The sequence below is a fragment of the Pseudophryne corroboree genome, chromosome 12, assembly GCF_028390025.1.
Source record: "Pseudophryne corroboree isolate aPseCor3 chromosome 12, aPseCor3.hap2, whole genome shotgun sequence".
Lineage (NCBI taxonomy): Eukaryota > Metazoa > Chordata > Amphibia > Anura > Myobatrachidae > Pseudophryne > Pseudophryne corroboree.
This window is the reverse complement of record NC_086455.1, coordinates 94,315,847-94,387,935: the sequence shown is the minus strand read 5'-3', so window position 1 is coordinate 94,387,935 and position 72,089 is coordinate 94,315,847. Positions and strand designations below refer to the sequence as shown.

Here is a 72,089-nt window from a genome sequence, read left to right as displayed (position 1 = left end):
GCTAAATTTGAGCTCAAAATTACTTGTTGAATTTAGTACACTAATGTACTTTGTAAGAGTGATCCGTAGCTTATGGCCACTCCAAGGCATATACACAAATTGAGACTATATCAAGAATTGTAGTCCCGAACTTTAAATCTTATCAGCATATGCAGTATTTTTCAATAACCATGATCATTCAATGAAGAGTGGAAGCAGAACACTGCAATCTGTAGGTATGCAAAAAAAAACATGGGGTGTGTCTTGCATTGCTCCCTGCAGCTGAACTGCTGCTATTTCATAACCTTTTTATGAGGTAACACTGGACATTTTTACAAAAAGAGTGTGTTGAAATTGGGACGGAGAGTCCGAGAGACATATATGATATACGCTGTGATCTCATCTTTTATGAGATAATATTGGACATTTTGGGAGATAGGGACACTCATTGAATATTGGTGAACCTACTTTAGTGTCTGACATTTGATGTGTTTGAACACTCTCCCTTATATTTTAGATTGGTAAGAAATAAAAGTTAAGTTTTAATATTATTCATTATTCTCTATATATTTCATCATTAATCATTTCAAAAGAGTGCTCCAAAAAAGGAATGAACTGATATTGTGTAAGGATGGTAGTCACATGACATCTTGCCACTGCAGAGTTGTTAGCTTAGCTGTGAAAAGTGAGTGATAGAGGATCTGGCCACTTCAAAGGTTCAGCCTGCAGCAATATACACTGGAGTCTGACCCCATGACCTCCTTGGTAAATTGTAAGGTATACAAATGGTATATGTTGCTTGGTGCTTTCTTTGTTGACTCAAGTGTGAGAATACAATAAAAGATGTGAGTACAGTATAGGGAGAAAATATAATACAAAATAATAATATGTTCGTGTCATTTAATGGGTATTCTGTGTGGTCTTATCCTCTATAATAGGCGAAAGTCTTGCTTGATAATTCCTTCTGACGCAGGTCCAGGTGTGTTGGAATATGAGGGGGGATAAAACAGGGCAAAACAATGTGTAGTATTGTCAATCTTTGAAATGGATGATGACTGAAAAAATGTTTTTTTTATATGAACAAAAACTGAAAAGGGGAATTGTCAGAATCAGCTATTATTGGCCAGGTACACTTGCGTATACTAGGAATTTGTTTTCGGTTTACAGTACAGCAGCCAGGGGGGAACACATAGATGAGAGGGGGGGGGGGGGGATGTGTGTGTGTGTGTGTGTGTGTGTGTGTGTGTGTGTGTGTGTGTGTGGGGGGGATATATGCAGTATACAGATTAAATAACAGTACACAGTGTTCATTCCAATCAGATGATCGGAGTAGAGCAGGACAGTCAACCCGGCGATTTGTCATGAGTTCAGCAGGTGGACTGCTTGAGAAAAGAAGCTTTTGAGGCTTCTGTTGGTTCTAGTGGGAATGGCCCTGTATCTTTTCCCGGATGGCAGCAGGTTGAGTTCACCATAGCACGGGTGAGGCAGATCCTTGACTATCCTGGTCGCCCATTTTTTGGCTCTGGACCAGTACAGGTCATGGACAGGCGGGAGGTCAACTCCGATGATTTCTCAGCAGACCTTACCACTCTTTGGAGCCTGCGTTTGTCTCTCTCGCTGGCGGAGCTATACCAGATGATAATCGAGGAACACAGGACAGATTCTACAATTGTGGAGTAGAAGAGGAGCAGGAGATTCTGTGGGATGTTAAACTTCTTAAGTTGCCTTAAGAAGAACAGCCTTTGCTGCGCTTTTCTGATGGTGGCATTTGCATTTGGTCCCCACTTGAGGTCTCTAGAGATCATGGTCCCCAGGAACTTGAAGGAGTCGACTAGCGGCACTACACTATCGGCTATGATTAGTGTGGGTGCTTCAGCTGGTTTCTTCCTAAAGTCTACTACCATCTCAACGGTTTTAAGTGGGTTGAGCTCCAGGTTGTTACAGCTACACCACCAGGCCAACCGACCCACTTCCCGTCTGTAGTCCGATCTGTCCCCTTCTTTTATGAGGCCGATGACGGTGGTGTCACCCCAAACTCACTAGTGGAAAGGTAACTACATGTATATAAAGGTATCATTATATGTGGTAGCTGGCAAGTCTATCACACCACCTCTTTTACCAAACAATTCAAATCTCAGGAATGTGTACCCTTACTCATATACTGTAATATGGTCAAAGGGCAAGCCATTCAAGGTATATTTAAATTCTGTTTGACAGATCTGTCACGGTGATAGTACTCCACAGATGGTAATGGATTCTAAACATGTGTACGCTTACTTACAATTAAAATCAGGTTGAAAACATCTCAAGTTATCTTTATATTCCCTCCTGGCTAAAAGTGGTGGTGCATACCGGCACTCACGATATGAAGCTCTTTAACAGCTCTTAGTGGGACATTTACTAAGCAGTGATAAGAGTGGAGAAGTGAGCCAGTGGAGAAGTTGCCCATGGCAACCAATCAGCACTGAAGTAGCATCTATAATTTGCATACTATAAAATGATACAGAGCTGCTGATTGGTTGATGGGACAACTTCTCCACTGGCTCACTTTTCCGCTCTTATCACTGCTTAGTAAATGTCCCCCTAGTGTTACCAGCACTTCTTTAAGATTAGTAACCTTGGGTGTATTCCATCTGGTCACATTGACTTATTCACATTTGGTCTTGAGAGTTCTGTTAGGAACTTCTCTTCAGTAAATTTACTTGTATCGACCTAATTTTTATGATAAACTTGCAACTTAACTAGCCATCTACAGTACAGTGGTGCACGGGGGGGGGGGTTCTGAGTACCTGGAAACCCCCCCTGATGACGGAGACAAAAGCCGCAACCGCAGACAGGGAGCTGCATCAACAGCAGAGAGCTGTGCAGCTCTCTGCTTACAGAATGTCCTGGCTTGCCGGGGAAGCTGCTTGCGGCACATGTTCAGCCATAGCAGCTCCCATCCGTCCTCACAATACTGCGACCGCCCCTCTGCTCCCAGCCTTGGTGTAGAATGCTCTATACTGTATGTAAGTTTTCAATCTTTATTTATGTGTGTTTTTGCATAATATGTATTATGTATGTATGTATGTATGTATGTATGTATGTATGTATGTATGTATCAGTGCTGTAACTAGACATTTTAGCGCTGTGTGCATGAAACGGCATTGGCGCTCCCCCCAAGCAAAAACAGGGGCAGTGCGCGCCGTAGGCGCGCGTCAAAAATATAGGGGCATGGCTTCATGGGAAAGGGGTGTGGCCACAAAATAATACCAATTCATATAACGGTGCACAGTAGTCTCCATTATTCAAATACGCCGCACAGTAACTCCGCTACACCAGGTAGAGCCACTTTTGCACCTTACGGTGGACAGATTCCCCTTTTTACATATTACGGCAGACAGCGTCCTCTTTTTTACACATTACGGCAGAGAGAGTCCCCTTTTTTACACATTACGGCAGACAGCGTCCCTTTTTTACACATTACGGCAGACAGCGTCCACCTTTTACATATTACGGCAGACAGCGTCCCCTTTTTTACACATTACAGCAGACAGTGTCCCCTTTTTTACACAATACGGCAGACAGCGTCCCCTTTTTTACACATTACGGCAAACAGAGTACCCTTTTTTACACATTACGGCAGAGAGCGTCCCATTTTTTACACATTACGGCAGACAGAGTACCCTTTTTTTTCACACTACGGCAGAGAGCGTCCACCTTTTACACATTACGGCAGAGAGCGTCCACCTTTTACACATTACGGCAGACAGCATCCACCTTTTACACATTACGGCAGACAGCGTCCCCTTTTTTACACATTATGGCAGACAGCGTCCCCTTTTTTCTATATATATATATATATATATATACACACACACACATGTATAAACACATTATATATATTTATACATATATATATATATATACACATTATATATATATATATATATATATACAGACCATCACTACTCACAAAGCACCGTCCAGCACGGACTCCAGTCCACACGTTGCCAGGGAATTCTTCCTTCCAGCTTGTGTGCTCAGCCTCAGCCAGTCACTGAGCCGCAGGCTGGAGCATGACTTCCTCCCATTGGGAGGCTGAGACGTCACTCAGGATGCTCTGCAGCGCCAGCTGCTGCAAAGAGCATGATGGCGGGACCAGCCTGTCAGTGGGGAGGGAAGTGCCATGCAGCGCATTTCACTGCCATGGATCGGATTGAGTTACAGATCCGATCTCCGGCGGGTGGCGGGGGCCCTTTTCTGACAGCCGACTCTGGGGGAAATAAGCCCTCTAACTAGGTGTGCACTGTGGGCAATGCCTCTTCTGCACACACACCTAGTTACAGCGCTGGAATGTGTGTATGTGTGCTTGTGTATATACTGTGTGTATGTATGTATGTATGTATGTATGCATGCATGTATGTATGTGTGTTTACATGTGGGAGTTTGTGTATGTATATATAAATGCATGTTATATAACTGGTAATCCTCCTTGGGTCCTGTGATAGGACCTTTATTGAAGAAAAATAGGCGGCACTCCACGGACTTAAATAAAGTCAAACTGTATTAAAAAAAAAAATGTCATGGTGCAAAAAAAGTTTCAAAGCTCTACGACTTTTTCATCTGGTTATGCATCATAGGTGAGGTGAAAAATACTAATCAAAATACTTTTTTTTCACCTCACCTATGATGCATAACCTGATGAAAAAGTCGAAGAACCTTGAAATTATGTTTTTTGCACCATGAAAATATTTTTTTTACAGTTTGACTTTATTATTATTTATTTAAGTCCGTGGAGTGGCGCCTATTTTTCTTCAATAGAGGTCCTATCACAGGACCCAAGAAGGATTACCAGTTATATTAATTTCAGGAGGGCACCCCGGCATCTTTGCTTTTTATCATCCAGAGTGCCAGACCACCACACAAATATATTTACTGTATGTGACGACACAGCCAGCACATCGTGTCGTACAGTTGTAAAATACATGCGGTTACTTTCCTAGCCCTGGTCCTACTGATGGACTTCACTAATTGCCGATATGTTATTAGTTATATGCTAGGCAATATTGAATTGTATTGTGTTGTGTTATTATATTTTACAGTTATATTTTATATGTTATATTTGGATTATGTGATTTATTTGGTTATACTGTGTTCAATGTGTGTAGTTGTTAATAGGAATAGTTCTCTGCCAGAGGATTTTACAGACAAATAGCAGCTGGAATCCCTTGTCTGCTACAAAGGGGATAAGTCTGGTGGTGAATGGACACTATCTGATACTTGAAGGAGGGATAACCTAATTAGCATCTATTGTTCTCTAGTAGGCATGTATAGACATGTTACAGGACAACAGTAGGTTTAAAGGGGGGTACTCACGAAGAGATCCATGCTTAAAATCTAAGCAATCTGACTAGATTGCTTAGATTTTAAGCACAGATCACTAGTGTGTAGTCCCCTCAGCGATAGCGATGCGCGGCCCCGCACATTGCTATCGCCGCTGCTAGATTGAGCCTGCATGCAGGCCAATCTAGCGGGTCGCTCACTTCACCCGCTGGGTGAAGTGAGCGGCCCCCGTCATCCCCCCGCATCGCTCAGCACACATCGCACTGTGCTGAGTGGCGGGAGAGATGTGTACTGAGCGGTTCGCTCAGCACACATCTCTCCCGTGTATACCCCCCTTTACCCTGCAATGAACCTGGCCTTTCTCCCAGCCATCTCCACCCCTTACCCTGCAGCTCCAATAAGCAGAGAGCACCACGTCTTGGACAGCCCTGGAAGGCAGGTCTACACCTAGAGGAATTGGTGTGACTTTTGAAAAGGTGAGAGATCTGGACAGAAGGTCAGAGAGAGTGGAGTTCTTGACCTGAGAGGAATGAGGTGTATTGCTTCTGAAAGCTACTGGTAGGATAGCGCTTCCAGTGTGCTGAGGCCTGGAAGCATTGTTGTTATCCTCTTGTTTCAAAAAGGCTACTGGACGTGCACTGAGGACGAGGCTGTCAGTGTGCTGAGTGTGGATCGTCTGTGGATGCATTGTGTACACTGGATGACAAGCTTTTCCTGGGAGTGCAGACTTGTTTGCTCTGCTATATAGATACTCCCGCCTACATCTGTAATCCTATACTATTGTGGGGACCTAGTAAGTGAGATACCATCCTGGCATGTGATAGTTACTGTTTTAGTGTACTGTGTGTGTATATTTACAATAAAGGGCATTTGACACTTTACTAAACTGTTTACCTGAGTGATCAGAGAATCCGTATCTTCACAATATATATACGTCAGAATCAGATAATATGTATGGAAGCAGGACCGCACTCATAGAGACTGGTAAACCATAGAAAATCAGCACAGGATGCTGTAGCTGTATGTCAACGTTTCAGAGTTAGACTCTTTTAAAGGCGTCTAACTCTGATACGTTGACAAACAGCTTCAGCGTCCTGTGCTGATTTTCTATGGTTTACCAGTCTCTATGAGTGCCGTCCTGTCTCCTTACATATATGTAGGGAAAAGAATTACCAAGGTAATAGGCCCGGCGCTACTAAGATGAGATGCTTAACGTTAAGCTGCTGTTTAAAGGGGAAGTTAGCCCCTGAAGATAGCAATAGGAAAGGGTATATACAGCGCTTTAAAACTGGATATGGAAAACCAATTATATTTTATTATGTAAAAGTTGCAACAAATAATTTAAGAATCAATTCCTAAATATACATCAAAATAAATAAATATTAAACTAAAAATAGGGCAAGCACAGAAATTCGTTTGGTATATTACCATCTAAGAAGTCGGGCAAAGACTGTTTGTATATAGTCCAAGGAATTAGACCACAGTCCTGGGGGCAATTTCAGTGCTGGCAGATGAAAGTCCACATAGATCATAAAGACAGACCTTTGCTTGGTCCCGAGCAGCAACTCAGTCCTATTGGAGCTTGGTCTCTTGTACTTTTGTGGACGTCTGCCAAATCCCCGTTATAGCTTGTTTGATGGACTCAAATATAGGTGTTAGGTGCTGCGGTCCGTGGTGCCGCTCGGTCTGTTTCCGAGCGACGGCCACTGCACCTTCCTCCCTGCCCGCCCGGCGCCTAGCAACTGGGGACGCCGTGCGCGCTGAGCCGCCGGGTCCCTAGCAACGCTAGGACGCCGTGCGCGCTGAGCCGCCGGGTCTCTAGCAATGCTAGGACGCCGTGTGCGCCGAGCTGCCGGGTCCATAGCAACGGGGACGCCACAGGCGGACCGCGTTCCCCGTTGCAGTAATTAATTATTCACACATGTTTTCTCTGACCGTGCAGCAAGGCAGCTGCACGACATTTTGTGTAATTAGGCTCTGTATTCTTATTGGAGGGTTCCCTGCTATATGCCTCCTCAGTGCCTCACACAAACGCCGGTGATAGCTTCCTGTTTGCTGTTCCTGCCTTGCAGAACTCTTTTCCTGTCAGCTATATTTGGTGGATCTTGCTCTCTGCCCTCTTGTAGCTTGGAGATCCGAAGCCGGTGCTGGGAATCCTTCTAGTCCTTGTGAACCTGTTGCTGTCATCTGGGGTTCTCGCCCGGTTTCGTGAGTAGCGGCATCTGCCGCGTGTTGCGGCCTATGCCGCTTAGTATTTACTTCTTTGAATTGGGGCATTTGCGGAGGTTTCCGCTTTCACTGTCCTCCCCGGAACTCGGCGGTGCCGTGTGGGGGAGTGGACAGTGGTTTTCTTTGTAGTTTTTTACCTTTGGCGGCGTGCCGCGCATACTTTTAGTTTTAGGTTAGCCAGTAGCCCCTGGCCTTGTTGTTTCAGTTAGAGGGCCCCTTGTTATTACCCTGTCTCAGTTCACTCTTTGTCTCTCCTTAAGACCTGAGGGGGCATCGGAGTTGGGCAGACTTAATCCACCCTACAAACGCGGCTGCCATGGGCCCAAGAAACCATAGTCTCGCAAGAGTGAATTGACAGCACGGGTAAAACAACGGAGGTAGGGTGCCAGGGGCTATTCCGTTTCCCTTTTCCCAGCATTACGTCCTGCTGCTCATGTCTCACCGTATAAGACCTCCCCTATCCTGAGCATCAGGATCATAACATTATCACCGGCCCAAAACAAAAAAAAAGTGGGTTTAATTTTTTCCATCGTTTTGGTGGGTCTAAAATTCGGCTTCATGAATCCGGCAGGTTTAGGGCCAAATCCCAGTCAGCTTTTGGTTAACCAAATTCAGGAACTAACTCAGATGGTTCAGGACTAGTGATGAGCGAGGTTCGGTTTTACTCGGTTTTACTCGGTTCTCAAAACGGCATCTTATTGGCTATCCAAAACACGTGACATCCGTGAGCCAATAAGATGCCGTTTTGAGAACCGAGTAAAACCGAGTAAAACCGAATCCGCTCATCACTATTCAGGACCTTACTCTTTGGGTGAGATCGCAGGAAGAACTTTTGCAAGCCTCCCCGAGTATGGTCCCAGAACCAAAAATTCATTTACCTGACCGTTTTTCGGGTAACCGAAAAGATTTTTTTAATTTTAAGGAAGCTTGTAAGCTTTATTTTCGTTTAAGGCCCCGTTCCTCTGGTACTGAGTCTCAGCGGGTTGGGATTGTTATGTCGTTGCTCCAGGGTGATCCACAGACCTGGGCGTTTTGGCTAAGAACAGATGATCCTGCCTTGTTATCAGTAGACGCCTTTTTTAAATCTTTAGGCCTGCTATATGATGACCCAGATAGAGAGGCATCAGCTGAGAGTCACCTGCGTGCCCTTAAGCAAGGTAAAAATCAAGCAGAGGTGTATTGTACCGAATTTCGCCGTTGGTCGAACGACTGTGGCTGGAATGACCCGGCCCAGCGCAGTCAGTTTCGCCTCGGTTTATCTGAAGTTATTAAAGACAGTCTCCTTCAGTACCCCGCTCCTGAGACTCTCGACAAACTCATGGAGCTCGCTATTAAAATAGAACGTCGTCTCCGAGAGCGGAGGGCTGAAAGAGGAACAACTTTTAGGCCTAATCCTTGTTTTTATACCTTTCCTGAGGACGTCGAGGAGCCCATGCAAATGGGTCTCTCCCGGCTGTCCCCAGAGGAAAGAACCAGAAGGTTAAGTTCTGGTCTTTGTTTGTATTGTGGTGGTAAGGGACATATTGCTCGTAACTGCCCGAACAAGTCGAGAAACGCTCTGACCAAGTGAATTGTGAGGGGGTTCACTTGGGTCTGCAGCTAATCTCCTCTAATGATTCTCTATTGGTTCCTGTTAAGATTTCCTTTGGCAGCCTCAGTTCGTTGGTGTCGGCCTTCGTCGACAGTGGAGCTGCAGGAAATTTTATGGATTTAGCTTGGGCTAAGGCTTTAGGCATTCCACAGATACCCTTAGATAAATGTATCACCATGCACGGCTTGGATGGGGGTCTGCTTTTCAATGGGATAATTACTCACCGCACACCTCCAGTATTGCTGACAGTGGGGGCCCTATATTAAGAAAATATAGAATTTTACCTTACACATTGTCCGGCAGTTCCAGTAGTTTTGGGTCACCCCTGGCTTGCCTTTCATAATCCCACCATTGATTGGCGGTCTGGGGAGATTTCCCAATGGGGTCCTTTTTGTGTTAAGGAATGTATTTCCCCATCCAGTCCGGGTTGCGGCAGTCATCCCAGAACTTATTCCTGTGGAATATCAGGATTTTGCCAATGTTTTCTCCAAAGGCAATGTGGACGTTCTACCTCCCCATCGGTCCTATGACTGTGCGATAGATTTAGTTCCAGGTGCCACTTTACCTAAGGGGAGATTATATGCCCTGTCCGGGCCAGAAACCACGGCTATGGATAATTACATTCAGGAGAGCCTGAAAAAAGGCTTTATTAGGCCTTCAAAATCTCCATTGAGTGCTGTTTTTTTTTTTTTTTTGAGAAAAAAGATGGGTCGCTCAGACCATGGCCCTCATTCCGAGTTGGTCGGTCGCAAGGCGAATTTAGCAGAGTTGCTCACGCTAAGCTGCCGCCTACTGGGAGTGAATCTTAGCTTCTTAAAATTGCGACCGATGTATTCGCAATATTGCGATTACTAACTACTTAGCAGTTTCAGAGTAGCTCCAGACTTACTCTGCCTGTGCGATCAGTTCAGTGCTTGTCGTTCCTGGTTGACGTCACAAACACACCCAGCGTTCGCCCAGGCACTCCCACCGTTTCTCCGGCCACTCCTGCGTTTTTTCCGGAAACGGTAGCGTTTTCAGCCACACGCCCCTGAAACGCCGTGTTTCCGCCCAGTAACACCCATTTCCTGTCAATCACATTACGATCGCCGGAGCGAAGAAAAAGCCGTGAGTAAAAATACTTTCTTCATAGTAAAGTTACTTGGCGCAGTCGCAGTGCGAACTTTGCGCATGCGTACTAAGCGGATTTTCACTGCGATGCGATGAAAAAGAACGAGCGAACAACTCGGAATGAGGGCCCATGTATTGATTTTCGGGCTCTGAATAAAATTTCTGTTAAGAACACCTACCCTTTGCCATTGATTTCAGTACTTTTTGATCAGTTACGCTCTGCCGCTATCTTCTCAAAAATCGATCTTAGAGGAGCTTACAACCTCATCTGAATAAGATCTGGGGATGAGTGGAAGACGGCTTTCAGCTCACTCAGTCGGGTCACTATGAATACCTGGTGATGCCGTTTGGGCTGTCAAATGCTCCTGCGGTATTTCAAGACCTCATCAATGATGTTCTTTGTGACTTCCTTGGGAAGTTCGTAGTCGTTTATTTAGACGACATTTTGATATACTCTGAGTCTATGGAACAACATATTACCCAGGTGCGTCTGGTCCTTCAAAAACTACGGGAGAATCATTTATACACTAAGCTTGAGAAATGTGATTTTCACATCACAGAAGTGTCCTTCTTAGGGTATATTATTTCTCCCCAGGGATTTTTCATGGAACCGAAAAAACTCCAGGCCATCCTTAATTGGGCGCAACCCACAAATTTAAAAGCAATTCAGCGCTTTTTAGGGTTTGCAAATTATTATAGGCGGTTCATTCATACCTTTTCTGATCTGGTCGCTCCTATAGTAGCATTGACTAAAAAAGGAGCGGATCCTTCCAATTGGACGCCTGAAGCTGAGTCTGCCTTTCGGGCCTTGAAGCAGGCCTTTGTCTCGGCTCCTGTCCTCAGACACCCTAATCCGGAACTCCCCTTTATTGTTGAGGTTGATGCCTCAGAGGTTGGAGTGGGGGCTATTCTTTCTCAGGAAGATCCGGAGTCTCAGAAATTACATCCTTGTGCCTTCATGTCCAGGAAATTCTCCTCCGCAGAATCCAACTATGACGTTGGTAATCGAGAATTACTGGCAGTTAAATGGGCTTTCGAGGAGTGGAGGCATTGGCTGGAGGGACCTAGGCATACTATTACAGTATTTACTGACCATAAAAACCTGCAGTATATTGAGTCAGCTAAACGGCTTAATGCTCGGCAGGCACGTTGGGCATTGTTTTTTACTCGTTTCAGGTTTATTATCACCTTCAGGCCTGGTTCCAAGAATACGAAAGCTGATGCCCTGTCACGTTGCTTTCTTCCGGTTCACAATAGCAATCCTGTTACTACCCCCATAGTTCCATCATCTGTCATCTGGGCAGGCCTCACACAGGATTTATTTACTCAGTTAATCCAGCTTCAACAGCAGGCTCCTAGACTTACTCCTGCTGGTCGTCTCTTTGTCCCTGAATTTTTGAGAGGCACTGTTTTAGCTGAGTTTCATGACAACAAAGTCTCTGGTCATCCAGGTATCACTAAGACCTTGGAGTTAGTCTCTCGCTCGGTGTGGTGGCCTAGTCTTTCTAAAGACGTAAGGGAATTTGTCCATTCCTGTCAGGTTTGTGCACAGCATAAGGTCCCTCGTTCGTTGCCGATCGGGCAACTCATACCTTTAGCCGTTCCTCTCAGGCCATGGTCTCATATATCCATGGATTTCGTGGTGGACCTTCCCCTTTCAGCCGGATTTCGAGTCATTTGGGTGGTAGTGGATCGTTTTAGTAAGATGGCTCATTTCATTGCTCTTCCCCGATTACCCTCTGCTCAAGGGTTGGCAGTCTTGTTTCTCCGTCATGTGTTCAGGCTCCATGGGTTGCCCAGGGATATTGTCTCTGATCGGGGTCCGCAATTCATTGCCCGTTTCTGGAAACGTTTTTGTGCCTCATTAAATATGAAACTCTCTTTAACATCTGGGTACCATCCACAATCTAACGGGTAAACCGAACGAGTCAACCAGTCATTAAAACAATATTTACGCTTGTATTCGGCCAAACTCCAGAATGATTGGTCTGAATTTCTTCCTTTAGCCGAATTTGCTTATAATAACTCTTGTCATTCTTCCACCAAGGAGTCCCCATTCTTTTCAGTCTTTGGTTTTCATCCCAGAGCCAACTCTTTTTTCCTTCATTCTCCAGTCTCCTCGTTGACCTTAACCTCCCATCTCAGAACAATTTGGAGAAAGGTGCACCTTGCCTTGAGAAAAGCTGCCTTCCGAGAAAAGAAATTTTCTGATAGGCTCCGACGTCCTTGCACTTTTAAGGTAGGAGATAAGGTGTGGTTGTCAACTCGCAACATCAAGCTCCGACAACCCTCGGCTAGATTGGGACCCAAATTTATTGGACCATTCCTTATCATTAAGAAGGTCAACCCAGTTGCTTTTCGGCTACGCTTGCCGAGATCTCTCAGAATTGGCAATACTTTTCACTGTTCCCTTTTGAAACAGTATTTTTCTTCCAGGAGATTTCCTCGGAGGACTTCCCAGGGTAGATCTCCGGTGGATGTTCAGGGGCAACAAGAGTTCTTGGTGGAGAAAGTTTTAGATTCAAAAGTTTCCCGGGGCCGGCTTTATTTTTTGGTTCATTGGAAAGACTATGGTCCGGAGGAAAGGTCTTGGGTCCAGTATAAGGATCTACATGCCCCTAAACTCAAGAGATTATTCTTTCAGGAATTTCCTCAGAAACCTGGCTTTAGGGGTTCTTTAACCCCTCCTCAAGGGGAGGTACTGTTAGGTGCCGCGGTCCGTGGCGCCGCTCGGTCTGATTCCGAGCGACGGCCGCTGCACCTTCCTCCCTGCCCACCCGGCGCCTAGCAACTAGGGACGCCGTGCGCGCTGAGCCGCCGGGTCCCTAGCAACGCTAGGACGCCATGCGCGCTGAGCCGCCGGGTCTCTTGCAACGCTAGGACGTCGTGCGTGCCGAGCCGCCGGGTCCATAGCAATGGGGACGCCACAGGCGGACCGCGTTCCCTGTTGCAGTAATTAATTATTCACACATGTTTTCTCTGATCGTGCAGCAAGGCAGCTGCACGACATTTTGTGTAATTAGGCTCTGTAGTCTTATTGGAGGGTTCCCTGTTATATGCCTCCTCAGTGCCTCACACAAACGCCGGTGATAGCTTCCTGTTTGCTGTTCCTGCCTTGCAGAACTCTGTTCCTGTCAGCTATATTTGATGGATCTTGCTCTCTGCCCTCTTGTACCTTGGAGATCCGAAGCCGGTGCTGGGAATCCTTCTAGTCCTTGTGAACCTGTTGCTGTCATCTGGGGTTCTCGCCCGGTTTCGTGAGTAGCGGCATCTGCAGCGTGTTGCGGCCTATGCCGCTTAGTATTTACTTCTTTGAATTGGTGCATTTGCGGAGGTTTCCGCTTTCACTGTCCTCACCGGAACTCGGCGGTGCCGTGTGGGGGAGTGGACAGTGGTTTTCTTTGTAGTTTTTTACCTTTGGCGGCGTGCCGCGCATACTTTTAGTTTTAGGTTAGCCAGTAGCCGCTGACCTTGTTGTTTCAGTTAGAGGGCCCCTTGTTATTACCCTGTCTCAGTTCACTCTTTGTCTCTCCTTAAGACCTGAGGGGGCATTGGAGTTGGGCATACTTAATCCGCCCTTCAAATGCGGCTGCCATGGGCCCAAGAAACCATAGTCTCGCAAGAGTGAATTGACAGCACGGGTAAAACAACGGAGGTAGGGTGCCAGGGGCTATTCCCTTTCCGTTTCCCTTTTCCCAGCATTACGTCCTGCTGCTCAGGTCTCACCGTATAAGACCTCCCCTATCCTGAGCATCAGGATCATAACAATAGGCTTATTCCAGGTTATAGATGATGAAGTCTGTAATGCCCGGCTTCTCTCAACCAACGCGTGTTTCTGTGTCAACAGCTTTATCAAGGTATGTGTGCCTGTTGTAGAGGTGCCCTTTTTAAAGGCTGTGCTGATTGCCCATTGTTAGCAGCTGGGATTCGTTTAAAACATAATAAAAAAACTCAAAACAAAACCATATCCAGTAAAAAATATTGTATTTATGGGAGACAGATGTATATATATGTCAAAAGTGCTTTTGGTGCATATTTATTAAGATGTATAATAAAAAACAAAGCATCATTTCCTGTTTATAAATCCAATCACATGACCGCATATGATCGTTTCCTGTGTGTGGCACGCATATTCACTTTCTATTGGTTATATTTACTATATTTCCTGATCACTGTTTGCCATTACAGCCAGCCACATGATCAAAGCAAGCCTCCAGAGACGTGTCCAGCCTCATTCGCCGGCCTGATCACGTGTATCCGATCACGTAACATGATCTAGCCATTTAGTCCGCGCGTGCGGCTGGAAATGCATCATTCCCTCAATTCGATGCCGAGAGTGGTCACGTGATCGGACTCTCTAGAAGGCATTGTTGCCCTTAGTTAGATAAACATAATTACTCCGTACTTAGACCTCGTTTTCCCTACATATAATCAGTACTATCTATTTTGTACCAATCATTCATTATTAGATATTTTTTTATCATATATATATATATTTTAAAAATTAGTTTATTGTGTACACTAACACCAACTGATCATGTGTCTATATCACATGACCATAGCTATCCAATGGAAATCCTGACATTTAGACCATGTATTCCTTTATAGAAGTTTAATGACTTATCTATTGTTATCTTAAAATAACCAAGTAATACAATCATAACAATATACACATATTAAAATATATATCGGAGAAGGTTGACAGATATATTTTAATTCATTCCTTAATATTTTGCTCACTACTGACATCTTGAGGTTAGATGCCATAATGGATTACACATACGTGCATTTAGCAAATGAAATGCACATCCATATTGGTCATAATGTACTGTAAATACATACATGACCCATAGATGATACACTTCTTTGTAATATCTCAAGATGCTATAATATTGCATTTAATTCCAGTGCCTCGTTGAGGACACTTGGATATAATGAATTGAGTTGGAATGTCCAAAAAATCTCCTGCCGACACAATCTGGTAAACCTATCACCCCCCCGGTTGGTCTGTGTAATATGTTCTAGTCCGACAAGCCGTAGGGAGCTAGGATCTTTATTGTGATGGTATAAAAAGTGTCTTGATAAACTATGTTTTGTTATCCCGTTAACAATATTTCTGCGATGTTCCATAAATCTGGATTTTAAGGCCCTAGTCGTTCTACCGACATACTTTAAATTACACCCACACTCCAATAAATATATAACCCATGTTGTATTACAATTGATAAAACTGGAAATATTTAAACATTTTCCTTTGATATTGTGTCACCATTTTGATTTTATTACGTACATGTGAACAGGTCGTGCATCTATTGGCACCACATTTATAAAATCCATTAGGTTTCGTTGTTAACCAGCCTTTTTCAGATTTTTTATCTGTATCAGATGGTAAACTTTTTAGCTGACTGGGAGCTAATATAGTTTTCAAAGATTTGTTCTTTTTGAATATGAATTCTGGTTGTGTGGGGAGAATGTTACCCAAGATGATATCATTTTGAAGCATGTGGTAATTTTGTTTTATTATATCTTTGATTTTATTCGATTTACTATTAAATTTAGATATAAACGCTAATTCTTTCTTACCAGACAGAGTTTTTTCTTTCGGATAAAGGAGGGTATTTCTTTCTATTTGATCTACTTCTGAGATGGCTCTGTTTAATATATATTGAGGATAGTCTCTATCAATAAAGGATTCTAGCATTTTAGTGGCCTGTATTTTGAATGATTGAGTAGAGGAACAGTTTCTTTTGACTCTTAGTAACTGTCCTTTAGGGATATTTTTCTTCCAGGATTGATGGTGTGCACTCCTATAGTTTAAATATGAATTATGACCCACTCCTTTTATATGGTTAGAGGTGTGAATACGATTATCAATTACTTCTAGAGTGATATCCAAGAAGTTGATTTTTGAAGAGCTAAAGTTAGAGGTGAAGGTTAAATGAAATGTGTTAGTGTTGAGAGACAAAACTAAATCCAAAAAAGTGTTGTGATCCCCATCCCAAATAAACAATAGGTCATCGATGTACCGCCCATAGAGGACGAGATGTTCGCAGAGCCCGCCTCCCCAAATGAGGTCCTCCTCAAGTTGTCCAACATATAGGTTGGCGTTACTTGGCGCAAATCTCGTCCCCATGGTGGTTCCCATCGTTTGACGAAAAAATGTGTTCGAAAAAAGAAAATAATTGTGAGAAAGAATGAAGGAAATAGAGTCGACAATAAACTCTCGGTGTCTCTCGGAAAGGTCGCCATCGGCTGTTAGTATTCGATTAATTGTCTGTACCCCTAATTTATGAGGTATGTTAGTATATAAGCTGGAAACATCCAGAGTTGCGAAAGCATATGATGGCTTCCAGATAATATTTTGGATAAGTTCCAGAAAATGCATTGTATCTCTTATGTGGGACCTTAACCGAGAGACACATGGTTGGAGGTAGCTGTCGACATAAGCTGATAAAGAACAAGTGAGTGAATTAACACCAGAAATAATAGGACGTCCCGTGGGTGAAGTGAGGGACTTGTGAATTTTGGGTAAATGATAATAAATAGGGATAGTTGGATGTAAAGGGAAAAGAAACTTAAGCTCTTCCTTGGATATCACTCTATCTTGAAGTGCAGCTTGTAGAAGTATGTATAGTTCTTTGTGATAGAGAGGGGTGGGATCGCAAGTGAGGACTTCATAGAAGTTGACGTCATGAAGCTGTCGAAAAGCCTCCCTGACGTAATCCTCTCTGTCCTGTATCACAAGCCCACCCCCCTTATCAGCTTCCTTAATAATAATTGACATGTCTTTAGTCAGATTCTTTAGGGCTCGTTTCTCCCATTTATTTAGGTTCTGTTTGCATTTTTGATCTGACGAGCACAATACTTTGAAGTCTTCTAAGGTGGTTCTATAAAAGGTTTCTACCTGACTGCTTTTAAAACTAATAGGAAAAAAGTCTGACTTTAGTCTACACATTTTTTTATCAATGTCATATATCTTTTTAGTAGGAGACTGCGTTTCATTGGCACAGTCCAATTCCTCTAACATTTTGAGAATAGGGTCATCTGTGGAATCTAACACAATTGGCATCTCATTTGAACTAAACTTTGTGTTTGCCTTCTTTACAAAAAATCTTTTTCTGCAAATGGTGCGAACAAACCTATTAAGTTCAACATACAGATCAAATATATTGAGGGACTCTGTGGGAGAGAATCTAAGCCCCTTACATAAAAGTGACATCTCACTGTTTGTTATTTGTTTAGATGATAGATTGTAAATACTTCTCATTATTTTCCAGTCTTTTGTTTTTTATTCTCTTAAATTTCTCTTTTTTGCCTCCCCGTCGTCCTCTATTCTTTGATCTTGTTAGGGTCTCCTGCCCTGTGCTGCCACGTCGTCATGGCAACCGGGAGACAAGTGCTAGCGGAGTAACCTGAGCGCAGCTGATACTCCGGTTCGGGTCTTTTGCTGTGCAGTGGTTATAGGCTCTGTGCACGGCAGGGGATCCGGTGCTGGTTTTTGTGCTCACAGTCTGTGAGGTCTGAGTGGGGCGTGGACAGCACCTGCTTTATAAGGCCTCTTCTCAGGGTAAGTAGATGCTGCTGAATCTTTGTTGGTTAGTCAGTTCCTGAAAGTTAACCAGTACTGTGTAGCTTTGTATTTGTTTGTTGCTTACTGCAAATAGGCCTGGGGATTTGGTATTACACTCTGCCAATCCAGACCTAGCAGTAAGACTGGAGTCAGTCGTTTAGCTTGCTGGGGTTCTGTTACTACTCTGTGAACTTAGCAAGTTTGCGGCTGTATTCTAAGACTTGCCTGTCTAATCCTGTCTCACTGTGCTAGGTGTCAGGGGTCAGTTTAGTGGCAGTAAGCTGAACCTGTGCACTGCAAGTGAGAATTAGGATTGTGGAGACTCTCCTTGTGTCTATCATTCCATCTCTGACCAAGGAGTTTACTGCCACACCCGTTGGTAACCCTTTAGGGTTTTGCTGTTGCCCTTAGCAACAGCATTTCGGGTTCTCTACGTATTAAAACACAACATCTTGCTTTTCCCATCTGAGCAGTTCTAATACAAGGGAGATACCCAGTTCCTTAGCCTCTGGGCTTCTCTGTTCACCTTGTGTGTATTTTGTTACCCTATCACCTTCTGTGTACGTTATGTCATATTCCCCAGTCTGTCTGTGAGTCCATTTGTTTTGCATAACAGTTCAAACACCAGTACATTCCTGCAGGCACTGGAGTGCATAACAGTTCTGACACCAGTACTTTCCTGCAGGCACTGGTGTGCATAACATATTCAGCAGCCTAATACTCCTGTTGAAATTTTGTGGGAATATGGAGCATACCCCTCAAAATACGTTGCAACAGGTGGTCGATCAGGTGCAGGTCCTGAATCGACAATTTAATGATTTGTCCATTAAAATGCACACCTCCCAGGCTGCTGGCGGAGCTCCAGCAGCAGCAGCACCTGCAGGGGTTAAGGAGCCGAAAGTAAATCTCCCGGATCGTTTTTCTGGAGATCGCTCGCAGTTCTTTTGTTTCAAGGAGAGCTGCAAGCTATACTTCCGGCTTAGGCCTCAGTCTTCTGGGTCGGAGAATCAGCGGGTGGGCATAGTGATTTCCTTGCTATAAGGAGACCCACAGGTCTGGGCATATGGGTTGCAGCCTGACTGTCCGTCGCTTAAAAGTGTTGATGCTTTTTTTACGGCACTGGGCATGTTGTATGATGACCCTGACAAGACGGCCTCAGTCGAGGCTCAGATTTCGATCCTTAAGCAAGGGCGAAGGCCAGTTGAGGTTTACTGTACGGAGTTTCGGAGGTTGGCCCATGATACCCAGTGGAATGACCCAGCCCTGAGACACCAGTACCGAAGAGGTCTTTCTAACCAGATAAAGGACCAACTGGTACAATATCCCTTGCCTGATAGCTTGGATCAGCTCATGCAGTTATCCATCCGGGTGGATAGACGGCTGAGAGAGCGTAGGCTTGAAAGGGAGACTGAGATTTCCTTCCTTCCCAAGGGAACCTCAGACTCTGAGGAATTTTCCGAGGAGCCTATGCAGATTGGGGCTACCCGCCTCTCCTCGCGTGAGAAGACGCGGAGGAGACAGCAGGGGTTGTGTTTGTACTGTGGGAATAAAGGTCATGTGGTAGTATCATGCCCAGAAAAGCCGGAAAACTTCAGGGCCTGAGGGTGATGGGAAATATCCTGTCAGGCCAGAAGTCAGAATTTCCCAAGAAGACTTTTATCATTCCGGTGACCTTGAAGATCCTCGGTCAAACTGTCAAGACTGAGGCCTTTGTGGACAGTGGGGCCGACGGGGTTTTTATGGACCGCCAATTCGCCCTGAAACACTCTGTTCCCTTAGTACCCTTGGCATCGGAAATTGAGATTTGTGGGTTAAACGGGGAACCATTATCCCAAGGTAAAATTACCTCTTGCACTAGCCAGATTTCTTTGTTTATTGGAGCCACACACTCTGAAAAATTGTCCTTTTATGTGACTGTCTGTACTTTTGCCCCATTGGTGTTGGGGTTACCCTGGTTAAGGGCCCACAATCCTCAATTTTACTGGGTCTCTGGGGAGATTCTTAGTTGGGGTACTGATTGTTTCAGGAGTTGCTTGAGCCTTCCAGTCAGGCTCTCGCAGCTAAGTTTGCCAGGATTGCCAGGGTGTTATGCAGATTTTGCGGACGTGTTCTCCAAAAAAGTTGCAGAGGTACTACCTCCCCATCGCCCCTATGACTGTGCCATTGATTTGTTGCCAAATGCTAAGCTTCCCAAGAGCAGGTTGTACTCCCTGTCACGTCCTGAGACTCAGGCTATGGCAGAGTACATTCAGGAGAACTTGGCTAAGGGATTTATCAGACCTTCACAGTCTCCAGTTGGGTCGGGGTTCTTCTTCGTGGGTAAAAAGGATGGTTCGTTGCGACCCTGCATCGACTTCAGGGAATTGAACCGTATCACGATTAAAAACTCATACCCACTGCCTCTCATTTCGGTCTTGTTTGACCAGCTTCGTACTGCCACCATTTTTTCTAAGATTGACCTACGCGGTGCGTACAATCTAATCCGAATAAGAGAGGGGGATGAATGGAAGACTGCCTTTAATACCCACTCAGGGCATTATGAATATTTGGTGATGCCTTTTGGGCTCTGTAATGCCCCGGCAGTCTTCCAGGATTTCATGAATGATGTGCTCAGGGAATATTTGGATAGATTCTTAGTTGTATACTTAGATGACATCCTAATCTTCTCCCATTCCCTGGAGGAACATCGGAAGCATGTACGCTTAGTCCTCCAGAAACTCAGAGACCACCGGCTTGGGGCGAAGCTGGAGAAGTGCGAATTTGAAGTTCAGCAAATCGCATTTCTAGGATATATTATCTCCCCAGAAGGTTTCCAAATGGAGGGTTCCAAGGTACAGGCAGTCCTGGATTGGGTGCAGCCCACTAGTTTGAAGGCGCTTCAGCGTTTCCTGGGCTTTGCGAATTTTTATAGACGATTTATCGCTGGATTTTCGTCTATAGTGGCGCCCTTGGTGGCACTCACTAAGAAAGGGGCGGATGTTGCTCACTGGTCTTGTGAGGCTAAAGCGGCTTTTGCCCGTCTCAAAAGGGCATTTGTTTCGGCCAAGGTGCTGCGACACCCAGATCCAGAGCGTCCTTTTGTGGTGGAGGTGGATGCCTCTGAGATGGGTATTGGGGCAGTGCTTTCTCAGATGGGAGTGTCTGATAATCGCCTTCATCCCTGTGCTTACTTTTCCCGTAAATTTTCGCCTGCCGAGATGAATTATGACGTGGGTAACCGGGAATTGTTGGCTATTAAGGATGCACTCGAGGAGTGGAGACACTGGCTTGAGGGGGCTAAGTTTGTGGTCTCAATTCTCACTGACCATAAGAATCTGGCATACTTAGAGTCAGCAAAGCGTCTCAATGCCAGGCAGGCACGATGGGCTTTGTTTTTTGCTCGCTTTAATTTTTTGATAACATATCGCCCTGGGTCAAAAAACATCAAGGCTGATGCGCTCTCGCGGAGTTTTGCTCCAATCCAGGAGACCACCGATGAGCCGTTGCCCATTGTTTCCCCATCATGTATTAAAGTGGGCATTACCCAGGACCTCTTATCATTAGTCCTTAGAGCACAGGAGCAGGCTCCTCCAGACCTTCCGGTAGGTCTTTTGTTTGTGCCTCCTAGGTTAAGACAGCGAGTGTTCCTGGAATTCCATGCCAAGAAGTTGGCAGGTCACCCGGGTATTGCCAGAACTCGGGAGTTGCTATCTAGGGCGGTGTGGTGGCCCTCGGTGGCTAAGGATGTGGATCAGTGGGTTCGGGCATGTGACATCTGTGCCCGAAATAAGACTCCTAGAGGGGTTCCTGTTGGCCCATTACATCCACTCTCTATCCCATCTAAGCCATGGACCCACATTTCAATGGATTTTGTGGTGGACTTGCCCAAATCCTCGGGGATGACAGCCATCTGGGTTGTCGTTGACAGGTTTTCGAAGATGGCGCACTTCGTTCCACTGGTTGGGCTGCCATCGGCCAGACGCCTGTCTGAATTATTTATGCTGCATGTTGTGCGTCTCCACGGGTTGCCACTTGATGTGGTCTCTGACCGCGGATCCCAGTTTGTGGCCAAATTCTGGAGGGCATTTTGTTCCGATCTCCAGATTTCTGTCAGCTTGTCGTCAGGCTACCATCCGCCGTCTAATGGGCAGACTGAAAGGGTGAACCAGTCCTTGGAGCAGTTCCTCTGGTGTTATGTCTCCAAGTGTCAGACTGACTGGGTTGCTCATCTGTCCATGGCGGAGTTTGCCTATAACAACGCGGCTCACTCTGCTACAGGGATCTATCCCTTCCTTTGTGTGTATGGGCATCATCCTAAGGCCAATTCTTTTGACCCCCTGGACTCCACGCCTGGTGGTTCCTCTGTGGTTTCGGTCCTTAGAGGTATTTGGCGGAAAGTGAAGAAAGCCCTTGTGTCTGTGTCATTAGTGACCAAAAGGGTTTTTGATAAGCGGAAAAGACCCTGCAGCTTCAAATTAGGAGACTTCGTCTGGTTGTCTACCAAGAATTTGAAGTTGAGACAGCCATCTCATAAGTTAGGCCCCCGGTTCATCGGCCCTTATAAGATCACCAGGGTTATCAATCCGGTGGCATTTCAGTTAGATCTGCCCCGTTCTTTGGGTATCAATAAAACATTTCATTGTTCCCTTTTAAAACGGGCGATTAGTAATCCTTCTTCCAGTGGAAGACCTTCCCCTCTTCTGATACATGGCCAGAGGGAGTTTGTTGTTGAAAGGATTCTTGACTCCAAGGTGGTTCGGGGTCGGCTGTCATTTTTGGTGCACTGGAAGGGGTATGGCCCGGAGGAGCGGTCGTGGGTGCGCAGTTGTGATCTTCATGCCCCCAGACTGATACGCTCTTTCTTCTCGCAGTTCCCCGATAAACCCGGTGGTAGGGGTTCTTTGACCCCTCGTCAGAGGGGGGGTACTGTTAGGGTCTCCTGCCCTGTGCTGCCACATCGTCATGGCAACCGGGAGACAAGTGCTAGCGGAGTAACCTGAGCGCAGCTGATACTCCGGTTCGGGTCTTTTGCTGTGCAGTGGTTATAGGCTCTGTGCACGGCAGGGGATCCGGTGCTGGTTTTTGTGCTCACAGTCTGTGAGGTCTGAGTGGGGCGTGGACAGCACCTGCTTTATAAGGCCTCTTCTCAGGGTAAGCAGATGCTGCTGAATCTTTGTTGGTTAGTCAGTTCCTGAAAGTTAACCAGTACTGTGTAGCTTTGTATTTGTTTGTTGCTTACTGCAAATAGGCCTGGGGATTTGGTATTACACTCTGCCAATCCAGACCTAGCAGTAAGACTGGAGTCAGTCGTTTAGCTTGCTGGGGTTCTGTTACTACTCTGTGAACTTAGCAAGTTTGCGGCTGTATTCTAAGACTTGCCTGTCTAATCCTGTCTCACTGTGCTAGGTGTCAGGGGTCAGTTTAGTGGCAGTAAGCTGAACCTGTGCACTGCAAGTGAGAATTAGGATTGTGGAGACTCTCCTTGTGTCTATCATTCCATCTCTGACCAAGGAGTTTACTGCCACACCCGTTGGTAACCCTTTAGGGTTTTGCTGTTGCCCTTAGCAACAGCATTTTGGGTTCTCTACGTATTAAAACACAACATCTTGCTTTTCCCATCTGAGCAGTTCTAATACAAGGGAGATACCCAGTTCCTTAGCCTCTGGGCTTCTCTGTTCACCTTGTGTGTATTTTGTTACCCTATCACCTTCTGTATACGTTATGTCATATTCCCCAGTCTGTCTGTGAGTCCATTTGTTTTCCATAACAGTTCAAACACCAGTACATTCCTGCAGGCACTGGAGTGCATAACAGTTCTGACACCAGTACTTTCCTGCAGGCACTGGTGTGCATAACAGATCTCTGGATCTTTTTGGTGTGTGTGTGTATGTTGTTTTCTCCCCCTTATCTGGTCCTTGTATCGATGTTCTCGCTGTTCTAAAAAAGAGGAATCATAAAGATTCCTCTTTCCCTTAAACTGGACCTCCTTATGTCGTGCTCCTCTTTGTATATCTCCTCTATCTTGTGAGATATTATATGTAGCTCTTATTGAAGATACTTCTTCCTGATCCTGATTTGTGGAATTTAATCTAAACCGGTTTTCTCTCTCATACTTCACATTCCTTGTTGTCCTTTTTCCCCAATAATTGGAACCCTCTGATACGGATTTATATTTATCTCTATATGATCTAGATTCACCATTTTTATAATCGTCCATATATGCGGTCATGTGATCGGATTTATAAACAGGAAATGTTGCTTTCTTTTTTATTATACATCTTAATAAATATGCACCAAAAGCACTTTTGACATATATATATATACATCTGTCTCCCATAAATACAAATATTTTAAACTGGATATGGTTTTGTTTTGATGTTTTTTTATTATGTTTTAAACAAATCCCAGCTGCTAACAATGGGCAATCAGCACAGCCTTTAAAAAGGGCACCTCTACAACAGGCACACATACCTTGATAAAGCTGTTGACACAGCGAAACCCGTTGGTTGAGAGAAGCCGGGCATTACAGACTTCATCATCTATAACCTGGAATAAGCCTAGAAGTCCATCAAACAAGCTATAACGGGGATTTGGCAGACGTCCACAAAAGTACAAGAGACCAAGCTCCAATAGGACTGAGTTGCTGCTCGGAACCAAGCAAAGGTCTGTCTTTATGATCTATGTGGACTTTCATCTGACAGCACTGAAAATTGCCCCCAGGACTGTGGCCTAAGTCTTTGCCCGACTTCTTACATGGTAATATACCAAACGAATTGCTGTGCTTGCCCTATTTTTATTTTTATATTTATTTATTTTGATGTATATTTAGGAATTGATTCTTAAATTATTTGTTGCAACAATTTATACATAATAAAATATAATTGGTTTTCCATATCCAGTTTTAAAGCACTGTATATACCCTTTCCTATCCTTACATATATGTGTATGTATGTTTGTGTGTGTGCGCGTATATATATATATATATATATATATACACATACATATATATATATATATATATATATATATATACATATACAACATCATTGTTGGTATGTTTACAATCATTGGGTACGTTACCGGAAGATCTTACCCTGTGTAGTGCGGACGTGACCAGCCTCTACACCTGCATCCCGCATGATGCAGGTGTGGAGGCAGTCTGATGTTTGATCACTGATAATCCTGTTTACCTAGGTCCAACGGTAGACTTCTTCTTGAAGTTATTAACATTAGTATTGACGCGTAATTATTTTACCTTTAATGGTCGAATTTACCTGCAGGTACTTGGTTGTGCGATGGGGTCCCCAGTGGCCCCATCGTACGCCTATGCCTTTATGTACTCGATAGAGAACACACTTTTTGGCTCCCCGTACTCTTCGTCTATGTACTTTTATAAGAGGTACATAGACGATCTTCTCATTTTCTGGCAGGGACCACAGGAACAGTTAGAGAATCTATTAAAGGAACATAATGACACTGTGAGTCCTGTGAAATTCACTTATCAGATGTCACACCTAGAAATACATTTTCTGGATGTCATTATAGCGATACAGGAAGGTCAGTTACAAACAGCTCTGTATATTAAACCTACTGACCGATATTCAATTTTACATCATGCTAGTTCACATCCCCTTCCATTACGTAAAGGTTTGCCACAATCACAATTTCTGAAGGCGAGACGGATCATATAAGATCCACAATTGGTAGAATCCTCTATAGACCAGATGGTCTGTAAGTTTGAACAACGAGGATATCCACGTCAGGATCTATTGATAAGTCAGGGACTCATTGTTGAATCGGTCCAGTTTGGTCGATAAACAACAACAGGGACAGATAATTCCATGGGTTAATAAGTTTACAGCAGCTACTACAGCCATTACCCAACAGGTTAAAAAACTCTGGCCCATAGTTAACACAGACAAAGCACTACCTGCATTACTGGACTCCAGGGTATTACCAAGCTATACCAGGGGTTCCAACATAGGTGACAGAGGAGTGAAATTGGATGTCTTTTCTCTTACCAAGCAGCAGCAAACCCACTTTTTACGTCCCAAGGTGGGATGTTTCCGCTGCTTGGGCTGTTCCACGTGTAACACTCTATTACCTGGCTCCAATTTTTACCACCCTCATACAGGCAAACCATTTAAAATCCAACATCGGGTGACCTGTACGACCACCCATGTTATATACATGTTGAAATGTCCTTGTGGGTTGGCCTACGTCGGTAAGACGCAGCGCCAATTTTGAGAATGGATGGCCCTCCACAGAAGCGCCATTAAGCAAGCTAAGGAAAAAGGAATGAGTGAACAACCAGTGGCTCGCCATTGTTTGATGGCTAAACATAACATAGCGAGTATACGAGCCATTATCATAGATCATGTACCCCCATTACACAGAGGGGGCGATCGTAACAAGATTCTAATGCAGAGAGAAAGTCATTGGATCCACGTTTTGAATACGATATCTTCAGGTGGTTTGAACAAAACTTTGGGGCTCCAGTGTTTCCTATAATCACCCTTTATAATCATTCACATATTTTTCCTAATTTTTTACTTTATTTTAGTACTTTGTTATCTATCTGATGGGGCTAGTGTTCAATAGAGGTTGATATACTATAATTTTGTGTGAGCTTTATTAATAATATTATATACAATGTTTAAACATACAGTATGTCTGCAGATTGCTCTATATACAGACAGGGCCATTGTAGCAACATTACGCTTTATATGTGATTTAAGATCTTGAGTTGTAATTAGCAACCAGAGGTAATGAACATCTTTGTTTTTAAATTTTTTAATTAGTATGTTGTTAGGTAGTCAGTCTTATGCTCGTTAGGAGCTTTTAACTTGCACGGATATGTACTGTGTTGTTATAGTGTACAGGAGTCGCTTAGCAGCAGCTTCACTGACTCCTTGATTGGTTCTCCCTGCCCGGCGCTGACCGCTGATGTCATCACTTAGAGACCCGCTCACACTGCGGTTGGACGCGGTGGTAGTGCCGGACAGGTGAGTAACATTACCTCTCATGAGCACTTGTTAGATGGTATATAAGTGGGATTGTTTTGCACCTTTGTATGTACTGTTTGTCCCTGAAGACGGGGTGATCCCCGAAACGGCGTAGGACCGAAATAAAGGCTATTATTCATCTTTAATCAGTCTGCTGAGTGCCGCTGTTACTAAGCTTCTGTTTTGGATTACAATATCCCTGGATGGCACCACAGCAAGTATTCTTTACCCACAAGCCAGTGCCGAGCCCTCCAGCAGTATATATATATATATATATTTGTTATTACACAAACCTGCGCATATACATACACACCCACCCTCCCGCCCACGGAAACCCCCCTCGCTAAATCCTGGGTTTGTCCCTGCAGTATATTGCTAATTGTTAATACTGTATTACATACACTATCCAGTGTGTATGAAGACCAATGTACAGATATGTCCAGGGCTTGTCAAAGCTAGGGAGGCCAATCCCGGGCCTTTTTTTTAATCCTGGGTATTGGGATTGAAAAAAGGTCAATCCCAGAATTCCCGGAATACCAAGGATTGGGTTGAAAACGGCCTAGCCCACACAAGTACTCGCCATCTTGGGTGGTAGCTGGGCTCGCGGGCAGCGAGGTGCGGTCCGGGCAGCACTAGTGGCTGGCATCAGATTCACCATTGTGAGTGGGATGGCTGCAGGTGACGAGGTGCGGGCAGTGAGGTACAGTCCAGGTGGTGTGGACGGCTGGTGTCAGACTGTGCAGAGTGACCTCTGTCATTATGACACACTGCGCAGTACATACTGCTGGGGGCAGGGGTCACACAGAGGAGGGAACTGGGCAGCGTCTGAGCCTCCTGAGGACAATCAATGCTGCCTGGTATTAAAAAAACAATGGGGCAGGTAAATCCCGCAATCCCTGTGATTGAAGCTTCCAATCCTGGGATTGAATCCCAGCCATTTTTTGGTCTAAATCCCGGGATCCATGACATTATTATGCATTCCTAATAACTTCTGGTACCACAGGTAGAAAAGTGAAATACTGTATTTGGTTAAATATTTATCAGTTTATTTGAGTTTCTTAAAAATAAAATTTTGCATACTGTATGTGATGTAAAAGAAACACAACTCCCTTGGCACAGAGAAACTGCATCTCAATTTTAATCATTCCTTGCCTGAAGCAATTCCTAAACAGCAAATTGTATATCGCAATGGCTACTAACAGCACTGGTTATTTTTAGTGTAAAAAAAGTGTTGCATTTTTACATGAAACACTTTTTTTGGATACATTATATTATTACAGATTTTTCTTAGGCAAGTCAAAGCAAATTCTTGCCCTACAAGAGACTGGTCATTTACAATCTAAGACTTTCACCTCCGCATGAGATTTGCCACCTCTCGCTAGGATGAAATTAAACACAGCTTTAAAATATTTGCTGCCTGTTTATACATAGCCTCCTGAGCAGAACAACATCAGCATGACAAAATGTTCCATACACTAACATTTGTATCTAGCAGAGGTTCAGCTGAACTGAACACAGTGTTCTGCACGTAACACCAAGAATGTCTTTACTATTAAATCACAAACACTTGTACTGTAATGGGCAGGATTTGTATTTATCCATTTGATTTTCTTACTGCTGTTTGAAGAGAAAGGAAATGCTGGATTTACTTTTTTAGACTGTGTAGGCTAAGCTGCAGGATAATATCACTGCATGGATTCCTTTGCAGAGACTTAAAATTTCATGTAGTAAAATGGAAAGTTAACTGCCCCAAGATAAAAATAATAATCTGAGGCTGGATCAAAAGGTCTTATTAAAACTGTTCATGTTCAAAAGTTACATTGACTTTTTAAATCCCTTTTGTAGTGTCTGTGTAACAGTGACATACAGTATCTATAATGGGTGCAGTGTTTGTGCCATGCCACAGGTTCTTGAGTCCATAGGGGAATGACTTGGAATGACTTCCTTAGAATGCAGCCTTCATAATGGTAGGCATTTCCACTGTCATTGAACAGCAACAGGGGGGAAATTTACAAAGATTTGTGTTGGGCAGCTATCTGTGATTGCCCCTTATCGCCGTAATGGTTTGCACCACAAATCGCTAATTTACTAGCAATCATGTTGGGCTAGATTGTGTTGTCTGACGATAATAATAGGAATCATGGGCTGGGATGCACAAATGTAGTTGTAATAAAGCAGCATGTTTGCTTTGAAACCTGCAAAGATCAGTGAAATCCGTGCAGGCTTTTTGAGTTTTAAGTGAATGAAACAGTGTCGGACTGGGGCATGAAAGGCCCGCCGGGGGAATGCTGTTGTAGGGGCCCATGCTTAAGGGTGTGGCCAGGCTCCACTTGAGCGTGGCCAGCCACCACAGAGGTTTGACTAACTATTACAGAGCACATGTTCTATACCCCTTGGTAAATATATAATAAACCATATTCTTGCGAAGTATAATGTAACATAAGTATAATGCATAATTAAAGTGCACTAGGATAGAGTCTGGAACCTGATCCCTAGAGGAGGAGGAGGGCCCACAGGCAGTGGGGCCCACCGGTGGTTTCCCCTGTTCCCCTGTGTGCCAGGCTGACCCTGGAATTAAACTGATAATTTTAGGAAAGTCCAGTGTGACTACCCCTCTCAAAAGTATAACCAGCACCGGGCGCGCGTGTGTGTGTGTGTGTGTGTGTGTGTGTGTGAAGGGGGGGAGGGGTAATGCCACTGCCAGGGGACAGCCAATGTATTCATCCCCCCAACCAGAGCTGGTCCTAGGCATAGGCAAACTAGGCAAATGCCTAGGGCATTTGGTAAGCCTAGGGGCACAAGCAGCTTCTGCTGATTAAAATGATATGTGGCATGCCTATAGTCTGTGTGTGTGACTGCGGCTGTATCTGCATATGAAATGCTACTTTACAGTGTATTATTGGAAATAACTGTAACTTAGCATTTCGTATGCAGATGCAGTCACAGTCGCACACAGAATATAGGCATGCCACATATCATTTTAATCAGCAGAAGCTGCTTGCTGACTCACGCGATGCATCTCCTGCTGCATGGTGTATTGAGGCAAGATGTATGAGGACACACCTGTATCCATGCAGAGGCAGAGATCACAGTGTTAGCAGCCATGTGAGTGCTGTGTGCGGGTGGGTTCGTTGTGCAGCAGTGTTTGGCATAAGTGTAAGGTGCACTATGTATGTCATTATGTATATAGGTTCACTAATAACGTGCAGCATATATGAAAAGGACATTATGTGTATAAGGCATTAATAATGTGCGGCATATGTGTAAGGGACATTATATGCATAAGGGCATTAATAAAGGTTGGCATAATGTGTAAGGGGCATTACTGTGTGGTATTATGTGTATAAATGCATTACTTATATGTGGCATTATGTGTATAAAGTGCTCTACTGTGTGGCGTAACATATAGAAAGGGCACTGCTGTGTGGTCTAATGTGAATAAAGAGCAATATGGTGTGGTGCAATGTGAATAAATGGCCCTACTGTCAGGAGTAACGTTTATAAGGTAAAGTGATACTACTGTGTGATGTAATGTGAATTAGGGACACTATTGCATGATATAATGTGAATAAAATTGCACTACTGTGTGGCGTAATTTGAATTGGGGGTACTACTGTGTGGCCATGCCCCTTCCCAGCAAGAACACACCCCTTTTTCCACTGTGCGCCGAAAGTGAGCACTGTTCCTATTTAAAATATAGGGGGTAGGAACACCAAGATGAGGACTGCTATGGGTGAGCGGTGATGTTGCAGGTAAAGGGCGGCAGGTTCAGAGGTGGAACTAGCAGCGTTGCTAGGGGGCACCAACCAAAATCTTGCCTAGGGCATCATATTGGTTAGGGCCAGCTCTGCCCCCAACTAGTCACCCCAGCCTTGGTATTCCTCGGACAGAACTCACATAATTTCTGCCACCTGCGGGAGCAACTCTGTATGTACTACATGTACATACAGCGCAGGTTGTGTCTGGAGGGATCGAGTCACTCATTTTTGTAACCTTTGGATGCCTACTGGACAAGTGGCCAGCCGTGCAAGGAACAATGTGTGTATAGTCATTGGCATTTCTGTAATGGGTGCAATGTGTGTGGTGCACATGGGCCCATGCATCCAGGGGGTGCCCACACTGCACACACTTCATCCACATTCTAATACCTTTCCAGAGTCCAGTGAAAATCACAGCCAAAATAGCCACCATGCATACACAGTCATCAAATTGGTCTCCAAAACATGGTGGGCACCTTTCCTTCTCTTACTTACACTATCTTATACTCAATGCTACCTTTGATGGCAATTAAACCCTGGTTTTCTGTATATGCCTTGTACTTATCCTATATTCTCTCAAACTGTAAGTGTCTTGCTCATTTGTTTATGTACTCTGTAATGGATGCTGCGGATCCCTTGTGCGCCATATAAGTAAAAGATAATAACAATAATAATAATAACAGTAATATGTGAGTGTAATTGTGGGTTTGAGTGAGTGTAATTAAAGTTGTACTATCTACAGTGTGTTTGTGCTGTTGTTATTTTAATATTTATTTTACAGGGTACAATTCCCTCATGCTGGCACTTGTGGTTCTCGAAATACCAGCATGTGGGGGAGACTTGCTGGGAAGTGCTCCTGTAAAAGACATTGGTGGTCATTCTGAGTTGTTCCCTCGCTAGCTGCTTTTAGCAGCATTGCAAACGCTAGGCCGCCGCCCTCTGGGAGTGTATCTTAGTTTAGCAGAATAGCGAACGAAAGATTAGCAGAATAATTCCCTGCAGTTTCTGAGTAGCTCCAGACCTACTCCTAGACTGCGATCACCTCAGTCCGTTTAGTTCCTGGTTTGACGTCACAAACACACCCTGCGTTCGGGCAGCCACTCCCCCTTTTTTACAGCCACTCCTGCATTTTTACCTGGCACGCCTGCAATTTTTAGCACACTCCCTGAAAACGGACAGTTTCCGCCCAGAAACACACACTTCCTTGTCAATCATACTATGATCACTCGAGCATTGAAAAAACATTGTTCGAGCTTGTGTAAATCTACAAAGTTTTGTGTTAAAGTACTTAGCGCATGCGCGCTGCGCACCATGCGCATGCACATTTTTGACATTTTTTCACTTGATTGCTGCACTGCGAAAATCGGCAGCAAGCAAACAACTCGGAATGACCCCCATTATCACTTTAATTGCTATAAACTCAGCAACCAATGGGCTCTTACTAGCATGTGTTTGTGTGTGTGTTTGGGGTAGGGGAAGGGCACAGCCAGGGGGCACACTTCACGGGGTCCCCCAGCTAAACCATTCTTCCCCCCAACTACTCATCATAGCCCTTAATTGGGAATGACAAGGCTGGTGTGACTAGTTGGGGGGATAAATACTTTGGCTGGGCCTTATGATGGTCCTGGAAATACTGGGGAACCCTACACTTTTTTCCCCTGTATTTCCAGCTCCAGCTCAAGAGCCCAGTGCCGGTTCTTTGAAGTAAGGGGGACCCCCAAACTGTTTTTCCAAATATTTCCCGAACTAGGACTAACTCACAAAACCCAGTGCTGGTTATGTTTTTGGTGGGCGCGGTAGGTCCTATGCAGTGCCGTAACTAGGCATTTTAGCGCTGTGTGCAAGAAACGGCGTTGGTACCCCAACTATGCAAGACAAGGGCAGTGCGCCCCGTAGGTGCGCGAAAAATATATAGGAGCGTGGCTTCATGGGGAAGGGGTGTGGCCACAAAATAATACAAATTCATACTACGGTGCACAGTAGTCTCCATTATTCAAATTACACCGCACAGTAGCGTCACAACACCAGGTAGAGCCCCTTTTACATTACGGCAGACAGCGTCCCCTTTCTACACATTATGGCAGACAGCGTCCCCCTTTTTACACATTATGGCAGACAACGTCCCCATTGTACACATTACGGCAGACAGCGTCCCCCTTTTTACACATTACGGCAGACAGCATCCCCCTTTTACACATTACGGCAGACAGCGTCCCCTTTTTACACATTACGGCAGACAGCGTCCCCCTTTTTACACATTACGGCAGACAGCGTCCCCCTTTTTACACATTACAGCAGACAGCGTCCTCCTTTTTACACATTACAGCAGACAGTGTCCCCCTTTTACACATTACGGCAGACAACGTCCCCTTTTTACACATTACGGCAGACAGCGTCCCCTTTTTACACATTACGGCAGACAGCGTCCCATTTTTACACATTACTGCAGACAGCGTCCCCCTTTTTACACATTACAGCAGACAGCGTCCCCCTTTTTATACATTACGGCAGACAGCGTCCACCTTTTACACATTACGGCAGACAGCGTCCCCTTTTTACACATTACGGCAGACAGCGTCCCCCTTTTTATACATAACGGCAGACAGCGTCCCCCTTTTTACAAATTACGGCAGACAGCGTCCCCCTTTTTACACATTACAGCAGACAGTGTCCCCCTTTTACACATTACGGCAGACAACATCCCCTTTTTACACATTACGGCAGACAGCGTCCCCTTTTTACACATTACAGCAGACAGCGTCCCCCTTTTTACACATTATGGCAGACAGTCCCCCTTTTTACACATTACGGCAGACAGCGTCCCCTTTTTTACACATTACGGCAGACAGTGACCCCTTTTACACATTACGGCAGCCAGTCCCCCTTTTTACACATTACGGCAGACAGTGTCCCCTTTTTACTCATTGTGGCAGACAGAATAGAGAGAGAGCGAGAGAGAGAGAGGGGACAGAAAGAGTGAGAGTCAGTCAGGGCATATATACTGTAAATCTGCACTCACCCTGGTCTGGGACCGGGTGGGAGGGCACACTCTCCCTGAGGTGCTGAAACTGGCTCTAAGCTGTGCTGCTGCTGGTGACTCCTCCTCAGTACCAGAGGCGCAGGATGGCTGCAGGCCTGGCTGGTGCTAGAGGGCGGGTGGGCACCGTCGCTGCTGCTCATCGATCTGCTCTGCTCCTCGGCCACCCCGCGCCGCCGCTAGGGCTGCTGCTGCTCGTCGATCCATTCCTTGGTTACCACACGCTGACGCTGGTCACCACGCGCCGCTCCTTGATCTTCACAGCTCATCGGTCTTCTTCCACCACCGCGATGATGTCGCGCCCGCGGCCCGCACCAGCATTGTGGGAAGGTGGGGGGGGTGAGAGGAGATTACAGAGAGAGGCGGTGGGAGTGTAGAGTGGGAGGTGGGACTGCTCAGCAGGCAAGGGGACAGCCAGACCGGGCGGCCATGCATATAATAAGCCACATTTTATAACTGTCGTGCCGCCTACTATATTTAGTGCTCTGACTCCTGGCTATCCTCGCAGTGCAGCGGGGGACTCTTCATCACCAGCAAGATGCGCTCCCTCTACGAGTGCGCTGTGTGCAACGCCCACTCTGCACACACCTAGTTACGGCTTTGGTCCTATGAATTTTTTTTTTTTTTTTCAAAATGAACCCTTTAATTCACTTAAAATACAAAAGCTTGCATAGTTAGATATTACTGATTCGTGCAGGCTTCACAGCAAACACGCTGCTTGTTTTAAGTGTATTGGTTTAGTGAATTGTGTTGCGATTTTTGTGTGAGTTTGCAAACACGATTCTTAGTAAATTTGTGATTTGCATTGGTACCAAAGTTATATTGCCAATGTTTGGTTCGATGGTGTTATCCCACGATTTACTCTGTGAAGTCAAGTTTGACATGCGATTTTCATGTGAATTGGCAAATAGTAAATTCCCAAATTGCAAAAATGCAGCTTTTTCACGGCTTTATTGCTGAAAAATGCAAAAATCAAACAAACATGATTCTTAGTAAATTTCCCCCCATGTGTCCATGTACATTCAGATTTAATAACAGCAAGGTACTGTAGAGTACATAAAGCACAGATATCATAGGAACAGCATTGGGCAGTTAACAGTATTGAAATTATTAGACATTATGCCATTTACAATTGTGTAAATAAATGTATTCATTTAAATCTTCCAAATTTCTACTACTGAATAGGTAACTTACATACGGGTTCAGTATGGTATGCCGGCGGTCGGGCTCCTGGCGACCAGCATACCGGCGCCGGGAGCCCGACCGCTGGCTTACCGACAGTGTGGCGAGCGCAAATGAGCCCCTTGCGGGCACGCTGCGCTCGCCACGCTACGGGCACGGTGGCGCGCTACACGCGCCACGCTCTTTTATTCTCCCTCCAGGGGGTTCGTGGACCCCCACGAGGGAGAATAAGTGTCGGTATGCCGGCTGTCGGGATTCCGGCGCTGGTATACTGTGCACCGGGATCCCGTCAGTCGGCATACTGAAGACCACCCCTTACATACAGTAGACAGTAGTCTAACTTGGCATAAGAGCTTACAGTCACCCTATGCTTTGAATGATGGTCACAATTTTTGCTGTCAATTCTCTTCTTCATAAGAGTTGCATCCACACATGCCTCCTAGAAAGTGCTTCATCTCATTCAGAGCAAGTACCTGTACCCATAACATTACTATTATACAGTGCAAGTTAGTAGTATACACAGTATATGCACACTAAACTCTGAGTTACATAGAAACATAGAATTTTACAGCAGATAAGAACCAATTTGCCTATCTAGTCGGCCCTAAACACATGAACACACTTACATATTAGGGTAATTCTTTGTTGGAAGCCAATTTACCTACTAGTATACTGTATTTTGGAGGACTGTGGGAGGAAACTGGAGTACCCGGAGTAGGGATCAGAATGAAGTACCTAAAATCAAAATTCCGACGGTCAAACTCCTGACAACAATTGACCGACGGTCAAAATCCCGACAAGGTCAAAACACTGACAAGGTCAAAATACTGACAAGGTCAAAATACCAACAGTTAAATGTCGACATGTCGAAAAGTCAACACATTTTCATTGTTTTTTTTGTGTGCATGTCGACACAGGTTGACATGAACACCATATAAGTGTACCGCATCCACTCGCTACGCTCGCCATGCATTGGGCACTATTATATTCTAATTTATATACTACCTCCAGGTCCACTGGGGTGGTGAAGTATGAACAAGTCAGTTTAAACAAAAAACTCAGGCTGACTTTTTGACATTTTAAATGTCGGTATGTTGACCTTGTCTGTATTTTAAATGTCGGTCAATGGTTGTCAGGATTTTGATTGTAGGTAAATTGGCCTCATCCCCCCAGAGAAGACCCATGCAAGTACGGGGAGTATATACAAACTCCACACAGTTAGGGCCAGGATAGGAACCAAACCCACAACCTCAGAGATGTAAGGCAGTAATGCTAACCATTACACCATCTGTACTGCACCTACTGCCTGTGTAATATTACTGGCCTTTCCCTGTATTCTAGAGATGTGCACTGTATACTTTTCAGGTTTTGTGTTTTGGTTTTGGATCTGGATCTCTGTTCGTGTTTTGCAACTGGAATAGGTTTGCCAAAACCACCTTCTCGGGTTTTGGTTTTGGATCTGAATTTTTTTTAATAAAACATAAAAACAGGTAAAATAACAGAATTTGATTTTTGCTTTGTTCTTACAGTATTATTAACCTTTATAACATTCATTTCCACTCATGTCCAGTCTATTCAGAACACCTCACACCTCACAATATTGTTTTTGGACAAAAGGTTGCACCGAGGTCGCTGGATGACTAAGCTAAGTGACACAAGTGGGCAGCACAAACACCTGGCCCATCTAGAAGTGGCACTGCAGTGTCAGACAGGATGGCAGTTTTAAAAACCAGTCGCCAAAGAGCACATAATGGAAAGAAAAAAAGAGGTGCAAGATGGAATTGTCCTTGGGCTCTCCCAAGCACACTTATATTGTACAAACATGATATGCACACTTTAACAAACCAATAATTTCAGTGACAGGGTCTGTCGACATGACTGTGGCTGAAATGATTGGTTTATTTGGGCCTACTTGGATGCTGTCACCGACATAATCATCCACCATTCTTTCAATGTTGACAGCATCATAGACTATATGGAAACGGGGCCTGGACTGCACACCCTAGCTTATTATAATGGGATGTGCTACCTTGCTGGGACTAAGTACTGTAATACAACATAGGAACAAAGGGTGCAGGTGCACCATACACCATTAAAATTATTATAACCATAATATAATATTTGAGGTTCTTGGCATATATTGGCCAGTATATGAGCCTGCCCACCTACTTCACGGTGACCTCATCGGACAGGTCCCTAACACTATAGGGGTTCACCTCCGGGACACAGAGCACCCCCAGACCACCCCAGCCAAACCACCCCAGGGCATCACACAGAAAAAAGGATAGGAGTGAAAGATCAGTGTTAAGCATATGAAAGAGGCTGCTGAATGTAAAAGAAAAGAAGAGGACAGCAGTAAAGTGTTAGAATGTGAAGTCTAGCTGAGCAGTGTTAGAAGTGTAAAAAATATGTGAAAAAAGCTACATAAATATAAAACAAACACAATGTGATAGAAGTGTTAAAAGTAAATGTAAGGTGGTGATGCCCCAAGGTGGCCCAGCCAGAGCAATACGGGGAGCTCCACGCCCCAAAAGCTCACCCCCAAACTGACTTTGTATATAATAGAGATGTGCACTTGAAATTTTTCGGGTTTTGTGTTTTGGTTTTGGGTTCGGTTCCGCGGCCGTGTTTTGGGTTCGACCGCGTTTTGGCAAAACCTCACCGATTTTTTTTTGTCGGATTCGAGTGTGTTTTGGATTCGGGTGTTTTTTTCAAAAAACCCTAAAAAACAGCTTAAATCATAGAATTTGGGGGTCATTTTGATCCCAAAGTATTATTAACCTCAAAAACCATAATTTCCACTCATTTTCAGTCTATTCTGAACACCTCACACCTCACAATATTATTTTTAGTCCTAAAATTTGCACCGAGGTCGCTGGATGACTAAGCTAAGCGACCCTAGTGGCCGACACAAACACCTGGCCCATCTAGGAGTGGCACTGCAGTGTCACGCAGGATGGCCCTTCCAAAAAACACTCCCCAAACAGCACATGACGCAAAGAAGAAAAAAAGAGGCGCAATGAGGTAGCTGTGTGAGTAAGCTAAGCGACCCTAGTGGCCGACACAAACACCTGGCCCATCTAGGAGTGGCACTGCAGTGTCACGCAGGATGGCCCTTCCAAAAAACACTCCCCAAACAGCACATGACGCAAAGAAGAAAAAAAGAGGCGCAATGAGGTAGCTGTGTGAGTAAGCTAAGCGACCCTAGTGGCCGACACAAACACCTGGCCCATCTAGGAGTGGCACTGCAGTGTCACGCAGGATGGCCCTTCCAAAAAACACTCCCCAAACAGCACATGACGCAATGAAGAAAAAAAGAGGCGCAATGAGGTAGCTGTGTGAGTAAGCTAAGCGACCCTAGTGGCCGACACAAACACCTGGCCCATCTAGGAGTGGCACTGCAGTGTCACGCAGGATGGCCCTTCCAAAAAACACTCCCCAAACAGCACATGACGCAAAGAAAAAAAGAGGCGCAATAAGGTAGCTGTGTGAGTAAGCTAAGCGACCCTAGTGGCCGACACAAACACCTGGCCCATCTAGGAGTGGCACTGCAGTGTCACGCAGGATGGCCCTTCCAAAAAATACTCCCCAAACAGCACATGACGCAAAGAAGAAAAAAAAGAGGCGCAATGAGGTAGCTGTGTGAGTAAGCTAAGCGACCCTAGTGGCCGACACAAACACCTGGCCCATCTAGGAGTGGCACTGCAGTGTCACGCAGGATGGCCCTTCCAAAAAACACTCCCCAAACAGCACATGACGCAAAGAAGAAAAAAAGAGGCGCAATGAGGTAGCTGTGTGAGTAAGCTAAGCGACCCTAGTGGCCGACACAAACACCTGGCCCATCTAGGAGTGGCACTGCAGTGTCACGCAGGATGGCCCTTCCAAAAAACACTCCCCAAACAGCACATGACGCAAAGAAGAAAAAAAGAAAAAAGAGGTGCAAGATGGAATTGTCCTTGGGCCCTCCCATCCACCCTTATGTTGTATAAACAGGACATGCACACTTTAACCAACCCATCATTTCAGTGACAGGGTCTGCCACACGACTGTGACTGAAATGACGGGTTGGTTTGGACCCCCACCAAAAAAGAAGCAATTAATCTCTCCTTGCACAAACTGGCTCTACAGAGGCAAGATGTCCACCTCATCATCATCCTCCGATATATCACCGTGTACATCCCCCTCCTCACAGATTATCAATTCGTCCCCACTGGAATCCACCATCTCAGCTCCCTGTGTACTTTGTTGAGGCAATTGCTGCTGGTCAATGTCTCCACGGAGGAATTGATTATAATTCATTTTAATGAACATCATCTTCTCCACATTTTCTGGAAGTAACCTCGTACGCCGATTGCTGACAAGGTGAGCGGCGGCACTAAACACTCTTTCGGAGTACACACTTGTGGGAGGGCAACTTAGGTAGAATAAAGCCAGTTTGTGCAAGGGCCTCCAAATTGCCTCTTTTTCCTGCCAGTATAAGTACGGACTGTCTGACGTGCCTACTTGGATGCGGTCACTCATATAATCCTCCACCATTCTTTCAATGGGGAGAGAATCATATGCAGTGACAGTAGACGACATGTCCGTAATCGTTACAGAAAAAAAGTGTTAGAAAGTAGACTCTTTTTTGGGAGCACTCAAATTCAGAGGGTGAAAATATAATTAATTAATAAATTGATACTAGTAAAACCATTTTTATTAGATTATACATTAAAAGATTTTTTTAGGAGTATTTGCGTGAAAAATTAAAGGCTTTGCGAAAATATAAAACACATTATAATTGGTACGTGATATCCGTATCACAGTGTATCGGTTGCCGGAAATTAATGACTGTGGTTACAGAGTTCATACATCATTGCACATTAAGATTTTTGTAATGTATGACCATCATTTATTCAGCAAGTGTCCATTGTGGATTACAGTAAATGCTGAGAATTAAATCATAGGTCATATGAGAGTCAGGTGCCCCGTAGTATGTATATATGTAAATGTATATGGGTGACACTTTATAGGGGAGTCAATTTTTTGCAGTACCAGGGTGTTCAGAGGTGGTCTCCCATCCTAGTACTAACCCGGCCTTTCACTGCTTAGCTTCCAAGGTCAGAAGAGATTGGGCATCTCCAGTGATGTATGACCGCAAATATTGTACTCTCCCTCTAAGATCACCAAAAAGTGTGCAGCCACTTTGTCATGTGACCCTTTTGCTTGGCAGTCACAATTAAGATATAAGTGTATTGACAGCCTATTTTTGTGACAAGGGTTACACAATATGAACAAATTGGGCTTGCTTATTCATTAATGCAAACCGATTTTGTAGGAGTTCCAAAATGCCCAATGTTTTGGGTGTGGATGGCACTATAGGGTAGTCAAATTGTTGCAGTACCTGGGTGTTCAAAGGTGGTCACCCATCCTTTTACTAACCCGGCCTTTCACTGCTTAGCTTCCAAGGTCGGAAGAGATTGGGCATTTCCAGTGAGGTATGACCGCAAATATTGTACTCACCCTCCTGAATCATCCAAAAATTAAATTATAATTGTCAAAAAGTAGCAAGTTATATATACATATGGTGCAATGAAAAATTGGGATAATATGTAGCCACCTGGCTTATACACCCTGTAACAATCAGCCACAGGTAACAATATACACATGAGTGAAGGTCTATTGTGTGGGTATGATTTCTAAATACCACACAATGTCCACAATTAGGACTGGCCCATCACTCCAGAAAAAGCCCTAAGAACGCCAAAAACGGTCGGACCACAAATAATAATTTTATAGGTGCAGGATATGATTATGCTGCACAAAGATAGGTTAATTTGTGGTATACCCTGTTTGCACTGGACCAAGCAATAGATTAGAGGTGCCTGATGCATAGAACCTCCAATGACTACCTGCATATATTGTGGAAAAGCAGGCTAGAAATAAGTGCTTGTTATTTGTTTGCACATGTGTTGCTGTGCTTAAGCATAATAAGTTCAAAGTTCTGAGCATTTGCTGCAATTAGCCATTCTTGTATTTCAAAAAGAAAAGAAAACACAGTCAGTGATAATTATAGAATTGATATCAGCTTGCTATTGATGTCTATAGCCAATGAGGATTTTCCCAATTATAAGCCTTGATACTGGAGGTATACAATCCATATGGTATTACTAATTGGGACAATTGATCCTATGTTGATGCGCACACGTGACCGCACTAGCCGGAATCCCGAGGACGATCACCATGGAAACGGCCGTAAGCTCCGTCCTCTGAACGAGGAGACCTCGACCACACGCCACTGCAGCCCCTGAAACCTTAGGAGTACGGGCACGGCAGGAGTCGGGTCCAACAGGGACACTACCTAGACCGGAGCTGGTATCGTATACCCTGCACTCCTTTCACTGCAATTTGCACTGACAAGAGCCTGTCAGCTAAAAACTTTTTCTCTCTTCATTCTTCTCTTTTCTTTCTTCCTTCTTCTCTGTGAATTAACAGCAGCCACCAGAAGTGACATTACAATTATCAGTCGTATCATCATACTATGCTAAAGAACAACATAGGATCAATTGTCCCAATTAGTAATACCATATGGATTGTATACCTCCAGTATCAAGGCTTATAATTGGGAAAATCCTCATTGGCTATAGACATCAATAGCAAGCTGATATCAATTCTATAATTATCACTGACTGTGTTTTCTTTTCTTTTTGAAATACAAGAATGGCTAATTGCAGCAAATGCTCAGAACTTTGAACTTATTATGCTTAAGCACAGCAACACATGTGCAAACAAATAACAAGCACTTATTTCTAGCCTGCTTTTCCACAATATATGCAGGTAGTCATTGGAGGTTCTATGCATCAGGCACCTCTAATCTATTGCTTGGTCCAGTGCAAACAGGGTATACCACAAATTAACCTATCTTTGTGCAGCATAATCATATCCTGCACCTATAAAATTATTATTTGTGGTCCGACCGTTTTTGGCGTTCTTAGGGCTTTTTCTGGAGTGATGGGCCAGTCCTACTTGTGGACATTGTGTGGTGTTTAGAAATCATACCCACACAATAGACCTTCACTCATGTGTATATTGTTACCTGTGGCTGATTGTTACAGGGTGTATAAGCCAGGTGGCTACATATTATCCCAATTTTTCATTGCACCATATGTATATATAACTTGCTACTTTTTGACAATTATAATTTAATTTTTGGATGATTCAGGAGGGTGAGTACAATATTTGCGGTCATACCTCACTGGAAATGCCCAATCTCTTCCGACCTTGGAAGCTAAGCAGTGAAAGGCCGGGTTAGTAAAAGGATGGGTGACGACCATTGAACACCCAGGTACTGCAACAATTTGACTACCCTATAGTGCCATCCACACCCAAAACATTGGGCATTTTGGAACTCCTACAAAATCGGTTTGCATTAATGAATAAGCAAGCCCAATTTGTTCATATTGTGTAACCCTTGTCACAAAAATAGGCTGTCAATACACTTATATCTTAATGTGACTGCCAAGCAAAAGGGTCACATGACAAAGTGGCTGCACACTTTTTGGTGATCTTAGAGGGAGAGTACAATATTTGCGGTCATACATCACTGGAGATGCCCAATCTCTTCTGACCTTGGAAGCTAAGCAGTGAAAGGCCGGGTTAGTACTAGGATGGGAGACCACCTCTGAACACCCTGGTACTGCAAAAAATTGACTCCCCTATAAAGTGTCACCCATATACATTTACATATATACATACTACGGGGCACCTGACTCTCATATGACCTATGATTTAATTCTCAGCATTTACTGTAATCCACAATGGATACTTGCTGAATAAATGATGGTCATACATTACAAAAATCTTAATGTGCAATGATGTATGAACTCTGTAACCACAGTCATTAATTTCCGGCAACCGATACACTGTGATACGGATATCACGTACCAATTATAATGTGTTTTATATTTTCGCAAAGCCTTTAATTTTTCACGCAAATACTCCTAAAAAAATCTTTTAATGTATAATCTAATAAAAATGGTTTTACCAGTATCAATTTATTAATTAATTATATTTTCACCCTCTGAATTTGAGTGCTCCCAAAAAAGAGTCTACTTTCTAACACTTTTTTTCTGTACTGCTTTACATTGACTCTGGGGAGCACCACTGAAAGCAACAATAGTTGGGGCTAGGATTAACTATCCATACCCCTAGTTGCTATATCTAGAAGCAATTCGAGATAATTCAGTTTTTCAGAGGCTACTAATTATAATAATAATCTATCTGAGGACTTGTGCGGTTCCCAAAACTCCCCTTTTTTTCATGTCCGTAATCGTTGTCAGGTCCTTCAGTCCGGACCAGATGTCAGCATCAGCAGTCGCTCCAGACTGCCCTGCATCTCCGCCAGCGGGTGGTCTCGGAATTCTGAGCCTTTTCCTCGCACCCCCAGTTGCAGGAGAATGTGAAGGAGGAGATGTTGACAGGTCGCGTTCTGCTTGACTTGACAATTTTCTCACCAGCAGGTCTTTGAACCCCAGCAGACTTGTGTCTGCCGGAAAGAGAGATCCAAGGTAGGTTTTAAATCTAGGATCGAGCACGGTGGCCAAAATGTAGTGATCTGATTTCAACAGATTGACCACCCGTGAATCCTTGTTAAGCGAATTAAGGGCTCCATCCACAAGTCCCACATGCCTAGCGGAATCGCTCCGTGTTAGCTCCTCCTTCAATGTCTCCAGCTTCTTCTGCAAAAGCCTGATGAGGGGAATGACCTGACTCAGGCTGGCAGTGTCTGAACTGACTTCACGTGTGGCAAGTTCAAAGGGCAGCAGAACCTTGCACAACGTTGAAATCATTCTCCACTGCGCTTGAGACAGGTGCATTCCACCTCCTATATCGTGCTGAATTGTATAGGCTTGAATGGCCTTTTGCTGCTCCTCCAACCTCTGAAGCATATATAGGGTTGAATTCCACCTCGTTACCACTTCTTGCTTCAGATGATGACAGGGCAGGTTCAGGCGTTTTTGGTGTTGCTCCAGTCTTCTGTACGTGGTGCCTGTACGCCGAAAGTGTCCCGCAATTCTTCTGGCCACCGACAGCATCTCTTGCACGCCCCTGTCGTTTTTTTAAAAATTCTGCACCACCAAATTCAAGGTATGTGCAAAACATGGGACGTGCTGGAATTTGCCCATATTTAATGCACACACAATATTGCTGGCGTTGTCCGATGCCACAAATCCACAGGAGAGTCCAATTGGGGTAAGCCATTCCGCGATGATCTTCCTCAGTTGCCGTAAGAGGTTTTCAGCTGTGTGCGTATTCTGGAAACCGGTGATACAAAGCGTAGCCTGCCTAGGAAAGAGTTGGCGTTTGCGAGATGCTGCTACTGGTGCCGCCGCTGCTGTTCTTGCGGCGGGAGTCCATACATCTACCCAGTGGGCTGTCACAGTCATATAGTCCTGACCCTGCCCTGCTCCACTTGTCCACATGTCCGTGGTTAAGTGGACATTGGGTACAACTGCATTTTTTAGGACACTGGTGAGTCTTTTTCTGACGTCCGTGTACATTCTCGGTATCGCCTGCCTAGAGAAGTGGAACCTAGATGGTATTTGGTAACGGGGCCACACTACCTCAAGAAATTGTCTAGTTCCCTGTGAACTAACTGCGGATACCGGACGCACGTCTAACACCAACATAGTTGTCAAGGCCTCAGTTATCCGCTTTGCAACAGGATGACTGCTGTGATATTTCATCTTCCTCGCAAAGGACTGTTGGACAGTCAATTGCTTGGTGGAAGTAGTAAAAGTGGGCTTACGACTTCCCCTCTGGGATGACCATCGACTCCCAGCAGCAACAACAGCAGCGCCAGCAGCAGTAGGCGTTACACGCAAGGATGCATCGGAGGAATCCCAGGCAGGAGAGGACTCGTCAGAATTGCCAGTGACATGGCCTGCAGGACTATTGGCATTCCTGAGGAAGGAGGAAATTGACACTGAGGGAGTTGGTGGGGTGGTTTGCGTGAGCTTGGTTACAAGAGGAAGGGATTTACTGGTCAGTGGACTGCTTCCGCTGTCGCCCAAAGTTTTTGAACTTGTCACTGACTTATTATGAATGCGCTGCAGGTGACGTATAAGGGAGGATGTTCCGAGGTGGTTAACGTCCTTACCTCTACTTATTACAGCTTGACAAAGGCAACACACGGCTTGACAAATGTTGTCAGCATTTCTGTTGAAATACTTCCACACCGAAGAGCTGATTTTTTGGGTATTTTCACCAGGCATGTCAACGGCCATATTCCTCCCACGGACAACAGGTGTCTCCCCGGGTGCCTGACTTAAACAAACCACCTCACCATCAGAATCCTCCTTGTCAATTTCCTCCCCAGCGCCAGCAACACCCATATCCTCCTCATCCTGGCGTACTTCAACACTGACATCTTCAATCTGACTATCAGGAACTGGACTGCGGGTGCTCCTTCCAGCCCTTGCAGGGGGCGTGCAAATGGTGGAAGGCGCATGCTCTTCACGTCCAGTGTTGGGAAGGTCAGGAATCGCAACCGACACAATTGGACTCTCCTTGTGGATTTGGGATTTCGAAGAACGCACAGTTCTTTGCGGTGCTTTTGCCAGCTTGAGTCTTTTCATTTTTCTAGCGAGAGGCTGAGTGCTTCCATCCTCATGTGAAGCTGAACCACTAGCCATGAACATAGGCCAGGGCCTCAGCCGTTCCTTGCCACTCCGTGTGGTAAATGGCATATTGGCAAGTTTACGCTTCTCCTCCGACAATTTTATTTTAGATTTTTGAGTCCTTTTTTTACTGATATTTGGTGTTTTGGATTTTACATGCTCTGTACTATGACATTGGGCATCGGCCTTGGCAGACGACGTTGCTGGCATTTCATCGTCTCGGCCATGACTAGTGGCAGCAGCTTCAGCACGAGGTGGAAGTCGATCTTGATCTTTCCCTAATTTTGGAACCTCAACATTTTTGTTCTCCATGTTTTAATAGGCACAACTAAAAGGCACCTCAGGTAAACAATGGAGATGGATGGATACTAGTATACTTATGGATGGACGAGCGACTGCCGACACAGAGGTAGCTACAGCCGTGGACTACCGTACTGTGTCTGCTGCTAATATAGACTGGATGATAATGAGATAAAATTAATATATATATATATATCACACTAGTACTGCAGCCGGACAGGTATATATTATGTAATCACGGACCTGCCGGACACTGTCTGTCAGCACTGCAGACTCCTAAAGTAAGCTACTAGTATCAAGAAGATAGAAAAAAAAAATAAACCACGGGTAGGTGGTATACAATTATGGATGGACGAGCGACTGCCGAGTCCCGACACAGAGGTAGCTACAGCCGTGGACTACCGTACTGTGTCTGCTGCTAATATAGACTGGATGATAATGAGATAAAATTAAAATATATATATATATATATATATATATATATATCACACTAGTACTGCAGCCGGACAGGTATATATTATGTAATGACGGACCTGCTGGACACTGTCTGTCAGCACTGCAGACTCCTAAAGTAAGCTACTAGTATCAAGAAAATAGAAAAAAAAACCACGGGTAGGTGGTATACAATTATGGATGGACGAGCGACTGCCGACACAGAGGTAGCTACAGCCGTGGACTACCGTACTGTGTCTGCTGCTAATATAGACTGGATGATAATGAGATAAAATTAAAATATATATATATATATATCACACTAGTACTGCAGCCGGACAGGTATATATATTATGTAATGACGGACCTGCTGGACACTGTCTGTCAGCACTGCAGACTCCTAAAGTAAGCTACTAGTATCAAGAAGATAGAAAAAAAAAATAAACCACGGGTAGGTGGTATACAATTATGGATGGACGAGCGACTGCCGACACAGAGGTAGCTACAGCCGTGGACTACCGTACTGTGTCTGCTGCTAATATAGACTGGATGATAATGAGATAAAATTAAAATATATATATATCACACTAGTACTGCAGCCGGACAGGTATATATTATTATGTAATGACGGACCTGCTGGACACTGTCTGCAGAATGCGTTTATAAAAACACCACACGACGAGTGTTTAACTTTTTCAGGCAGACAATCACAATATACTGGTGGTCAGCAGACAATCACAATACTGGTGGTCAGTGGTCACTGGTCAGTCACACTGGCAGTGGCACTCTGGCAGCAAAAGTGTGCACTGTACTTAAAATATGTACTCCTGCTATAACTGCTCCCCAGTCTCCTCCACAATTAAACTGTGTGAGCACTGCAGTGAGCACTCAGCAGTCAGATAATGATATACAGTATATGATGCAGCACACTGGGCTGAGCACAGATATGGTATGTGTGTGACTGTGTCACACTGTGTATCGTTTTTTTTCAGGCAGAGAACGGATTCATTAAACTGGTGGCACTGGTCACTGCCACTGGTCACACTATCAGCAGCAAGTAGTACTCCTCCTATATTATGCTCCCCAAAATTTGTGTCTGTCTCTCTCTCTAGTACTATTAGTCACTCTAAACGGAGAGGACGCCAGCCACGTCCTCTCCCTATCAATCTCAATGCACGTGTGAAAAATGGCGGCGACGCGCGGCTCCTTATATAGAATCCGAGTCTCGCGATAGAATCCGAGCCTCGCGAGAATCCGACAGCGGGATGATGACGTTCGGGCGCGCTCGGGTTAACCAAGCAAGGCGGGAGGATCCGAGCCTGCTCGGCCCCGTGTAAAAAAAAGCTGAAGTTCGGCGGGTTCGGATTCAGAGAAACCGAACCCGCTCATCTCTAGTATATAATTAAAAGGATCATACCTATGTCTTTTGAGCAGTCAGAATGTGCTGGTTCCCTGTTTAAAAGCCTGAGAGGCAGTGGGTGGGGTGCTAATCCAGAGATGAGGGCTGTCCCAATCCCTCAGGTGTGTATACACACACATAATATAGACTATATGGAAACGGGGCCTGGACTACACACCCTAGCTTATTATAATGGGATGTGCTACCTTGCTGGGACTAAGTACTGTAATACAACATAGGAACAAAGGGTGCAGGTGCACCATACACCATTAAAATTATTATAACCATAATATAATATTTGAGGTTCTTGGCATATATTGGCCAGTATATGAGCCTGCCCACCTGCTTCACGGTGACCTCATCGGACAGGTCCCTAACACTATAGGGGTTCACCTCCGGGACACAGAGCACCCCCAGCCAAACCACCCCAGGGCATCACACAGAAAAAAGGATAGGAGTGAAAGATCAGTGTTAAGCATATGAAAGAGGCTGCTGAATGTAAAAGAAAAGAAGAGGACAGCAGTAAAGTGTTAGAATGTGAAGTCTAGCTGAGCAGTGTTAGAAGTGTAACAAATATGTGAAAAAAGCTACATAAATATAAAACAAACACAATGTGATAGAAGTGTTAAAAGTAAATGTAAGGTGGTGATGCCCCAAGGTGGCCCAGCCAGAGCAATACGGGGAGCTCCACGCCCCAAAAGCTCACCCCCAAACTGACTTTGTATATAATTAAAAGGATCATACCTATGTCTTTTGAGCAGTCAGAATGTGCTGGTTACCTGTTTAAAAGCCTTAGAGGCAGTGGGTGGGGTGCTAATCCAGAGATGAGGGCTGTCCCAATCCCTCAGGTGTGTATACACACACATAATATAGACTATATGGAAACGGGGCCTGGACTGCACACCCTAGCTTATTATAATGGGATGTGCTACCTTGCTGGGACTAAGTACTGTAATACAACATAGGAACAAAGGGTGCATCATATGCAGTGACAGTAGACATGTCAGTAATTGTTGGCAGCTCCTTCAGTCAGGACCAGATGTTAACACTTGCTTCTGACTGCCCTGCATCACCTCCAGCGGGCCACCTAGGAAATGTTACCATTTTCCCCACAGCCCCAGTTGCAGAAGAAAATGAAGGAGGAGATTTTGACGTGTCAAGTTCCACTTGAGCTGACAATTTTCTCACCAGCAGGTGTTTGCACAGCTGCAGACTTGTGTCTGCTGGGAAGAGAGATACAACGTAGGCTTTAAACCTAGGATCGAGCACGGTGGACAAAATTTAGTGATCTGATTTCAACAGATTGACCACCCTTGAATCCTAGCAAAGCGAATGAAGGACTCCATCCACAAGTCCCAAATACTTAGCGAAATCATTCCGTCTTAGCTCCTCTTTAAATTTCTCCAGCTGCTTCTGCAAAAGCCTGATGAGGGGAATGACAGTGCCTGAACTGAAGTGTGGCATGTTCGAAGGGTTGGAGAACCATGCACAAGATGGAAATCATTCTCCATTGTGCTCGAGTCAGGTGCATTTCCCCTCCTTTGCATATTTCATAGGTGGATGTATAAGCTTGAATGGCCTTTTGGTGCTCCTCCATCCTCTGAAGCATATAGAGGGTTGAATTTCATCTCATTACTACTTCTTTCTTCAGGTAATGGCAGGGCAGGTTCAAGAGTGTTTGCTGGCACTCCAGTCTTCGGCACTCAGTCACTGAATGTCGAAAGTGGCCCACAATTTTTCGGGCCACCGACAGCATCTCATGCATGCCCCTGCTGTTCTTAAAAAAATTCTGCACCACCAAATTAATTGTGTGTGCAAAACATGGGACGTGATGGAATTTGCCCAGATGTAATGCATGCACAATATTGGTGTCATTGTCAGATATCACCAATCTCCAGGTCTAAGTGGGGTAAGGCATTTTGTGATGATGTCCATCAGTTTCTGTAAGAGGTTCTCAGTGGTGTGCGTCTTATGGAAACCGGTGATATAAAGCGTAGCCTGCCTAGTAACGAGTTGGCATGTGAGATGCTGCTGCTTGCTGCTGGTGCCGCTGCTGTTGTTGCTGCGGAAGGCAATACATCTACCCAGTGGGCTGTCATGGTCATGTAGTCCTTAGTTTGCCCTGCTCCACTTGTCCACATGTCTGTGGTTAAGTGGACACTGGGTACAACTGCATTTTTCAGGACATTGAGGACACTTTTCTTAATGTCCCTGTACAGTAATCGCTTTCCTAGTGGAGTGGAATCTAGACGGGATTTGGTACCGGGGACACAGTACATCCATCAACTGTCTAAATCCCACTGCACTAATGGCGGATACCGGATGTACGTCTAACACCAGCATAGTTTCTATGGCCTCTGTAATCTGCTTTGCAACAGGGTGACTGCTGTCATATTTCATCTTCCTCGCAAAAGACAGTTGGACAGTCAATTGCTTAGTTAAAGTAGTACAAGTGGTCTTCTGGCTTCTTAGGGATGACGATCGACTCCCAGAAGCAACAACAGCTGCGGCAGCAGTAGGCATACCACTTAAGGGTCCTCCAGAGGAATCCCGGTTAGGAGCTTACTTGTCAGTCATGCCAGTGACATGGCCTGCAGGACTACTGACATTCCTGACTGAGGAGGAAATTGACGTTGAGGGAGTTGGTGGTGTGGATTTCAAGAGCTTGTATACTACAGGAAAAAGTGATTTAGGTGTTAGTTGACTGCTTATGCTTTTACCCTGTACTTGATAATGACTTATGATTAATGTGCTGCAGGTGTTGTATAAGGGAGGATGTTCCTAGGTGGTTAACGTCCTTACCCCTACTTATTATGGTTGACAAAGGCAAACAGATGGCTTGACAGCTGTTGTCCGGATTTGTGGAGAAATAATTCCACACTGAAGAGGTGGCATTTTTGGTATGTTGCCCAGGCATGACAATGGGCTTTTTCATCCCATGGACAACAACTGTCTCCACTGGTGCCTTATTCAAACAAACCATCAGAATCCTCATCGTCAACTTTCTCCTCAGTGCCAACTACACTAATATCCTCCTCATTTTGGTGTACTTCTACAGTGACATCCTCAATCTCAATATAAGCAACTGAACTGGCGGTACTCCTCCCAACACTTGCAGAGGGCATGCAAATGATGGTAGGAGCCTCCTCTTCCTCCCATACAGTTATGGGAAGGTCAGGCCTAGACATTGCAAGTGCGGAAACACTTGTACTCTCCTTGGGGGTTTGTGATATCTCTGAGTCTGAACGCACAGTTGTTTTTTCCTGTGTTGTTAAAGCAAGCTTTATTATTTTATTTTTTTCAAGAAGGAGGAGGGCTTCCATCTTCATGAGAGGCTGAACCACTAGTCATGAACATAGGCCAAGGCCTTAGCCTTTCCTTGCTACTTCGTGTTGTGAATAGCATATTTCCAATTTTATGTTTCTCATCATATCATTTTTTATTTATCAGTCAGGGTTTTGCTTTACAGTGTCCGGCCAGCCCCTTCCACCAGGCTCAGATTGGGCTGCGTGAGTCAGCGCAGCCCTGCCCTCTCTCTCTGCTCCTCGGCTGAATACACTTCCTGGCTGCCTGTGTCCGTGCTGGCTTCTATTATTCAGAGGAATAAACTAAAAAGCAAGGTAGGGGCTGTGGTGAGTAATATGGAGCATGGAGGGTGGTAGTAATATGGAGCACGGAGGGGGCACTGTGTATAATATAGCATGGGTGTACTATGGGGGGGTGTTTCTGTACAATGTAATATATTATGGGTGTGGGAGTGCAGTTTATATTATAATAAACTATGGATGTGCTGGGGGGCTGTGTATAATGTAATACAGTATGGGTGTGCTATGTGGGAGGGGGTTGTGTATAATGTAGCATGGTTGTGCTATGGGGAGGGGAGCTTGTGTACAATGTAATATGCTATGGGTGTGGATGTGCTATGGGGGAGGGGGGCTGTGTATATTTAATGAAATATAGTATGGGTGTTCTATGGGGAGGGAGAGGTTGTGAATAATGTAGTCTAATATGTGTGTGCTATGGGAAGGGGGGCTGTGTATAATGTGATATAAATATACTATGGATGTGCTATGGTGGAGGAGGATGTGAATAATGTAATGTAGCATGGGTGTGCTATGGGGGAGGGGTGCTTGCGTACAATGTAAATACTATGGGTTTAGGTGTGATATGGGGAGGGGGCTAGATATATCATAATATACTATGGATGCGCTGTGGTGGATGTATGGTGCTGTGTATAAGGTAATATAGTATGGGTGTTGTATGGGTGAGTGGGAGTCTGTGCATAATATAATCTATGCTGTGTGTACTGGAGACAGTAGCATATTCAGGCATGTGCCCCCAGGTCGTTCAGTTGATTTTTATTTATTTTTTTATTTTATTGCAGCTGCATGGATGAGGCTGCTGCTGTCAGCCCTCCCCATGCTGCTATGATTGATCTCAGTTATGGACTGTAGCCAGCATGGCTCTGCGGTCTTCATTTTCAGCGTCCTCAGCTGCCGTAAAGTAGACCGTGCAGCAGTGGCCGGGTGTTGGCAAACCTGTGTGCGAGCTCATACTATGGGGTCAATTCAATTCGGCAATTTATGAATAGCGCCTGGAATTAGCTCCCGACGCTATTCAATTCAGCTCAAGTTAAGTCGGCGATGTCCCGTTTTCGCCGACTAAACAGGTTAAATTGTCGGGAGAACATGCATTCTCCGACTTAACTCCCCGGCGCGAGCCTGATTCCCGACAGAATCAGCCTCGCGCAGGCCGCGAGGCAGCACTTTTGTCGGGTTTCTTCTCTCACCCCCCTGGGATGAGAGAAGAATTCCCGACAATTGCGGGTAACTAGCAGCTGAATTGAATAGCGTCGAGAGCTAATTCCCGGCGCTATTCATAAGTTGCCGAATTGAATTGACCCCTATGTGGCGTAATGTGAATTTTGGCTCATACTGTGTGACATAAGGTGAATTTCGGTTCATACTATGTGGCGTAATGTGAATTTCGGCTCATACTGTGTGACATAACGTGAATTTCGGCTCATACTATGTGGCATAAATTTCGGTTCATACCGTGTGGCGTAATATGAATTTCAGCTCATTCTGTGTGGTGTAATGTGAATTTCAGCTCATACTGTGTAGCGTAATGTGAATTTCAGCTCATAACGTGTGCCTTAATGTGAATTTTGGTTCATACCATGTGGCATAATGTGAATTTTGACTCGTACTGTGTAGCGTAACATGAATAAGGGTCACTACTGTCAGTAGCTGGTGAGCATGGGGACATGTGTGACAAATGCTGGTGTCCTGCAAGAAGGGGACTGATGGCATGGAAAGTGGCTATGATGGCACGTGTAAACTTTAAACTTTACTTATCTTATATTAAAACTCAAATGTTCGTCCCCCTAAATCTCCTGTACTTTTCAGAGTATCCAGCTCAAAATCAGGGTGTAGGTGGTGGGGGTGCAAGGGGTGAGGTGTATGTGTGTGTGGGGGGGGGGGATGCATATGCACCTAACCCACCACTCTCTAATGCCACTACTGGGCCAAGTATAGGTTGGGGAAGTGTAAGCAGTGATAGGGTGTAGCGGCAGCTAGGGCTCAATGTTATGCCGTAGCGGACAGTTAGTACCGGCCGGTGGTCGCACCATTATGTTTAATTTTATTTCTCTGGAAATAAGATCTACTTTATTATTAGGAACTAGGTAGAAATTAGATTAAGCCATGTGATTATACTAAGAAAATGTAAAATAGTGCTAGACATGCCCCTGGGTGGTGCTAGACAAACCCTTCCTTCGGTGCACCCCCTAATAAAATCAGCTGCTCACGCCTATGATCAGTACGGAATCCCGATTCTCCCTGCATACCATCTCCTGGGGTAGCCTGAGAGCTGGAAGGAGGTGGACGGCAGGCTGGGGGGAGAGACCGAGCACTTGACCAGGTACAAAGCATCCTAATCGAGGCTGGGCTGCTCCCCTGTGCCTGGTAACAGGAAGCCACACACCTCCCACCTGCTGCTACCATGGCCTCTGCTGTCCCTGTCTCTCTCTCATTGCAGATGGTCAGTATTGTTGGCATGAATGCATGCAGCCCTCCAGTGAGCCATCTCCATGTGTGCCTGGTGTGCAGTATGCTAGCAATCACTCTACACATATGATGTTATCATGTATTAGGTAGGCCACTGATGTGTGTGCTGTGTACAGGGGTGTAGTACGGTATGCCGGCGCTCAGACTCCCGGCGACCAGCATACCGGCGCCGGGAGCCCGACCGCCGGCATACTGACAGCAGGGCAAGCGCAAAGGAGCCCCTTGCATGCTCGCTGCTCTCTCCACGCTGCGGGCACGGAGGCGCGCTACACTATTTTATTTTCCCTCCAGGGGGGTCGTGGACCCCCACGAGGGAGAATAGCTGTCGGTATTCCGGGTGTCGGGATACCGGTGCCGGTATCCTGTGCGCCGGGATCCCGTCATTCGCATACTGAATACCACCCGTGTACAGAAGCCATGGTTTTCAGCTGGGCAGTCCCTCCCACCTCTACTGTGGTGGAATGTGTGTAATGGGCCCTAACATATATAAGGGGTAATACTGTGTGGTGTAATGTGACTGACGGACACTACTGTAATGCATTAACCTTATTTTAAATTGGGGAGGGGCGCCAAAATCTATATTTGTGTACCAATTTTTGGGGGCTTGGGCCGGCCCTGACTGTGATGTGACGCTGGCCTGTCTCCAGGTAGGGAAGGAGCAGCCAGGACTTGAGAAATGGGGCCATTGAGTCTGTCCTGATTGCTCCAATCAGACAGATCTCCATGTAGCACTCACACTGCAGCTTGCAGGACATTTTTTTTTGTAGACTGACATGCTGCCTGCAGAGCTGCAGTACCAGTGGTACATAGAGATCTGTCTGGGTAAATAAATGGAGATCTGAGGGGGGAGGGGGGACAAGTGAATGATAGGGACAACCAGAGGCGTATCTAGGTCGGGGCGAGCAGGGTGATTGCCCTTGGTGCCATGACAGGTCTGACAGAGGAGGGCGCAGCCGGCCAGGTCAGTGTAACCTCTGCAGCATCTTTCAAGGGTGTTTACTGAATGAAGAGCTCTACCAGCCTCCCACTGCTCTGCCTCCGATCTGTAGGGGTAGTCGGGGAGTGTGGAACTGGGTAGCCACACCCGATGTCATTGCCGGGCCAGTAGGAGTATGTAAGGGTGGGGATGGGGAAGTTGCCCACGGAGCATCATGGGTGGGTAGGATGTCCAGACCCTGGAGGCTCTGCACCATGTGTGTGTATTGTTTTTTTTTACATTTCTGCCATATCAGCAGTTTGTGCCGCCACGGGTCCCGGTGGGAGGGATGGAAGGCAGCAGTCCTGCAGGTGTGGCATCTCCACAAGCGTGGGTGAGTGACCTCGGCCGGGGATGTTTGCTGATTTGACGCGCAGCAGCAGCCGCCATGTCACACCACACAGCACACTGCCCTTTTCTCTCCTCACTTATGGCTCCACCTCCTCACACTGCTGCGAATGTAAGCTGCCGCAGGTTTCCGACTCCCACTCCTCCATGGCATCCCCCATGCACGGCTGCACTGACTGGGAGACTTCTGCAGAGCAGAACCGTAATTCCTTATGGGCCCTACACACTGGCAGATAAAATGCACGATATGAACGTTCTCGTTCAATAATGAACGAGAACTCGTTCATATCGTGCAGTGTGGAGGCACCAATGATTAATGAAGCGCGGCCCCGTGCTCGTTAATCGTTGGTGCCCCGTCGCTTATGCATGCAGGCCAATATGGACGAGATTGTCCATATTAGCATGCAGTGCTATTGAGCCGGGTGATAGGGGATTGAGGAAACTTCAATCCCCCCATCAACTTCCCCTGCCGCCAGGTCGCCCGTCGGACGTATCTGCCGTCGGGCAGCTCGGAGGCAGATCGGTACGTGTGTAGGGCCCATTAGTGCAAGTTGGTAATGTTACATAGTATCTACTGTCTCTCTCTCTCTGACCCTACTGTCTCTGACCCTGCTCTCTCTGTCTCTGACTCTGCTCTCTCTATCCTTACTTTCTTTCTCTGACCCTGCTCTCTTTCTCTCTGTCCCTGCTGTCTTTCTCTGACCCTGCTCTCTCTCTCTCTCTCTCTCTCTCTCTCTCAGTCCCTGCTGTCTCTCCCTGACCCTGCTTTCTCTCTATGTCCCTGCTGTCTCTCGCTCTCTGTGTCCCTGCTGTCTATCTTGCTCTGTCCCCGCTGTCTCTCTCTCTGACCCTGCTGTCTCTCCCTGACCCTGATGTCTCTCTCTCTCTATGCCTGTTGTCTCTCTCTGCTGTCTCTCTCTGACCGTGCTGTCTCTCTCACTCTGTTCCTGCTCTCTCTCTCTCTATGCCTGCTCTCTCTCTTTGTCCCTGCTATCTCTCTCTGTCCCTGTCTGCCACTCTATATCCCTGCTATCTCTCTGTCCCTGCTGTCTCTCTCTGTTTCCACTGCCTCTCTCAGTCTGTCCCTTTCTCTCTCTCTGTCCCCACCAAAGACGTAAGTAGGGTGGGGCGAGCAGCTCTTCCTCCCAATGTCTTTTAATGAATTAAATCCGCCCCTTGTGATGACATCCCCCGCGTGCCAAGCTGTGTCAGGGGAAGAAGAGCTTCGTTGGAGCTGCATACCCACAGAATGGAGGTCACCACACAGTCTGGCGACTGCTGACAGCTGCCTGTCCCTGGCGGAGGAGAGCCATCCAGTCACACCTTAGATTTCAGGTTAGTATATTTTTTTATCCGGCACTCCCACTAACCCCACTCACAGCCTGTCACCCCATATCCACTACCCCCACTTACAACCTGTCACCCCGAACCCACGACACTCCCTTCTCACACAGCCTGTTGCCCCACTCCCATTGACCCCAATCAGAGCCTTTCACCCCATTCCTGCTACCCCCACTCACAGCCTGTCAGCCCACACCCGCTACCCCCCTTATCACTCACAGCCTTTCACCCCTCACCCATTGTCACCACTAATAGCTGCCTCTCTCTCTCTGTCCCTACTGTATGTTCCTCCTGCCTTTGTCCCTACTGTATGTTACTGCTGCCTCTGTGTCCCTACATCCCTGCTGCTTCTGTCCATACTTCCCTGCGGCCTCTCTCTGTCCATACATCCCTGCTGCATCTCTTTCTCTGTCCCTACGTTTATGATAGGCAAAACCAGTGATAGTGGCTGCCAATCACTGTTTTGGTCCTGGACCACATCCCATGGCACCCCTGCTTGTGCCCCGTGAGGACCCAGCTTGAGAACCACTGTAACACAATGTAGCATGAAGTAGCTATAATTGCCTTACAATTTATTTAGTGAGTGTGAGGATTAAATGTCACCCCAGTTTTAAATTCTTAATTACTTCTGTCTGCTACAACACAATACTTTCTAAACTTTTTGAAGTGTTACATCCAGCTAATATAACATGTTCTGCCTTTTGTTGGTGTAACTCCATGTACATTACATTTTGAAGTATTAATCCCACCTACTTTGGTATTGGCTCCACCTACAGTTGATTCGGTGCTGCCCACATGAGGTCACTTTTAGAAATTTTTCCAGGGCCACTTTTGATTCCCAATCCGCCCCTGCACAGCACCCCTGTATTTTCACAGCATACAGGAGAAGGTCGATGTACCTTTAATTTAACAACACCCCTGTATTTTTACAGCATACTAGACAGGGACACAGGACCCCTGTATTTTCACAGCACCTCTGTATTTTTACAACATACAGGACAGGGTCAGCGTACCTTTATTTTAATAACACCCCTGTATTGTTTACAGCACACAGGACAGGACCAGCACCCCTGTATTTTCACATCACTCCTGTATTTTTACAGCATAAAGGACAGGGCCAGCGTACCTTTATTTTAACAAAACCCCTGTATTTACAGTATACAGGACAGGACCACCACCCCTGTATTTTAACAACACCCATGTATTTTTACAGCATACAGGACAGGGCCAGTGTACCTTTATTTTAACAACACCCCTGTATTTTTGCAGCATACAAGACAGGGACACAGCACCCCTGTATTTTCACAGAACCCCTGTATTTAGACAGTATACAAGACAGGAACACAGCACCCGTGTATTTTTACAGCATACAGGACAGGGCCAGTGTACTTTTATTTTAACACCCCTGTATTTTTACAGCATACAAGACATGGACACAGCACCCGTGTATTTTCACAGCACCCCTGTATTATTACAGTATACAGGATAGGGCCAGCACCCCTGTATTTTAACAACACCCCTATATTTACAGCATACAGAACAGGAACAGCACCCATGTATTTTCAAAACAACATCCCTGTATTTTTACAGCATATAGGACAGGGCCAACACCCCTGTATTTTAACATCACCCCTTTAATTTTACAGCATACAAGACAGAGTCAGTGTACCTTTATTTATCCACGCCCCTTTATATTTTACAGCATACAGGACAGGACCAGCACCCCTGTATTTTTACAGCATACTGGGCAGGGCCAGTGTACCTTTATTTTAACAACAACCCTGTATTTACAGCATACAGGAAAGGACCAGCACCACTGTATTTTAACAATAACACTCCTGTATTTTTACAGCATACAGGACAGAGCCAGTGTACTTTTATTTTAACACCCCTGTATTTGTACAGCATACAAGACAGGGACACAGCACCCGTGTATTTCCGTAGCACCCCTGCACTTTTGCAGTATACAGGATAGGGCAAGCACCCCTGTATTTTAACAACACTCCTGTATTTACAGCATACAGGACAGGACCAGCACCCGTGTATTTTAAGAACAACATCCCTGTATTTTTACAGCATATAGGATAGGGCCAGCAGCCCTGTATTTTAACAACACCCCTTTAATTTTTGCAGCATAAAAGACAGGGTCAATGTACCTTTATTTATACACATCCCTTTATTTTTTACAGCATAAAGGACAAGACCAGCACCCCTGTATTTTTACAGCATACAGGGCAGGGCAAGTGTACCTTTATTTTAACAACAACCCAGTATTTACAGCATACAGGACAGGACCAGCACCCCTGTATTTTTACAGCATACAAGAAAGGGACACAGCACCCCTGTATTTTCACAGCACCCTGTATTTCACAGCATACAGGAAATGACCAGTGTACTTTTATTTTAACAACAACCCTTGTATTTACAGCATATAGGACAGGACCAGCACCCCTATATTTTAACAACAACACCCTTGTATTTTTACAGCATACATGACAGGGCCAGTGTACTTTTTTTTAACAACACCCCTGTATTTTTATAGCATACAAGACAGGGTCACAGCACCCGTGTGTTTTCACAGCACCCCTGTATTTTTACAGCATAAAGAGCAGTGCCAATGTACTTTTATTTTAACAGCACCCCTGTATTTTTACAGCATACAGACATGGCCAGTGTACCTTTATTTTAACAACACCCCTGTATTTACAACTTACAGGACAGGACCAGCACCTCTGTATTTTAACAGGGCCAGTGTACCTTTATTTTAACAACACCCCTGTATTTACAACTTACAGGACAGGACCAGCACCTCTGTATTTTAACAGGGCCAGTGTACCTTTATTTTAACAACATTTCTGTAATTTTACAGCATACAAGACAGGGACACAGCACTCCTGTATTTTCACAGCACCCATGTATTTTTACAGAATACATGACAGGGCCAGTGTACCTATATTTCAACAACACCCTATTATTATTTACAGCATAGAAGACAGGACCAGCACCCCTGTATTTTAAGAACAACACCCCTGTATTTTTACAGCATACAGGACAGGGCCAGCACCCCTGTATTTTAACAACACCCCTGTAATTTTACAGCATTCAAGACAGGGCCAGTGTACCTTTATTTATACAACACCCCTGTATTTTTACAGCATATAGGATTGCACTCCTGTACAGCACAGTGACAGGACAGCAACACTCATGTACAGCACCCTAACAGGACACCACAGGACAGCACATTTAACAGCATACAGGACAGCACCCCTAAAGAACTTACAGTGACAGGAACAGCTTCCCTACAGAGCACACACTGACCCACCCGACGCCACCACCAACAGAGAGACAGAGGTCTGTCTCCCTTACTCTCCAAGTCCAGAGTGAAAATGGCGGTGACGTGCAGCTCCTTATATGGAATACAAATGACACAAGAATCCAACAGCAGGATGATGACATTTTGCCTCATTCTGGGATCCGCGTCTGGTGCTGTGCCCCGAGCCAGACTAGGTTCCCTGCTCAGATCGTGAAGTTTGGGGGTTCGGATCTCTGAGCTACTGAATTCTGGAGCTTGCTTCAGAGTATCAGCAAGATCTCAGTAGACTGACCTCAAGCTCACATGACACTCAACATCACTTTAACAGAACCTGAAGGGGTATCAGACTTACTGTAGACTTGAAATGTAATCACTCATAATCAAAGACCCTTGGCTCCAACTTTCAGCTGAAAGCTCAGGACACAAAGTCACATTTTAAACACTCATGTCTAATGGTGGATTATAATAGGGGTGTATGGATAAATATTTAGGGCCAGAGATATAGTGATACCCATGGATTCAGCCTTTTACAGATTTTGTGCAGAGCAGAGGTAGAAGGAAATTCCCCAAATATTCAACCACAGAACAGGTGACTGTGGGAAACAAGAGCCAAGTTGCTATAATGTTGCATCTTTATATTGGTCTAAGCAGTCACTTACATCCCAGGCATACATATTATCTTAAACCTGAGTCCCCTCTAGTTTCCTTGGTCAGAAGAGTGATCACCATTTTAGAAACATTTCAATTACGAGGTGCCAAGTAGAAAGTAAATGTGCCTCACATATGAGTTTGAGAAAGAAAATGTACTTTGTTTTTTTAATTTTCAACTACCACCTAAATCAGATAATCCTTTTTGCATTGTGCAATCAATTAATGAGAAAAGATGAATCATTTGTAAGATCATAGGTAATTTTCTACATATCAACTTTACTGATAACTCAACTTTCTTCCTGACTGCCAAAAGGAGATTGTTATCTAGAATGAAGGCTGAAGACTAGAGTCCTAAGAATATGTATTTTGTAGAGTACTTACAAGATGTAACAGTCCAAGGGCAGTATTCAATTCTTTTCACCCCCTCCCACACCCATTCTGTTTCTTCTGACAGGCGTGGTATAATAATTTCAGCTCGCTAACCCAAAGGTAGTGAAGGTGCCCAATTCTTTTACGCAGCTAAGCCTGATTACAGTAGCGGATCTTGCCACGGGCAAGCAGGACCTTTGCGTGCGGCGCCGCCTTCTGGAGGGCACCGCACCATGGCAAGATCCGCTACTGCAGTGCTGTGCCCCCTGCTGTGTCCCGCTGCCGCTGCGTCCCGCTGTGAAGGGCGTCAGGGAACTAGACACATAGCGTCTGGTTTCCCTTCAAGGAGAGGACCTTTACTGTGCGGTGCGCGATGACGTCATCGCGCACCGCACAGCAAAGGTCCTCTCGATGAAGGGAACTAGACGCTACATGTCTAATTTCCCTTCGTGGAAAGGACCTTTGCTGTGCGGTGCGCGATGACGTAATCGCGCACCGCGCAGCATTTCAGTGGTGCTACTACTGTACAGGGGGCGTAACTGACCACGCCCCATGTATGAAGTGATAATGTCAATATTACCTTTCAACACAAAGCTATACCTTTAAACACACCTTTACCATGGAGATGCTGTGGTCGCTAGCTCACGCTACGTACTTCGTACGCTATTTGCGCACAGAGTCCCGTACCATGTACGCACTTAGCGTACAAATGCCGCACTGTGGGTACAAAGTACACGCAGTGCGTTCGCACTCAATTAATACACCTTAAAACCTTATACAGTTATACAGTGCAATGATATGATTACACTTTAAACCTTATGCAGCAAAGCTCTGCAATGATGTTACACCAAGTAGCGCTGATGGTATAAAGTACCCGCAGTGCGTACACCTTATCAATACTTATAAACCTTATACAGTTAAAAACGCTTTAAACCCTTGCAGGAAAGTGAGGACACAACACCGTTCTGTAGTTGAAACCACAGGGTTCTAAGGCCACCGTGGATTATTTCAAAAGGTAAAACAGTACAAATTATACACTACAGGCTAACAAGATAAATCTAAACAGAATAATGGCTACTGTCAATGTACATACGTGTGAATATTCGCAAGCGCTTCCCGTATCCGGTCCTCCGCTAATCAGGTTGAAAGCGTTAAGAGTCTGTGATAGTGACCTGGCCTGCAGCTCGCTCTTTATTCAGTAGATCAAGACATAATACAATAGACACTGTGTGCTCTTCTTCCATTGGTTAGGGGGTGGGACATGTCCTGTGCACCGGGGACCATTGGTCAGTTCAAGAAGTGGGCGATGGCTAGGACTTGAGATGTGGTTTCTATTGTTTACATCTGAGTTCCCGCCCCATGATCAGTTAAACCCATCACATTAATCATAAATCTGGTATTATTAATAACTTAATGAGGTAAAATTTAATAACGTTCTTATTCCTGCCAGATTAATGCTTACGTGACTCTGAACAATATGGTTCCACACATGATAAGATTATCTATTTCAATCTTCAAGATATACATATATCCACATATTCATATATATATATACATATATATATATATATATACGTACACACATACTACTGCTATTACAATTTGTTAGGAATTATATATTTCTTCATATATATATATATATATATATATATATATATATATGTATTACATATATATAAATGAACACCTTTATCTCCATGGGTTTTAGACTAGGAATGTTAATATTTTAAATTCCTATCTGTCTGGTTTTGTGTTGTGGTTAGCTATTGTTTCTAATCTTCCAAACAGCCTTGGCTCCTGGGCATTGTCAACCTGTTTGTCCCTTCCTTTCAGGTGAGACAATGACAACTCAGCACTCATTGTTCTAAATAGAAACCTGGCCATCTTAGTAAACAAAGGTGTTTGCCCTCTTCATAGAATCTCAAAGCTTAGTGTAAATAAGGCCATTGTATTCTAGTCTCTGGGAGATTTAATTTATGTGTGACTGATTTTCATTCTATTTCCCTCCACATACATAACATACAGTAAACACAGTTCATATCTATATTTTACTTCTGCATCTAACTATCCTCAGGAACATGCAATCTTCCTCTAACCAACACCAGAATGTTTCCCTTAAAATACCCTACAGCTGGATACCAAACATCACCTTATAGCCTTAGTCTGTCCCCTATTATCCTGCAAAGGTGAATCCCTTTGTTCTGGAATCTTTTAAACTGTTGATACTTGCTGATGTAGTACAAGGGAGCTATATCTAAAATGTACACTATTTGGGTTAAATATGTAATGTTCTAATAACCCTCTATGCGTTCACAAACTCTACCGTAAATGCGCATACCACGCGCTAAGGCGCATGGCCGTTGGGGGCTACTTTACGCAAATTGCGGATATGTGCCCTCACGGCGGAATAAGTGCACGAGCAGCGGGCATGTGTGTGGGGTTAGTACATGGGGTATGCATTACAATATTTTTCGACTTTGACAGTCCACCCTTTGGCAGTCAACAATAACTGCCACTATCCAAACAGAAAAATATACAATACAATTTCTACAGATGATTGGATAAAAACATACAATACAAATTATCTACAGATGATTGGATAAAAATATACAATACATTATCTACAGATGATTGGATAAAAATATACAATACATTATCCATAGATGAGTGGATGGTAGGAGGAGAGGTGTAGGCGGGAAATGTAGGACCTAGTGGGATAGTAAAAGCATGTATGTATGAAATCCATGTGTGAGGGGCATGTATCATCGTGCCGTATATGTTCTAAATAAGCTTCGAGGTATTGCGAAGTATACATTAAATCCTTCTTATCCCGTATTAAGGGTCTGTAAGTGGGCCAACAAACACTACCGAGCTCTTTTCGGCTTTTTGTTCCAACAAATGGGGTGCACATGTAGTTGATGATACATGAAGGGGGGAACACATGTGAATGCTAATATATGGATATCACCTATCGACTATGTGTGTCACTACCTGAAGGTTGTAGAGATGAAGATAAAGAACATATCAAAAATACATTCACATCACATTTGTGTAAACATTCTTGGGTGTTGATTGAAGTCTTCTCCGAATGGGTGTATTTTTGCAGAGGGAAACAAAGGAAAAACGGGTGAAAGAAACGGACCGTGGAATCACGTCTTATCACAACATTGTCTCTATTGATGGGTCATAAATTAAATCAGTTGCTGTGGCAATGCCCCCGCTCCTTAAACTCATCACTTTGGTACCGTGCTTGCGCCGCGTTAAAACTCGAACACACCTAAATATCAAGCCAATCATTATGACAACTCCCAGAATACAAAGGAGAAACTTTCCTACACTCACGATAACATTTTGAGCCCATTCTCCTAAACCTGAGAACCAATTGCGTGGGTTCAACCATGAGACCCTGCCGGTCAGTTCATTACTCACAGCAGTAAGGGTAAGGTTGTGTCTCCTTCGGAACTCCCACTTCAACTGTAAGATATCGTCCATCTTTTGAACGATGACCTCGGTTGGGTCATTAGCGCTGTTTGTAATATACGTGCAGCACTTCACACCATACTGAGTTGCCAAAGTGACGCAGTACCCGCCTGTCACCGTGTGATATAATTGAGGACCATCCTGTGCTGGATCAGTTCCATTTTGTAAGCTTGCAACTCCCTCCCTGTATACCTGAAGGTGTCAACATACATCTCAGTGATATTATCTATCAGGTTCGCTAGCGCATGGATATACCTATAATTTATAATTCCTCTGGCGGTACGGATGATGTCTAACGTGAGTAGTAATTGAATCCCGGTGGATTCGTGGATCAAATCAGAGGCTGCGTTCTCTGTCCTATCTATGAGGTGTCTCTTAACGATGTGTTCATAGTGAGTATGAGTATAAGGAGCTTGAGCACTGCGGTGAACGTCTTTCATCTTATCATGTGTTATGGTCATTACTTCTGGCAACACTCTTCCAATGTAACACAATCCCTCTGAGTTTGGGGCAAGCCACTTATAAGCCTTCCTCCCACATATGAAATAAGCATCATCGGGGAGAACATATGGGACAGAATATGACATTACCATATTGCAAACCCCCCAAGTGAAAAATCCTATCCCTAACTCTCTCATCTGTTCAGTACACATATCAGGCTGTATGATATGCGCACAGTACCCTGGTGATACCTCTCCAACCCCGCATGGTCCTACTTCCTAGAGTATACCTATACCGAAAATACCTTCCACCGTCGGCTATTTGGTGTATAAGTTCAGTGTCTACGGGTATTCTGACGGCTCTGTGTGAAAATGCCATGGTTTGGTTAATCCATGTCACTTCCCAATTTCCCGGCTTTCGGGAATTGGAAATGTTGAAACATACTAAGGATCTATCCACATGATATTGGTGGAGCTTCAAACTAGGGGTCCTAGAAATATTAAATGTCTTGTCCACCGGTCTCCCACCCCTTAATTCAAGTACCTCATCTATTGTTAAAGGATACGGTACTAGTCCTGACTTGCTCTGACCTTGAGGTACTTGTGAGCACACCCAGCATTCTGTTTGGTTTAAAACCTTACCCACTAATGAGTGATAAGCACTCAATGGATGACGGTTCATGTTGATATTAAGGCTGGACTGACATCTCTGGATGCACCCATCCTCAACTATGTTTTCACAATTCCTACAGATACAATTTTCCTCAGCCAATAACCCTTCACAGTGCCTCCTAGTTTCTAGACTACCAGATCGTTTTCTGATACTCGCCTTTGCTCGATGGATGTGTTGCTCTTGGAATTCTACAAATCCGTCCTTGCCATCAGAACCCATTCCAGATCCTTTCTCGACCTCTCTGGTACTCTCACCAAAACAGACTGTTCTCATCAACAACAGGATTAACAGGAAAACCCGGAATGCAGTCTCTTGGGGTAAGTCCATCTTGTTAAGGGGAGAGAAAGGGAACAAGAAGGGGGAGGAAAGGTAGGTAATGGGAGATGGAGAAAATAATAAAAAGGAAAAAGAAATTTGGTGCGACAACCGCCTCTGGTCTTGTTGTTCTCCGTGCTCAGGTGCCGTGGCAGCAGTCCTGCCTCTCAGCCTTCCCGGAACAGACACTCCAGTGATACGATATTCTTTCCGAGTCAGCGACCTTTCTGTAGGGAACATAAATACTGCATTACAATGTGTTTAACTGTTGCGTAAAATAAACCATCCGTTGAAAATAAAAAAAAGAGAGAGAGAGAAAATAATAAAAAAGAAAATTTGTCAGATTTGCGTTCACCATCAAGCTGTCACACCAACATGTCTATCAGTATCTCTGCACAGTCTCCCTCCACCAGTATTTCCACTCTCCACCCTCTGTGCATGGCCAGGCACAATGATGCTGGTGAGATATACTGGGGTTGGGCAGACCTCTGAAAAGACCGAGTAGACATGTGACGTTTGAGCAGTAGTTCTGTCGGTGAACGTCAGAGATGAAAAGGAAACTTTAAAGATAAATCACAGAGTTTACCTGGCCGCCCCTGTATCTACAAGTAATGATCTACCAACTACAACAACTATGACCTCAGGTTCACTACCAAGGCTAGCAATCAACTTCACTGGCTGCAGACTACAGGTGTGGCCCAAAATTTTTCCTATGTGATCCCTAATCCCAATTCCGTGTATCATAACTTTACTCGTGTTCTTGTCTAGGGGGTCTGAATTTGTGTGTGCTGTTACAATTGCTGGCATAATGCCCTTCCCTTTTACACAGATAACAAACTCTTGGTTTCCTCCACGTGCCAGGGGCCTGGGGTTTTGGTCGAGTTGATGCTTCCAGTGCTTGGATGCTCATCACCATCAACCGCTCTCCCTGTGCCTCTCTGGTTCTCTGGATATTACGGTCGTGCTCAATAGCGGACTCTCTTAATGCAGCCACCGAAATACCCCTCCAGTTAGGTAGAGAAGTTTGTACCCTGGTTCTTAGTGTGTCTTTTAACCCGTCCATTAATACGGACACAGCTACCTCTCTATGATGTACATTTTCCTTAATGTCTTCGATCCCAGTGTATCTAGCCATTTCCTGCAGTGCTCGATGGAAATATTCAGAAGCAGTTTCACCTTCTTCTTTTTTTTCTTATGGAAAAGATTTTATTCCATTTGACAACAGTAGGGAAATATACTCCTAAGTGTAGATAGATCTGTCGTACATTCTCCTGAGTGTATTCATCAGTGAGAGGTACTTCTACATTTAATTTACAATCAGTAATGAATTTCGCAGGGTCAATACTGGAGGGTAAACATGCCCGTAGCACTGTTCGACAATCTTTGTTTGTGGGTTCGGCGGCATTACCTAATTCTCTAATAAACCTCTGACATGTGGCTAGATCCTTTCTGGGATTGGGAAATTCAGACATAATTGTCCTCAATTCTGTCCGGGACCAAGGACAATGCATAGCAATGTTCCTGATGGGAGTGATTCCCTGAGCGTCAGTCCTCCCATTGGGGACTGCGATCACCCTGACAGGATTTAGTTCAATTACACCATTTTGTGTTGACTCTACAATGTGAGGTGCTATTATCTCTGCATAATATACAGTACTGTACTTACCTGTGGACACGACCTCACCTGTCCCTCCGCTAGGGGCCTTTGCTACTGCTCTTACCAGTTGGGCCATGCCCACCTGGGTGTCTCATATGGTGGCTGCTAGAGAGAGAGCCGATATCGTGCTGGGCTCATCTTCTTGCTCGCAGTCCTGAGGGAAGTTTTAAAATGGGATACAACTTGCACGGGTTAGCATTAATACATTTATCAGTTTTACTCTTATCATCATTAATACATTTATCAACTTTACTCTTATCATCTATCAGTATGCCATTGTCTGTAGCCACTTTCTTCCCTGTAATATACGGTGATGGTGGTGCGGTTGCCATCAGTTTCCTGCTAGGTTTGGAACCGGCTGTGTAAGCTAGTTCCCTCTGCATATCGCCCTCTTGCTGCCATAAATGTAAACAGTTTATGTGTCTAATGCTTTGTTTTTGGGACTTTAACAGACATATCCTAACCCTTAAATTCTGCAATACCTCTGGTTCAAAACTACCTATCCCAGGAAATGATGCTTTATCCCCCACAGTCATTCGTGTCCACTCATCACAAAAGGTCTCAGTGTGGGGACCATACTTCCCCCACATTACTAACCGAGCTGACCCCCTGGGTCTGAAATCTGCAGTCTGAACCCTGACTGAGGAATATCCCTGTGTTGTGCACTTGGCTTCCATTGTGGACCTTTTTAACACGGGAAAACTTCCTAAAATGCACCAAACACAGTAGTCTACTGGTGGAAGTCCTCAAAGTTCTTCCACTAACTTCTTCTGCTCCGAGTATCACAGATCCGCCTTATTTAGCATACACGTGTAGCCGTTGCAGGCCCTACTTCGACCTATATCCCCTGGGCCTTTTAGGAGTAACTTACCGTACCCAGTGAATATCTGCCTCTGGAGATTTTCCTGAGAGACCAGCGAAAACTCCCTAAAAATTTACTTTACACAAATCACGCTTGCATGTGCTTCCTATAACGCGTATGATGACAAGACTTACGCACAAATATGCAAAACTTCGTATCACGTAGCGTCACATATTGCCCATACAACCGCTCGGTCCAATCGTACCGCTCATAGACACTTGCTATCTATAAGTGGTAGGATCACTGGAGTCTCCACACTGTGCTCCAAAACAGCCGGAGCGTAATACCATGAAAACTTTATCACACTCCGTTGCACGTATTCACCTAGACCATGCTCACCACGTTTTCACCTAGACCGTGCTTCACCAAGTTTCACCAAGCGGGGTTCAATACATTCACGCCTTATTCAGCCCACACTAACATTCTATAGTTTTCTGATCAGAAAAATATATTTTCCTGTTAACTGATAGCTTTTCCCAGAGGGACTACAGTAAAAAAGGTTTTTAAACTAAATATTGGAAACTGAACAAATTTGTGCTATTATCTCGTGGCTACCGTCTCGCGCCTAAACTAAAACAATGCTATTGTGTACTAGAATGTGGGTTTTTTGGAGTATTACTTGGCGCTTCAATGCTATTGTGTAATTTGTACTTAGCGGTCGTACCCTTTACTCATGTTGCGTAAACACGCCACGTGCGTAGGCCTTTACATAGCGTACGCAGTCCCGTACTTTGTCCGAGACACGTGTACAAAGGCCGTACATCCGCAGTACTACAAATCCCACACTTCTATAAATGTAAACGATATTAACTATAATCGCTCACTTAACACTACACACAGTTTCTTCTGTTTAAACCTTTACAACTAGGCCAGGCTGCATGTGCGTCTTACACTTATGTCTTAAATATTAACTCTATATTTAAACTAAATAGCAACACATTTTTTCAGTAAGGTCAAAATGAATCTAATAATCATCAATAATTCAAATGGTATGATTCAGATTTGATAGCTATCTTGCAGAACATACACTGATATAAATATACACATAATTATAATATTATATATATGTACCATTCATTGGTCTCCTGAGACTCATTTACCCATTAAGTGCTTCTAATTTGCATAAGAATGCTATGTGCTATTGGTTGCCTGTAAAGGTGTTTGTTTTTTTTCACCGTTAGGAAAAAGCAGTTACACAGGTTAATTTGCATTTCAATGGCTATCTTATAGCAAGCAGAGTTAACTGAATCTTAGAGAGAAAAAAAGCTTTTTCTATATCTGTGTGTACTTCTTACATCAAGTATTCATCTTACTATTAACTTTCATTAAGCCCCGTCTGAAACTATTTGTAATTGACTATTGCATGGGTTAAATAAATGCATTGGTAACTCATAAATGGTGATTTCTTTTTGACCAAGGATGACTGATTATCTCGGGCAGTGAAAATCAGCCATTTAGAAAAAATGACCTTCCCAACATGGCCGCTGCTCCTCCCCCTTCCACATCCCTGAGGGTTACACAAAATGGTGGACAAGCCATGTGGTTAGTCCAAAATGGAGGACAGACCATGCGGCTTCCTTTGTCACAAAGAAATCACACACCATGCAAGCAACTGAAGTTATTTTAGGCCTGAGTTAAAAAAAAAAACACTATATCAAGGTTTTTCAGCAACTTTTAAATGTACTTTTACCCTACTTAACAGATAAGCAACCCAATCTGAATCAAACACAATATGACTCATTTGAACCTTGTTTTGCAACAATATGATCAGATATGCAGAGTACAAAATACAGGTGTATGCGTGTATTTTGTGCGCATTTTGCGCCAAACAGAAATTCACAGACTTTAAAAATAGCTTTGCGTTCTTACCTTCCGGATTCCACCAGCATCCAAGCAAACCTTGCAGAGCAGATGCTTATCTTATCAGCACTAGTGTATCCACCAACCAGGAGAAGGTTTGTGTGGGATACCTTCCCGCCCTTTGCTGATAGATAAAGTCTGCTGTACGCTGCTAGGCTGTGGGTATGAGGAAAAACTGGACGAGCCCTCAATTGATAATGTCAATATTACCTTTCAACACAAAGCTATACCTTTAAACACACCTTTGACATGGAGCTGCTGCGGTCGCTAGCTCACGCTACCTACTTTTTACACTATTTGCGCACAGAGTCCCGTACCGTGTACGCACTTAGCATACAAACGCCGCACTGTGGGTACAAAGTACACGCAATGCGTTCGCACCCAATTAATACACCTTAAAACCTTATACAGTTATACAATGCAATGATATGATTACACTTTAAACCTTATGCAGCAAAGCTCTGCAATGATGTTACACCTTAAACCTTAAGTAGCGCTGACGGTATAAACTACCCGCAGTGCGTACACCTTATCAATACTTATAAACCTTATACAGTTAAATATGCTTTAAACCCTTGCAGGAAAGTGAGGACACAACACCGTTCTGTAGTTGAAACCACAGGGTTCTAAGGCCACCGTGGATTATTTCAAAAGGTAAAACAGTACAAATTATACACTACAGGCTAACAAGATAAATCTAAGCAGAATAATGGCTACAGTCAATGTACATACGTGTGAATATTCGCAAGCGCTTCCCGGATCCGGTCCTCCGCTAATCTGGTTGAAAGCGTTAAGAGTCTGTGATAGTGACCTGGCCTGCAGCTCGCTCTTTATTCAGTAGATCAAGACTTAATACAATAGACACTGTGTGCTCTTCTTCCATTGGTTAGGGGGTGGGACATGTCCTGTGCACCGGGGACCATTGGTCAGTTCAAGAAGTGGGCGATGGCTAGGACTTGAGATGTGGTTTCTATTGTTTACATCTGAGTTCCCGCCCCATGATCAGTTAAACCCATCACATTAATCATAAATCTGGTATTATTAATAACTTAATGAGGTAAGATTTAATAATGTTCTTATTCCCACCAGATTAATGCTTACGTGACTCTGAACAATATGATTCCACACATGATAAGATTATCTATTTCAATCTTCAAGATATACAAATATCCACATATTCATATATATATATATATATATACATACATATACACACACACACACATACTCCTGCTATTACAATTTGTTAGGAATTATATATTTATTCATCTATATAGCTATATATATATATATATATATATATATATATATACACACACACAGAGAAAAAACCACAGCCCTCACCACACCAGAAGCGGGGCACAGCTATGCACTTACCACTCACAGGGTGGGGTGCATGTAACACAGCACTCTCCACCACAAAAGCGGGGTACACAGCTGTACTAACCACTCACAGGCCGGGTGCATGTAGCCCATGACCACATCGCTCTAATAAATACAAACAAAGAACCCAGCACTCACCAAAGTAAACTCACTTATCCTCAACAATTCAATAAATAAATAAATGATGGGGGTTTAGTTGGTGGATTGGCCAATGCACGGAAGCCTGCATACCGATTTTCAAGGTACCCCACCTTCATGCAGGTCCTACACTATCACAGAGTCTTAAAACCTGACTACTTCACTGCTGTTACACACATCATCTGCCTGCTAGATTTAATGTGTACCTGCCACAGACTTTATGGCTTTTAAAGGCACACTAGTCACCTATTGCACTGGCTCAAAGATGATTGCTAAGAAACAGCTGAGACAGGTTCAGGATAATAAAGTCCACACAGGGGTGCATGAGAAAGCTAGTGGCCACGGTTAATAAGAGCTAACCATAGATTAACCCCATCGTATACACACAGAGAAAAAACCACAGCACTCACCACACCAGAAGCGGGGCACAGCTATGCACTTACCACTCACAGGGTGGGGTGCATGTAACACAGCACTCTACACCACAAAAGTGGGGTACACAGCTGTACTAACTACTCACAGGGCGGGGTGCATGTAGCCCATGACCACATCGCTCTAATAAAAATTATATATAAATGAACACCTTTATCTCCATGGGTTTTAGACTAGTAATGTTAATATTTTAAATTCCTATCTGTCTGGTTTTGTGTTGTGGTTAGCT

The 72,089-nt window shown here is 44.6% G+C and overlaps 4 pseudogenes; 2 read left to right on the top strand and 2 right to left on the bottom strand.

Annotated features, from left to right (window-relative positions):
- Nucleotides 1-39,787: 39,787 nt before the first annotated feature.
- LOC134981612 (5S ribosomal RNA) lies at nt 39,788-39,907 on the bottom strand (annotated as a pseudogene).
- A 229-nt stretch (nt 39,908-40,136) lies between these two features.
- On the bottom strand, nt 40,137-40,256 carry LOC134981640 (5S ribosomal RNA; annotated as a pseudogene).
- Nucleotides 40,257-41,981: 1,725 nt separating this feature from the next.
- LOC134981762 (5S ribosomal RNA) lies at nt 41,982-42,101 on the top strand (annotated as a pseudogene).
- A 228-nt stretch (nt 42,102-42,329) lies between these two features.
- On the top strand, nt 42,330-42,449 carry LOC134981599 (5S ribosomal RNA; annotated as a pseudogene).
- Nucleotides 42,450-72,089: the final 29,640 nt, after the last annotated feature.